Genomic DNA, 69781 nt, shown 5'->3' on the forward strand with positions numbered 1-69781 from the left:
TACTTATTAATCAAGATATCGGTTGGTATGAGCTCAACTGATGATATTCCCATTTCATTTATTTAATTGATTGATCCATCAAATGATTTCAAAATGGAATTAAAATTAGGTTAAAGATGGCAAAAATCTTATTCAACCAAGTGCAAATGAGTTGGACACAAAGTAGGTGACCCAAGTGGAGCCACATAGCCAAACAAGGAGCGTAAGGGTGGAGCCCTTGGTTCATAATTATTGGTCACACTTAGACATAAAACAACTCAAAATTTCATTCCCCCAAGCTGGACCAACCCCTAATTAATTAATTAATTTTTTGTATTTTTTTTTTCTCATTTATTTCCATCCATTTATTCAGGTTTTGACCCTACAAATAAACATTAATCAGAACTCCATGTGGGTAGTGTTCCCAAGAGAGATAATAGAGATAGAGAAACAAAATTTAATTTCTAAATTATTTGGTTGATTAATTAATTAATTAATTAATTAACAACACTTGTAAAATACCAAACTAATTGCAAGATAAGGAAGAAGGTTTGTGTCACATCAACGAGTATGACACGTGTAGGCATATATTAGCATATACCGTGTATCTATTGTATTATCGTTATTTTTGTTCAACTTATGCTCGTATAATCTATTAATGAAGATGTATTATATCACTACGTGTGATATATACACGTACCGATTAAGGAGAATGTGTTACTTCAATATGTATGACATACATGCACATATCATTGACTAGTTGAATGTGTATTTGTTTCCGCACAAATAGGTGTAATTAGTAAATTTATGAACAACCCAAGTAAAATATCAAATTAATTAGAACGCAAATAGGAGGAAGATATTTGTGCAACGGATACATACACAACTAGCAAACGAAGATGCTTTATGTCAATTCTTATCGTAGTCGGATACACATTCACTACACAACTTTAATAAGCATGATGTAATTATAATAAGGAGATACTAAACTTATCGATTATGCATACCAAATGGACTTTCGATTGACATAGAGTATGATGTGGATAGTTTCCATCTCGACCATATTGCAGCCCACGTTAGTCGGGATGTCTATTCGATATGCACAATCGTAAGCGTAGTCTTACTCTTATAATAAAAAAGAATTTGGCAGATTGATGAGTAGTTATTTTATTTATTGAGGTTGAGATTTCATGGGTTGACAAATATTGTCTTTATGTGTATGTCTTTCTTTGGCTTTTTCTCTCTCTCTATCTTTTCTTCTTGAGGGTGGCTTGTGGTCTATTTTGTTGTTGCCTTTAAATCACAAAAAGGTGGGCGACCTTTATTAAAAAATATTATTTCTTTCGCATATGGTTTTTATCACATTCATTATCATGAAAAATATGCTCTACNATCGTAGTCGGATACACATTCACTACACAACTTTAATAAGCATGATGTAATTATAATAAGGAGATACTAAACTTATCGATTATGCATACCAAATGGACTTTCGATTGACATAGAGTATGATGTGGATAGTTTCTATCTCGACCATGTTGCAGCCCACGTTAGTCGGGATGTCTATTCGATATGCACAATCGTAAGCGTAGTCTTACTCTTATAATAAAAAAGAATTTGGCAGATTGATGAGTAGTTATTTTATTTATTGAGGTTGAGATTTCATGGGTTGACAAATATTGTCTCTATGTGTATGTCTTTCATTGGCTTTTTCTCTCTCTATCTTTTCTTCATGAGGGTGGCTTGTGGTCTATTTTGTTGTTGCCTTTAAATCACAAAAAGGTGGGCGACCTTTATTAAAAAATATTATTTCTTTCGCATATGGTTTTTATCACATTCATTATCATGAAAAATATGCTCCACTATTTACACATTTTTTATTAAAAAAAAAAAAAAATTTAAAACTTTTAAAGAAAATTTGGTTCTCTTATTAAACTCGATGGTCTAACAACTTTTCTACCTGTCGGTCACCGACAGTTCTAATAATTAGGGCGAATTAAAGATAGTGTGGATAGACGCATGACTCAAGTTCGATTCTCATCTAAACGTTTGCGATTAAAGTGGATGGTCATTACAATAGGTTGTTGTGCTAGTATTTCGCAAGGATTAGTCGAGGTGCGCGTAAGATAGCCTGAATACTTCGGTTGAAAAAAAAAAAAAAAATTCTTGGTCGATTAAAATGGTTTATATAAGTTATTGGAGATCATTTTTTCAATTCGACATGATATTTTTATTTTTATTTAAAAAAAAAAAAAAAAACCTAGCCTTTTGAGTCTAACATTTCTGGAGTTGATTTTTTTTTTATTTTTTTAATAAAAAGAAAGGATTGGAATGATGATTTACTTTATTCTCTTTGACCAAAATTAAGATTTATGTAAAAGAAGTTCAAAGTTAATCATATATTAAAGTAAAGACCAATTGGGGTTATTAATGATTGATTATAACCTTGAATGAATAGTATTATGATAAGCTACTTAATGATAAAAATTATTATGACAAAGTTACCTCTTAAATGATTGAGAATCTTACCTAATTAATTTAAAAAGACTGGTTTTGACCAAAATTACTAAGAAAAAGAAGTTCAAACTTTAATCATATGTTTAACTAAAGATTAATTTCTTAATTAAATAGTATTATGATAAGATTCTTGTCATAAAGTTACCTCTTTATTGATCAAAGATCTCACCTAACTATAAAGGAATGATAGGTTTTGATTCGAAATATGAATCAAACTACATTTTTACCAGCTTTCTGTTATGTTTTTATTATAAATTTTACGTTTTTATTATGATTTCATAGATTTTATGTTGATATATTAATACAATTATGTATCTTCGAAAAACCCTTCAATATTTCTTACAAAGTTTGATATTTATCGGAAAAAATAATAACAAATATGATTTTATATTTTTGTCTCGAAACACTTCTAACTTATTCATTTTTAAAATTTTTAATAACAAGAAAGTACAACATCAAATTATTGGTATTTTGATCTTGTTAGATGGTTCGTGACCCTGAAAATTAGACATACTTTAATATGGATCTAGATATTTCAAATACCTAAAACTGGATTCATATTAACCATGATACGTTTTTACAGTTCTTTTACTAATACGATTAACGATCATATTTTGTGTTAAAACACTTCAACCTCTATTTTAAAAAAAAAAATCCCACCAAACTAAATCATATAATTACTTAAAGAATATAATTAAAATCAGAATCAATCAAGACCAAAAAAAAAAAAAAAAAAAAAAACCGAGAAAGTATTGAGTGTGTGGGGTGCTGCTGACTGGCTGGAGTGGTCCCGTACACCTCATCATCTATCACTTGATAATTTAATTTTTATTTTTGTGAAAAACTTTGTAATAACTTTCTGGTACCCCTATGATTCTCTTATTCTCTTCTGTCCCCCGCTATTCCTTTTGACTTGTCCCTTTTAGCCTTTTCACTTCACTTCCAACTTATTAATTACTTTCACAATAATTAACTTTTATTTTTTTATCCATTCATTTCAGTTACTTCTAGTACTCATAGTATTTTTGTTCTTTCTATTAATGCTTTCTTACCACCCCTGTTTAATGATCAGTGATCACCTTCCATTTAATGCTCATTTTTTTTATTTTTTTTAAATATATAGAAAAGAGGAATACTTTTATGTTGCTATCGGCTCGACAAAATTTTTATCGTATAAACATCCATGATTTAAGTGAGGAATTATAGCGATAGGTTATTACATTAATATCATCTGGAGATTAGTTAAGATGTGCGTAAACAGACCCGATTCTATATATGTATAGGGGCTTGTTTTTATCATCCATATTTTGGTATAAAATTAATTAAATTTTATTGATTGAATTAATTCTAAAATTTTTTGGCATAAAAGAATATATACCTTTTGCATCTAATTTCCCATGATTTGTTTTGATCTCTTCATCTTCACTTGTCTATAGCATCTTCCTTTAACCATTTTTTTCAAATTCATTATCCCTAACTTTGATCAAGGTTCCAAAGGAATATCTATCATATCGATCTCTTATATGCAAATTGACGTGACATTATTCTTTCATTGCTCCATCAATCATCCCTATTTATCGAGCATGCGTTGAATTAAGTTGATTATTCTTATTCACTCTTTAATTTATTCCATATCATTTCAAACATTTATCGTGTGTGTATCTTTTTATTGATTACATAGGAATATAGGATAATGATAAAGTAAATGTTATTAAATCAAACGATACAACATCAACCAAACCCCTATTATGAAAAAGTATAATATTAACTGGTTTTTATCAACTGGTCACATTGATAACGTGATATATCAATTTTAAACGACTTTTTTTTTTCTTTTAAAATAAAAATAAAAATTAAATTAAAAAAAGTAGAATTATCTTCAAAACCTTTTCTCCCTTTAGTCAATTCCAAAATCTCAATCAAATCTCTCCCTTTATTCTTCTTCCTTCCTTACTTAGATTCCGTAATCATAATCTAGAAAACCCTTAAATTTAATCCACCCACCAAAAGGGGTAGATTAGTAAATTCCGCATCTCACCCAGGACCCGTCTTCGTTAGGGGCATTTTCGTCATTTCTCCCTCCCCACTTCGTTCTTTCCAAACACACGTATCTGAGAACATCTTCAAAATCTCCCTTTGACCGTCGTACCATTTACTCTCTCTCTCTGCCTGTCTGTCTGTCTCTCTCTCTCTTTCCTTCACCCCTCTCGAACTCCTCCTTTTCGCCGCTCCCCCAGAGAGCAGAAAGCAAAGAAACCGAGAAACAATTAAACCCACAAAAGAAAAACAGGAAAGAAAGAAAAAGACAGAGAGAAAAAGAAAAAGTTTCGATAAAAGTAACCCCTGAAGAAGAAGTTATTGTTATATAAATTCATAAATTTTTAGTCTCTCTGAAACTCGGCAATCCCTTCAAGATTTTAAAGCTCGAAACTTTTCGTTAACTCGCTCTCATTATTATTACAACTCTCAGTATCGCTCTCTCTTAACTTCTCTTTCTTTGATCCGACGGCCACGATCGTACGCTTACGCCTCTTCTCACTCACTCAATCTCTCTACGTAAGTTTTGCCTTTTTGAGCCACCTTTTTATCCGCTTCGTTTCCCTCTCATTTTTATTTTTATTGTTTTTTTTTTCAATTCATTTTTTTCTTCTGTATATCTACTTCTGTTCTGTATGCATGTGTATACGTTTTAGCCTTTGCCTCTTCATTGTGTTTCTTTGTCTTCTTCGTCTCCGTCTCTTAATCGGTTCAGTTGCTTTTTAGTTTTTTAAATATATATTTTTTTAATATTTTTTTGGGGGTTTCTTTACATGCAATCAATGAGTTATTTTTGAATTTGAGGGGCTTGAGATTTAGTATTTTTTATGATAATTGGTGCTTTTTTCTGTGTGTTTAGATTAGCTTAAGCAAGTTTAAGTGATGTGTTTGCTTACTAAATTTCTGTTTGTTTTCATAAACGTGGTGTTGGGTTTTTACTGTTTGGCAGGTACATGATCAAAGCGTTAATTTTTAAATAAACTTTGTGATTTGCATGTAATGTAAGTTTATTCTTCTTGGATTTTTTCAGTTCGCTGTAGTGTTTTACGTTGAGAAGGAATTGAGTTAGTTGTTGTGCTTTTGGCTTTAGAGTTATTAGTGCTTTTTTTATTTCACCTTTTTGCGTAGAAATTTTCAGTTATTTTAGACCACGGAATTTGGAGTTAGGTGAGTGGGTTCCGTGAGTTTTAAGGATTGGTTTTAGCTCTACCCATTGAAAGCTATGTGGGTTTCATTTTGTCGATGTAAAGCTGTGGCAAGTTTAGCCAGGCTGGTAAAGCTAGACGAAGCATGTGGGGTTTTAATATATTTAAGAAGTTTATTTATTAATGGAAGTGAAATATTACCTGGTTTTGAAAATGCTTTGAATCTTGCCAGAAAGTTTGAGTCTCTATGTTGGGTTGGAGTTATTTTTAGTTGAATGAGAGTGGGAGCTAATTGCGAGCTATTTGAAATTAAGAATAATTCTATGTTGTGTTGTAGTTTTTTTTAGTTGAATGAGAGTGAGAGCTAATTCCTAGCTATTCAAATTTGAAGGATAATTCGTGTGCATCGATGTAATCATTTGAAAATTTGTTTTGTGATGGATAGATTATGGTGTATATATCTGTTGGGAGCCTATAGGAAGTGGATTGTCAGATCATATGGAGTGTTATGGAGTAATGGCCTCTCTTGTCGAGCAATATGTAGGGTCCATTGATTTGTTAGGATGTGCTATTGTTGTTTTATGGTTAATATGGTGAATTATTGAAGTTTACTAGAAGCCATCTCACTGAAAATGGCCGGCTTTATACACTTTGATGCAAAACATATTGGTTGGATTTACATTTCTTGTGGGAACCTATTGTTTTTATGGTAACATCTATCGCATTTAAAAGAACAAATACTTAATATCAGGTCAGGGCTGTGAGATAAAGCACCAGACCTATTATTGCAACTCTAGTTATTGTATGGGTTAAGTTTTAGAATTTCATAGAACGGAAATACATATGTACATAAATATATATGTTTATTTATTTGGTAGTTTTCACTTTCGGTGATGGGCCTGCTTGTGCTGATGGACTTGTACATAAAATTATTACCTTTAAAGCATGATGTAGAAATTCACTTATAATGGTACTTAAACTGTGTCCCTAGCTTTATCACTGTAATCTGTGTCTAGATAAAATTACTAGTATTCTATGAAGATCTAGACTGTCTCACATCAAAGTTTTGCTGATTAAGCTATACCACTCTATCCTACATTGATATATACCTTTTGTAGATTGTATGTGTGACTGTTGAGATCTGAGGTGAAAATATTGGTATTATTTGTACTGCTTTATTAAGTATCATACTAGTTTAGGAAATTCTTTATGTAAAAACTTTTGCTTACTATACTTTCCATGTTAGATTATGCACTACATCTTTAATGTATAAGATTTATAAGTTTTTGTAAGAACCATGTGACTATTTGTAGTATTTACTAATGTGTTTTGATTTCATCAGGGGAAAGCTTTTGCTTGTTGATTATTTTCCTATATATCTTTGCTAGAATTGTAAACTGCTTTTTGTGCTATTATGGACTATAGTAACAGATTTCTAGAATCTGTACTTAAATTTTTTTCATTCACAAGTAATTATTTATTGGCAGCGTCAACGGGAGTAAAGGTATATCTTTTTTTTTTTCTTTTTTTTCTTTTTTTCAATTAAAGTTAAAAGATAACTGTTCAGTGACACTTTTCGGCATGGTGGCATTTTTTTGTTTGATTTTGACAATCAAGTGTACATTGTGACAGTGCTTCTCTATGATTTGATAATCTTATCTATTTATTTATAATCATGTAATCTCTTATCATATTTAGTTGGACCTACATACACTTTCATCATTTAATAAAATAGTTGTTTATTTTCTATCTTGCTTTTGCACAAAATAGTATATTTCACAAATTTACTGTTTTGTACACTTAACAAAAAATGGTTAGATTATCTATTACCTTATTTGGTTTAGGTCATCTATTACCTTATTTGGTTATCCTTATTGGTTAATAAGTTGGGAAGTGCTTTTGTTTGTAACAGAGATTACATGTTTTAATTATCTTCTCGATTTGCAGTGATCAATTTGCATCTCATAAACATGGGGCTCAGCGAGCCTAATGGTCACAGCAGACTGAGAAGAAACGATCATCCTGTCCAAGAAAATGGTGATTCTGATTTATCTAGTGTTGGTGATGAGTTAGATCCGTGGACAGCATGGGCATACAAGCCTCGTACCATTTCATTCTTGCTTATCGGTGCATGCTTTTTGATGTGAGTGTGATGACAATAAACAGTTTATTTATGACATTGAGATACAATGGGCACTTGATGTAGTTTTTGTATTTATTTCTGTTGGATTAACAGTTTTCGTGGTGGGTGTAACTTATAGATGGTATACCAACTTGATGTATTCTGATATGGATAGAGTTTTGTCTTGTGCTTTGAGTTAAATAATGCTTTATATAATCTCTTATTGAAAGATTATAGGATGTAGTAATGATGGAAAATGATAATTATTATTAAGTTTCTCGACAAAGTGCATAGCACTCAAGTAATTATACAGAATATTAGAAGGTTAAATCTTTATTTTTAACTATTTGTAGTATCTTAACAATTTTTTTTTTTTTGTTATCTTTTAATTACAATTATTTTCTTAATTTTTGTTCTGTATACGGTTACCAGTTGGGCAAGTGGAGCTCTTGATCCTGAAAGCACTGCTTCTGGAGATCTTGTTACATCTGTCAAAAGGTGCGTTCCTGTAACCTTTTTGTAAGTAGTTATTTCTTTGAGCAATTTATCTTTAATGCATCTAAGTATAATAATTTAAAAGCATGTCATTGCTTTTTCTTGTAGGGGTGTATGGGCGATGATTGCAGTTTTTCTTGCTTACTGCTTACTGCAGGCACCTTCTACGTAAGTTGTTGAATCTGAATACTGTAGTTTTATTTCTTATGAACTAGTCAACACTCAAATATTTTAGTATGTCTTCAGGAGTGTTTTGTTGGTATAAAAATTGATGTTCACGAAAGTCCGAATATAGAAACTTATGAAAATCATTGAATTTGCCTTATGCTTTTGAGTTTTTTACATACTGCTAGCGATGTGCTCTAACTTGTGAAAATCAATATTTGATTACAGGGTTCTCATTAGACCACATCCTGCTATTTGGCGTTTAGTTCATGGAATGGCTGTCATTTACCTTGTAGCTCTCACATTTTTACTTTTCCAGGTTTGTTGTTTTTTAAAGCTGTCTTTTTTCATGTGTTAGTATTTTCATGTATGTATGAGTATATACATCTATATGTGTCTATTTATTTATCTGTGTCTTGTCTGTAAGCTTGAACACTGGAGTATTATTCTTGACTTTGTTTTTTTTTGTGCACTATCTAATTTTTTTGTTTGGTTGGCATTCTTGAAATCTCAAATCATATTAATGGGATAAACTCAGGTGCCATCATAAATTTACACTCTATATATAACTGAATCATGTATAAAATCATAGACCACTGAATGAGTTCTGCTCTGCTTATCTTTCTCTTATGCTGATTTTGAAATTGAATCAATAATTACCGACAGTGGCTTTCATTTTCTCGCAGAAGCGTGATGATGCTCGTCAGTTCATGAAGTTTCTCCATCCTGATCTTGGTGTTGGTAATACTTTGGAGCTCAACAATAATACTTTTTTGGCTTTTTCCTTTTTATTTTCATTATTACAATTGTAATGCATTTGAAATCTTTGGTAAAGGTTTTTTTATGAGATTGGCTAGGCTTATTGATTGCATAAATGAGATTCTTAATATTCATTTGCATGACTTGATGCAGAACTTCCAGAAAGGTCATATGGTGCTGATTGTCGCATTTATGTGCCCGAAAACCCCACGAGCAGGTTTAAGAATGTTTATGTATGAAATTCTTCTTTCACAGACTGTCTACCCTCATTTTTCTCCTTTTGGCTGTTTTTATGGCATTGGTATTTTTCATTGCAATAGACAATCACCTCAGACGTCTGATTTAATTGGTTCTGTGTAGGAAACACTTTTTGATGAATTTGTTCTAGCACATATTTTTGGATGGTGGGGAAAGGCTATATTGCTCCGTAATCAGCCACTTCTATGGGTTCTGTCAATTGGATTTGAGTTGATGGAGGTCAGTGTGTTGACTTTAAACTCATGTAGTTTGTTCTGGTGTTCCCTTTTATGCATGGGATGGGTTTTCTGCTGTTGTGTGTCCCTCTTAAGCTTGTGCACTATTATTAAAGTTAAGGTCGCTAATTGTTTGTCATATTATCTTTCTTCTTGTCATTTTTCAGTTTACTTTCCGCCACATGTTACCGAACTTCAATGAATGCTGGTGGGACAGTATAATTCTGGACATTTTGATCTGCAATTGGTTTGGTGAGATTGCTTTGGCCCTTCTTTTTATTTAAAATTATAATCATTGTTGGGTTTTTGTGTGCATGTTTTGTACTTTTTATGTTGACAAACTTTCATACGAGGGAAAAAATTGTGTTTTGGTTGTGAGTTCAGAAGTGGTTGCCATACATGATTGTGAAATTCATGCTGGTATCAGTGCTGTAGTTTTAACTGTCAAGCTTTTGTTGGGTGAGGACCTGTGTCTTCGATTAGTTATTTGTAATGCATTCAAAGGTTATATGGAGAAAAAGGTCATATATACTCTTGATTGCTCGATAATGCTGGTATCATTTCCTGCAGCTTATCATTTATTGTTTATATGGCTTGATATAGGTTATTCATGTACTTCAATTTTTTCCGAGGAAAGTTTTGAATTATTGTTTCAATCAATTGTGACAAGTTTCATTTGGTAAACTTTGCAGGCATCTGGGCGGGAATGCATACTGTTAGGTACTTTGATGGGAAAACATATGAGTGGGTTGGTATAAGCCGCCAGCCTAATATCTTTGGGAAGGTATGTTTTGAACTTCTTAATATTAAATGATTAGTGGGATTACTATTGTTTTAAAGACATATCTGGCTTGCAAGTGAAACATCAGCATTTTGGCTTTGAGCATAATGGTACCATGGTAACATATTTGAGAACTGAGCCCAGTTCTACTTCGAGGCGTGGTATCATTTGCAGATTGTATCATTAATAACATAGACTTCCTTAATCAGAACTGTAAACCAATCAGGTTTCCTTTTGTCTCTCTGTAAAAGTGGCTTATAGTGGTTCATAAGTAAACCTGATGATTGCTGATATGTTACTAATGTAAAATCATTTTGGCAGATTTAAGAGCCCAATTGTTAATTTAAAATCATTTTGGCAGATTTAAGAGCCCAATTGTTAATTTGTGTCAATTACAAAGTGATTTGACAAGATTTATTTCTCTTCCCTTTTCTGAGGAACAGCATTTTTCTATGCATGATCTATGTGGGTTGTGTGTTAAACTTAAAGCTAGTGCTCACAATATTTATTTTGAACTCTAGCCTCCTTTAAAGTTGAACACATTTTTGTCAATTTATTTTTTTACTTCTGTGCTAGCACTCATCTCAATGTTTAACTTTTATATTACTGTGTCACCTTAACTATTAAAATTTATATGAAAATTGATGATATTGATTGTTTATCAGTTTAAACGAACGTTGGGACAATTTACACCAGCACAGTGGGATAAAGATGAATGGCACCCATTGCTTGGTCCATGGCGGTTTATTCAAGTTCTCAGTCTTTGCATTGTCTTCTTGACGGTTGAGCTTAACACCTTTTTCCTAAAGTTTTGTCTTTGGATTCCTCCTCGAAACCCTGTGATCATTTATAGATTGATCTTGTGGTGGCTAATCGCAATACCAACAATTCGTGAGTACAATACATACCTCCAAGACAGGTATGCTTCTTCACTGTCTCTGTATCTCTCTCTCTCTCTCTCTCTCTCTCTGTGTGTGTGTGTGTGTGTGTGTGTGTATGTGCATTCACTTGTGCATGCTTGACATTGATTAAATATTATCAAATTTCCAGAAAACCAGTGAAGAAGGTTGGAGCATTTTGTTGGCTTTCCCTTGCTATTTGCATTATTGAACTTCTAATTTGCATCAAGTTTGGACATGGTAGGTTTTCTCACTTTATCAACTAAGAGATTTGGTTTCAAGTTAATCTCATTTCACCAACTTTTATGGTATTGTTGAACTGATGCTTCAATTTTTTATTGTAATGTCTAACAGGCCTGTACCCTAAGTCTATGCCTTTATGGTTGGTAATGTTCTGGACATCTGTTGGAGTGGTTCTAGGAACGTTCTTGATTTTGTGGTCATACAAGAGTTTGTGTAGAAAGAGACGATGATTTTGGCCATGTGGTACATTATTCTTTGATTTCTTCGTGCTCTTATGGGTATTCATCGGGTGTTGTAAATACCTCTCTTTATAAGTTGTAAATGGTTATTCCCTTAGGTTAGTGGATCACAGTTTCTTGAGCAGAGAATATTAATTATTTCTTGTTAGGTAGTGGGAAATGCTTCTAACATCAAGCTCTTGAGTCGTAGTTTGCCAATATTTTCAATTGGCAATTTTTTATCTAGTCATTTTTTAATTTTACCTGTATTTTTCCTTCTTCCAGTGCAGTTTATTTCATCTCAATTTATTCAGTGCATATGCCAATGTTGCACTTGAATGTCATAGCAAATGGTGAAGCCATTTTTCTGTTATGTAATACTTATCGAAGCATAAACCTTCTATGTTATACAACCCTGATCTTACTTTTCATGTTGCTTTCCCTGTTTCCGGAAGTTGTTTTGGTTTGTATACTATTGATCAGAACATCCTTCAAAATTGAGAAGAAACAACAAATATTTAGTAGTATGTTCATGCAAATGCATTGTGAAGAGTTGATGAAGAACACAATTCTTGTTCTTCCTATTTTTCACTTTTATTCATGTTGATAGGCATTTAAATAGGCTAAATGCTAGTAGGAAGTTTCAACAGAGTTATGCTTGAACTTGACGTCTGTTCAATCAATGAGCAAGTTCTTGATAAATTTTGCTTGACTTGTTCATCGTGTACAGCTTGTGGTTTAGGATTTAGGAACTGTTAATAGTGTTACTAGACTCAACTTATTACAACAATTAATTTCTATGGTACAAACTTGCTGACACGGAAACAGAGGTAATCGCTAGAACTTCTCAATTTAGAGCCATTTCTCACAATCACCGCCTCACCTTTTTGACCCACTTATTTCGGCAACAATCCATGACTGCTTGTGTTCTGTCACCTTTATTTCAATCTTCCTTGAGCTTGACAGGAATACTGGAGCGGACCCCTGAAAAAATTCTGGGGACAGAGGCAGATCCACTAGTGCCCTTACAGATAAAATTATTTCAAGGCACATCATAATGGACCGACCCCCTTCCTTGCTAAACCCCTTGTAGTAATCTTTTTATTAAATGCTAAGCTGAAAATGGCATGGGTGGCAGCTTCTCTTTCCAGGTTGTTCTACCTCTAACAATCTCCTGATATTCAGTCTGGAGAAGATGTGTATATCTCAATGGACCCTTTTCAAAGGAACCGATGAGTCCGGCGCCATTGACGATTTCAGATGCCAGAGAAAATCCATTGAGTAGAGTGATTCTGCTGTCTTGTTTCACCCCTTCTTTTAGGATCCCATCTTCATCAGGTTGGCAAAGAGCTTGAACTTTATCTGAACCTCCGCATTCCCTTCTGTATTCCAGTATAATACCAGATAGCTGATGAGTCTCCAGGAACTGGTCAGGGATAGTCTGTCCATGGAAACAAATCCAATTAAAATAGAGGGGAAAAAAAAAAAAAAAACCGTTGAAATAAGGATGATCCCGGGGATAACATTACCGGATGGGTTCTAGGGTCTTACCTCGAGCATCCATCTGACATACTTTACATTGTTGACATGGTGGTTCATGTCCAGATCACTTCTCTTAGGCTGCAAAATGAGGATTTGACATTAGTGAATATGTAAATGTGTGTTTAGCTGTGGAATGAGCTGGTGATGTTAATAAACTTTACCTTCAAGTCAGAGTTCACATATTTAGCTTTATTATCCAACTTGAGAATTTTCTCAGGAACATCTTCTTGGATTGCTTGCTTATCTATAAACCAAGGTGAGATCTCAGCTCTAACCTCTTCTGGCATTTTTGAGAGACGCCTTGTCGCCTCATTCATCATCACCCAAGTGCTGTTTCATGTTTAAGTTGTTAGCAAGATCATCGATGTGTTTATTCAGGAATGTATTTAGCAGAAGTTCAAGCATACCTTGTAGCGCGAGCGAAAATGTGACCTGTGGTTTGACTTCGGATCAACCAGTCTCGACGCATTCCATTCTTTCCGGATGCTCCAACCCATGTGTCGATTTCTACTACCTCTCCCCTGCAAGATATAGATGTTCTTAGCTTTTTTATGTAATCTAGAATTCTATTGAACTTGGTTTGCGAACCCCAATTTCAAGACTAAAGTCCTTATTAAACCAAAAACCTCAATTTCTACGAATTTTGATGCTAGGAAGAGTCCTGATTACTTTTGGTAGAAGTGCTTCTGCTCAATAAATTCTTTCTAGTAGAGAATTTCCAATAAATTTACTATAATTCTAGATAATTCCTTTGAATAATGATATGGTTTTTATAGCCGGTTTATGCCTGTGTGAAAATGACAAAAACTTTGTTGAAGTTGAGTTGTAATTGATGGCGACAAATTGATAATAATAAGACTTACCAAACTGGATAATGATCAACTTGAACTTGCATCCTTGAGACAACCCATATGAGATTGTTCCTCATCATTCCATGTGTTGCTCCAAATCCATTACTTAGTAGTCCTGACATCCATACATGATTCAATGCTGTTTCCTACATAAACAAATTCTTCTCAGAATCCTGGAAATAAAAAAAATTCTCGATACCCATTATACTTTTTGAAGAGCCTTTCTTATGTGTATGCACAATATACTTTCGGACGTCTGCACGAGAGAAAGACTGCAGAATAGTTTTGATCATTACCTGGAAAAGATTAAGGAGGCTCTCAAGAGTTGCAGTTTTATCAGGGCCAACCTCATAAGATCGAATAACAACAGTTTGCCTGTAGCCAACTCCTCCTTCAATGATGAGTCCCTGACGATGAGGATCAACAAACCGCTTGGCTGTAGGAATATTTTGGCGAACATGAACTTCTGGCATGCAAGCTTTATCTGCAACAACAGAAGCCAAAGAAGTGCTTGCAACTCCAGCTTTGTGGCGCAGCAACTCCACTTTACTTCGAGAACTCCTGTCATATTTGACACAGTTCAGCGTCTGCATATGAGGCTCATGGCTATTAATATTTCCAGAAGAAGAAGAAGAAGAAGAAGAACAGTTAACATGATAAAAAATTACACGAAGATAAGCAGCCATTTATTTATTATATGTTTTTTGCTGCTGAAGATGTGCAAAGTTTGAAACAGAGAAATGGGCAGGCAAAGGCTTAAATAAGAGAGAGATGGACGGTTTTCTCAAAGAAAATATTAAAAGTTTGGGGAGAAAATAAGAGAGTTTCTAGTGAAGTTGTATAAAATCAAGAGAGTTGGTGTTGTTTTGAAGCAGAAAATTGTGGTAGAGGGATCTTCGTTTTGATCGACAAGCCAAAGAAGAAAGCGAGAGAATGAAAAGAACAAAGAGTTGGGTGAAGAGTTTTCTTGAATGGCAATATGACATGTCTTGTAGCTGCAAGAAGAAACAAAAAGAGATTGAATTATAAATTATTCTGAGAGTGATAGACAAGGGAGAATTCTCCCTTTTCTGTGAATTAGAGTCTGTTAAGTTTTTGTTAAGTAGATTCTTTACCTCAACTATTCTCACTGTTTTTTGTATGCTTCTGAAGTTCCCCAGTCTCCCCATTGATTTTTCCCAGGAAAATTTTTGGGCAGTGGTGTTGTAGAGAGGCTCTTAATTTGTTAGGGAAATGACTTTTCTTATAACATTGTAGTAATGTTTCGTATATAAAGTTGGGATTCTAATGCGATCATGAATATGATTGGGTGTGGACGGTACTCGATCCTCCAGATTTTTAGGGGTCGTCAGGACACATCAAACACTATGTAACATGCATTGCTCTTTTAAATGTTGAACCTTAATTATATAAACTCTTCCTAATTGATGATCCATAAGTACATCATTAATTATACGAATGAATAGTAATTATAACATCGTCTTACAATTAATAGGATATTGTCAAGACAACAATAACATTACTTTAGATGCGGATATCAACATGGAAATGTATCAGTAATTACATTATCTTACAATTAGTAAGGTGTTGTCACATCAAGTATCATATTAGTTTGAATACAAACTTGGTATCTTAACTTTGTAATTATCGCCTTCTCTTATAATCTTTCATCTTATGTGACATTGACGCATGATATTAAGGATGGCATAACATTCAGAATTCAGCGCAGATCATAAAACTTCAATAACTTAAGTTGTGAATAGTGGTCAAGATAAACTATGACAAGATCAAGAAAATGATCACATCTTGAGTTCCAATGAAATCTAACTTATGAAGTAATTTGATCATCTCCAAACACTCTCCAGCAAAAAAGAGTGGCTTCTGTCTGTCTTTGAATAAGGTTAAATCTTGGCCCTGATTACTTAACAAACTATGCTTCATTATTTATTGGTGCATAGGCATTATTGTATATGGCGACTGATCACATTGTAAAAGAAACATGCTTTGGCCTGAGAGGGGACAAATGGTAAAAATCAAGGTATCAATGAGAGGGGACAAATGATCTCAGACTTCTGTGTGAGACAAACATTTCTGGGAACTTTTCTAGTGAATAGAGAACTTGATTGTTACTTAAACAATTACCAACTGTTGCTGCTAAATCGATGTTTGATATTTTCTATACTGAGTTTAAACTTAGTTATTCCCGGTATGATATTAGAAGCTGACAAAGAGTCAATTACCACTCAAGTAAATTCAGCCTCAAACCTGAACTCTAATTTTTGCAGGTTAGAATTGTCATATCCCACATCGCAATGGGCCAAGGATTTAGTTTATAAAGTTTAGGTTCAAAGCGGACAAATTCTATATGATTGGATCTGAGACGTGACAATTGGTATCATAGTGGGCTTGTTACACAATGTGGCGGGTGTAACGACCTCACGAGAATGCGAGGTTCATAATGTATGGAGTTTGTCACATCCCACATCGCAATAAGCTTGTTCAATTTACAAGGCTTGAACCTAAAATAGACAATTTCTATTTACTAGACGTGGGATGTGACAAGATAGTGTATATAAAACCCATAGGTCTAGCTTTTCTGGATGCTACAAATACACAGATAGTCTTCAGACAATTGAATGCTAATTTTGACTTACAAATAGCTTCACGAGCATGTGTGTAATGTAAATTTGAACATCAAGATTTAGTTCCTTAGCACTGCATGAGTTCTAAACTATTATATGCATTGTGAGGGTAAATTCACATATTTAAAGTTTTATATAGAGTAAGCGACTTTCCCACCCAAGGTTTGCCTTAATGACACTTTTCCACCCAAAGTTAATATTCCGTTACTATCCAAAGCCGATCCTAGTCGATTCTGATGGCGAAAATTCTATCTGTCACCATCATTTGAACCTCCGGTCTCCTCTCTACAAAATCTCTTTCACTCCAACACTTGATTTCTCGCCGATTGCCAGCCACTGCAAAGCTAGTGTTTTCTATTTTTAGGTGATTTTTGACTGATTCCGACGACGAATATTCGATCGGTCACCACCATTCAATCCATCGGCCTTCACTCTACAAAAGCCCTCTTACCCTAGCTCTTGGTAACTCACTAAATGCCGTCTAAGAAAGTGAAGTGTATTTTGGGTATCAACAGAATATAAACGTTGGGTAAAAAAGTGATATTTTGAAACTTTTTGGTTGGAAAAGTGTCATTAAGGCAAACCTTGGGTGGGAAAAAGTCGTTTACTCTTTTATATATTCTATATAAATGGGAGGACCTTCACGTGTGTACTGTAAATTTCAACATTAGGATTCAGTTCTTTACAGCCGTTTGAATTCTAAATAATATATGCCTTGTGGGTATTTACATGTGTTTAGAGTTTTATATATCCTCTATAATACGTGTCTTGTGAGATAGATATACGTAGTTTGAATCTCCACGACTACTAATAATGGGTAACCATTAGAGCTTTACGTGGCGGTTAACTTCAGGGTTCTGGGAAACTAGTTGAGGTGCGCGCAAGCTGACTTGGACACCCCCAAATACCAAAAAAAAAAAAAAAAAAAAAAAGATAGATATACGTATTCATGATTAACCACGTCAGGTATAAGAAACAACATGAATATAACAGGTGTATTTGCCTCAGGAATTGTGAGATTTGAGAAACAAAAAGTAGAAAAGAAAAAGTAAGGTACAGGGGAATGAATACAAAGTGCTGGTGAAGAACCTTATGGGATTTGGAATAACAGCTTCTGCCAATCATTTTGTTAGATTTTCAACGTTGTTAGCAATAACCACTGGAAAAGCTAGCAGACACAGAGGAGTTCTCAATTCTAACCTTGTTTCCATCCATTGAAAGAAAAGACAATGGTAAGAGGAAAAGAACAAGGCAGTCACAAAACAAGATGTGAAATTAACTCCTAAGAAAATGACAAACAGAGAGAAAGCAATGGATTTTAATTGAACATTATATGATGGAGATGCCTATGCTGTTCATTCACTTTAAATTGCATTTTGTTCATTCACTCAATCTACAGCATTTGCTCTTTCATGCTGACATTGAAGTTACTCCCTTTGTTTTCACATTTTATCATCTCTTTCTTCTTCTGGGCAGTGTAGTTTCCAGAGATGGCAATAGTCCTGAAGCACCTCAATTAAGAGAGTTCCCATGGCCTTGTATAGTTGAAACAATACAGACAGGTAATGAAACCTTGTTTGCATGATTCTATGCTGAAGGATCTATTTACCCTGAAAATGTAATTTTTTTTTCTTTTTTCTATTAGAAGAAGCATATAAGTAGTATTAATTGAAATAATTATGAAACAGTGAGCAAGATGTCGACAAAAGCTAAAGATCAGTTTGAATGATCACATAACTATGTACAGTAAAAAAAATGCATCTAAGTGAGTAAGAAAAAAGAAGTATCCTGAAAAACTTTAGAGAGTAATGGCCCGTAGAGGAGAAAGTAAACAAATTCCGTCCCACAGAATAGGTATGTCTTCTTCATGTCTATCTTCGAAGATCCTTTTGTTTCTTTCTTGCCAAACCAGTCGTAAAGTCGATAAAAAATAGGAAAATTCCAGAACACTTTGGCCTGAAAATTAATGTCCACCGCATAACATTCAATGCGAAATTGCTATGCTATTTGAGGATCAAGAACTTAGAACCAGTCTTGTATGTAGCTGCCTCCTCCTCTTTACATAACAAATGAACAGAAACCGGTTCCAGAAGAGAAAAATCACACAAGTATTTCATCTCCCTGTAGAAGTACTTTTACGTCATAATGTATTAACACCATGCCTTGCACCAAACATTTGGGTCAGCAACAGAAGTTCCTTCTATTTTTAATTCCAATATTCTGTCTATATCATTACTGTTTCAGGCCAACATTGAGGTTATACCCTTTCATTCTCACATTTTCCCCTAATCTTTTTGTTCTTTTAGGCAAAGGGTGTCCGGAGATGATAACAACAGCCTCGCTGAGAAAGCTCCCATGGCCTTGTATCGTTGAAACAATAGAGAAAGGTAATGAGAATTTGGTTACAAAGCAAAGATCTACATACCCTCAAAATCCATTCATCAAAATAACAAAATGGTACAATTTCTTCTCATGCTACATCTGGTTTATAACCAAACGCCAACTTCGTGAACAGATTAACAAGCAGCAGTCAGGCAATGCAAAATAAAGAGATCACCTTTAATGTAGTGTTGATGCAAGAATTACACCAACTAGAGTGATCTGATCGACCTTGTCAGGACCAGAACTGATGTGTGCGTGATTGCGGGTAACCAGCAATGAGTAAATAATAAATGCAGTAAAGTAAATGATAAAGAGATTTTTAAAGTGGTTTGGCGAGTTGAACTCTTGAGCCTACGTCCACTGTTTTTGTATTTGCTGTGAGAGCTTACAATGATAGTCGTAGAATAATAATAGTCCTAGAATAATTTCCTAACCCATTTCGCCTCGTTGGAAGGGTTTATATACAAGTTTTGTACAAAGAAAAGAGCAAAAATAAAGGGATTACAATAAAGTTTGAAATGCAACTTTGATATTCTCACGATTAGGCGTTGTGATCATGCAAAGATTGCCGTCAATTTGATCTTTCCCAAGATTTTGGGATCTGAAGTTATCTGTGAATTGGTTGAATAACTGTAAGGATTGGTCGCGACTAGCTTATGCTAGGTTGAGCTATAACTCGATGAGCTTATGCTGGGTTATCAATCAGTAGAGTCTAGCTGGTTCTGAATTGGGCTATAACCTCATAATACTCCAAGCTTAGGGGAAGAATCACATACAACATCTGCCCTAGTGTTTGGTGCTCATTTTGAGCTTCGAAGACTATTGCTCGGTTTGATATCAAGCTCGACATTCATCGATAGGGCATTGGATGTAGATTCGGTCGAGCTTCGTGAGTTGGACTCATCCCCGGTTGACATACTCAACACTTGCCCTTTTCTCTTCTACAAGATTCTTGACAAACTCAGAATTTGAAAAGGAAGGGTATTCATGTAAATTCCACACGGTCATGTTGCATTAAATGTGCTAGCCTTTGGCGGTTACTTTTCGTCACTCATGGGCAACTACAATTGGCCACGCATGAAGTTGAGGCGATGTGTGACGACGGTTATGATTATGACAGTCTGATGATTGATCGCCCCTTGTGAATGATCGACACATGGCCACGTTTAAGGGCCGATATTGCTTGATGAATGAAGGGTCGAGATTCATTGTAGATCGACGGCTACAATCGAACTCCGCCCTTTTGTCTACCATGTAAACCATTATAAAAGCAGGTGAACTTGTCAAAATGCTTACACACCTTGCAAAATTTCTCAAATGTTTTTGCTTATTCCGTCGTTGCTTCTTCATCTTCATGGTGCTTTTTTGGCAAGTTCATCTTGTTCTGGTAAGGTTTCTTTTTTAGTTGTTTTCTTGATTTTCGCGGTTGTGGGTGGCCATTGTCATGGCCACATTGAGTCTTTTATGGTTTTGTTTCGGTTTTTAAGTGAGTCTTTGGGTTTAAGGAGGGTTTATCATGACGGCCGCCAGAATCTTTTATAGGTTGCATGTGTCCATTGTTCAACATGAGCAATCTCGGGTTCTTGAACTGAAAGCAAAGGTGGATAGGTCGCCAAGTTTTTCGAGCTCTTACACATGTTGTTTTTGTTTCAGGTACCTAGAGGCGAGTTATAGTCATGTCTTCGTCAAGCAGCCACACAATTGATCGCATGTTCGATTCCCTTACGAGCTTGACAATCCTTGGGGACATAATCCCCAAGGTTTTCGAGGAGGTCGTTGCACAAAGCTCAGACCCTAACACGGTAGGCTCATCCGATCCGATCATGCTTCTGTGGAGGTAACTCGGTCAAAGAGATCTCCAATTCACAGGCTGCGGAAGGAACCTTAATCCTCGATTGATGTCGAGGATCTTAGGCGCATAAATGAGACTTATGCGCCTCAACTCAACTTGAGGGTTTTGGGAGGCTTCTCCCGGAAGAATCCCCCCACAGGCTGGGTGGCGATCTCTAAGAGCCTTTTGAGATGTGGGATGTCTATCCCCCCTCGCCATTTCATCGACAACATTTTGAGACGGTTTGACATCGTTCCTCTCTAACTGTTTGCAAACTCATACATCATAATCATAGGTTTGTACATAGTATACCAGATTGCCGAGCTGGGCAAGCCATCCGTTAAGGAGCTCGTCCATTTGTATAGGTTGAAGAAGGGTCAAGACCAGACATAATACCTCTCCAAGGCGAGGAATGTACAATCTAATGGTCTAGTCGATGTTCTAAAGAAGATCCAACATCGAGATTCTAAATTTTTCTTTTATAAGGTCGGGGAGACCTATGTTTTTGCTTCAAAAGCTAGTAAGACTTCAACCTCCAGTGAGTGCGAGGAGAGCTTTCAAGCTTGATGGTTGAACTAACCTAACTTCTTTGTTGTGCAGTTAACGTCGAACATAATTTTCTCCCCGCTACGAGCTTACAGAGGTTTTAGCACTTCAACGACCTTTCCGACAAGTAGGGCAACATCAATGAGATTATCTTGCTTTCTTGCTTGAGGGCGTACGGGTTTTACGAGGATAATGCCAATTTTATAACCATTCTTAAAAAAGGTAAAGTGTTCACTTGTTTGCGCTTTTTTCTTTTGTGTAGGTAGGTCGTTAATTGTTTGCTTTTCCTTTCGTAGAACTGTGGGCTGAGAAATCGAAAGGCCTCAAGAAAAATGCGACAGCTTTCGGGGTTGTTAAGAAACCGTTGGTTGCTCCGACGAAGAAGCAGTCCACTAATGTTGCTGGTACGAATTAAAGCGGGGGCAAGCTTAGGGATGGCCCAAGTGTGAAGAAGCATGTGACTGCCTCTAAGACAGTTGGCAAGAAAGGTGCCTTCGAGCCCTAAAGGGGCTGGCAAAGAAAGCATCTGAGCCAACTATAGGCTCGGGAAAATAGAAAGTGCCCGAGCAGTATGATGGCTTGGGCAAGAAAAAGATGTTGGAGTAGTATGAGGGCTTCGGCAAGAAGAAAATGACCAAGCCTCAAGCGGGCTCGGGTAAGGAGGTCACAGGGCAAGCAGGCAGCCCGAAGAAATTCGCGGCCAAGAAAAAATTCATCCCCACGGGCGAAGTGGGAAATAAACCAAGCTCACCTCAGCAGTGAGACACAAAGATGGATGAGGCAGCTCGAGCTGCAGTCGATGCATTCATCAACTAACTCCTCAAACATATCAGTATTAGGGCCGCGGCGGCTAGAGATGCTATCACCCTGTAGACTTTCGCAGGGGTCAGGGATTTGTCTCCCCCATAGCTATTGGCTTGGGTGTGCAACTATATGACCAAGGTACTAGTAGTTCGACCCATTCCATTTTTATATATGCTTTCTTCCTTCCTCGTTGACTTTCATTTTTGTTTTTTAGGCTTGCGTGGCGAGTAGGCTCCTTTATGGTGAGTGTCACACCACATTGGAGGGCACTCATCAGGGATGGTAAGAAGCATAAATGCTTAAGGAAGACGCCTTGGCTAGGGCTAAGGTAGTAGAGAAGAAGAAGGATGCGAAACAGGCTGAGCTTGAGCGGCTTAGGGAAGAAGTGGTGACCTTTGGGGTCAAGCAAAGGGAATTCCTTGAAAAAATTATGGTGAGTGAGGCCGCATGAGCAAAGGCTGAAGTTAAAGCGGTCGAGGCTGAGATGAGTTTGGCATAGCAGCGAAGAGTTCAACTCGGCCCAAAAGACTGCCTTTGATTGGGAGACAAAGTTCAAACAGGTCTCACTCGATCTTGCCTAGGAGGTGGAAGGTCAATAAAATGCCAAGGCTGAGACTGAGCAGCTTAAACTTCAAATCGGGGAGCTGAACGAGACCATCACTAAATGAGCTTGGGAGACGTCGATCTTCCTTGTGCAAAAATTATGAGAAGCTCATCCTTCGATCAACTTCTCTTTTCTTCCGCGGGCTTACCAGAAAGAGATCGATAGGATGAGAATCGAGGCTCAGGGAATGACCTATGTATACTTAGATGATTCCGAGCTTGATGATGAGGGTCAGGAGGAAGCCATGGAAGGCGAGGTGGATGTTGGCCTTAAGTAAGAGATCGAGGATCCTGCTCCCCTGGCCACACTTCCCCCTATTGCTGTCGACCTTCCTTCAAGCAAGGCTCCAAAAGATGTGCCAGCTCTAAACCCTGAAGAGGCTGCTATGATTTCTACCGTCGAGGAACCATCTATCCTAGTTGGCAACGAGCTTTATGATCTGACCGGCGATGATGCCACGGCTCCACCACTTGCTTAGGAAATTTTTTTTTTTTTTTGTATTATTATTATTTTTTTAGCTTAGTTTGTAACCAAATTTTTCAATCAATGGAAGATATTTTTGCGTATATCTGTTGAGCAATTTTTTATTTCTTCAGAGTTGTTCCAATCGTCTTAATTGGACTTATCATGACAAAATCGAATTTACTCCAAGTTATGAGTAGTTCGCTTCCTGAGGAACTTTTCTAATATATGCGAGGAAATCTTATGCAACAACTCTGATTTTGGACTCATTGTTTGTCTTGAGTTTTGGTCATTAGCTTATGACCAATTTCGCTCGACGTGTTTTACTTGAATTTCTCCAAGTGTAACTTCGTTGATTTGGGGAATTTCACCCTTAATGAATTGGATTTTGGCATGGCTTATCAAGCTAAGCTACCTTTTTCTAAACTCTTGACTCTAAGTTTTTGGATGCAATCATGTAGGTCGCAATTTTTTGAAACAAAAGACCATAAACAACAAACAATAAATAAACAAAGAATGACGAACAAAGAAAAGTTATGAATAATATCTCTTTTATTGATAGAACTTTTTGGCCATAAATGACCTTACAATAAATGTTTGAAAGAAAAATAAAACATAGCTGAAACCTAAGCTGCTCATTGGTAATACCTTCGCAGATGCTGGGTGTTCTAGGCTTGCAGAATGGCTTCACCATTAAGGTGTTCCAGGTGGAAAGTTCCTAGTGCGAGCTTTTCAGAGATCTTGAATAGACCTTCCCATTTGGGCCCAAGTGCCCCTGAGTTTGGGTTTTGTGCACCCTAGACAACCTTTCTGAGGACTAGGTTGCCCACTTCAAAGTCCTTGTTCTTGACTTTAGTATTGAAGTATTGTCTGGCTCGCTGCTGATATGAGGCGAACCTTAGCTGAGACTTAGCCCGATGTTCTTCGATTAGATCTAGCCTTAAGCGGAGAAGATATTCGTTTGTTTCTTTGTTGAAAACTTCTCTCTGGAACGAACTAATCCCCATTTCAACTGGGGCCATTGCTTCACACCCATATGATAGAGAGAACAGGGTTTCTCCTATTAAGCTTCCAGCTGTCGTTTTGTAAGACCATAAGGTCTCATGTAATTCTTCGGCCCATCTTCCCTTTAGGACGTCGAGCTTCTTCTTAATGATATGCATGATAACTTTGTTCATAGCCTTTACTTGACCATTGACTTGAGGTCAATAAACAGCGGTGAAACTCTTCTTAATAGCAAGTCGTTCGCAGAAATATCTGAAGTCCTCACTGTCAAACTGTTTTCCATTATCAGTTATTATAGCGTGGGGGATTCCAAATCTACAAATGATGTTTTTGTAGATGAACCCTTCGATTTGTTTGACATGATGGTGGCTAATGGCTCGGTTTCTACCAACTTGGTGAAATAGTCTATAACAACTACTGTAAACTTAACGCCCTATTTTCCTTGAGGTAAATGGCCTATCAGGTCAATGTCCCAAATTGCAAACAGCTAGGGGCTTGTCAGAGTAGTTATAGTTAACTCTAGGGATGGAGCTTATGAAACATCTGCGAACCTTTGGCATTTGTCACATCTACGCACATAGTCTACTACACCGTCAAAGACTGTTGGCCAGTAATAGCCCTGACGAAGCACTTTGTATGCCAGAAATTTTCCTCTTACATGGTTCCCACAAATGCCTTCATGGATCTCTCTTAGAACATAGTCTGCATCTTCATGGTCAACACACCGTAATAATGGTGAATTGAACCTACGCTTATACAACTTGTCATTGATGAGCGTGTATCGAGCTGATTTTGCGCGAAGTGTTCTGACTTCATTTCTCCCTTCGGGTGTTGTTCCATCTCTTAGATATGCAATTATTGCATTCATCTAGTTGTATCTCCGACTTGTCACTAAGACTGATTCTTGTGGAGTGGAGATGCTTGAAGTTGGGAGGAACTTAAAAGGTATTGAATCAGTCTTCTTTTTGCTCATTGTAGAGGCTAGGCGAGCTAGAGCGTCGGCTACTGAATTCTTCTCCCTTCGGATATGAAGAACAGTGAAGGATTTGAACTGCTCAAGCTCAGATTTCACTTGTCGGAGATAGAATGCCATTCTGTCTTCCTTTGCCTGATATTCCCCGCTAATTTGATAAACTACGAGCTGGGAATCACTATAGATCTTGACGGACTTTGCCCCCATTTCCTTAGCAAGGCGAATCCTCTCTTGCAATGCTTCGTAATTAACCTCGTTATTGGAAGTGGCAAACCCAAATATGATTGTAGCCCTGATCGGGTTCCCTTCTAGACTTTCAAGTGAGAGCCTAGCTCCTGCCCCCTTCTCATTCGAGAACCAATCTACATACATGGTCCACTGCCATAGTTCGTCAAACTTTGGCTTTTGCTGTTCACTTTCTTCTGAGATGCTTACCTCTGGCAGGCTTACTTCTCCTTCTGGTTGATAGGAGAATTCTGAATTGAAGTTTGCCAAAGCCTGACCTTTGATTGATGTCCTCGGGATGTACTTGATATCGTTTTGACTCCTTTCCGTTGTCCACTGGATCAATCTGCCGGATGCCTCGGGCTTTTGCATTATCTTCCTCAATGGAAAGTTTGTCAGCACATGAATGGAGTGTGCTTGGAAATAGGGATGCAGCTTCTTAGTGGCGATGACAAGGGCATAGACAAGCTTCTCCATCTCAGGGTATCTTGTCTCCACGTCGAGCAACCTCTTACTCACATAGTACACCAACCACTGCACTCTCCCTTCTTCGCATAACAAAGCCATGCTGATTGTGGACTTAGATACCGATAAATATAACAACAGTGGCTCATCCTGGATGGGCTTTGATAATAAAAGAAATTGTCCCATATGCTTTTTCAATTCCTGGAAGGCTTTCTCACACTCCTCTGTCCACTTGAAACTCTTCTTCCCCTTCAGGGTCTCAAAGAATGGTAAGTACCTGTTCGTTGTTCGGGAAACAAACCTGTTGAGTACGACCACACGCCCTGTCAAGCTCTATACTTGCCTTACGCTAGTCGGGCTTTTCATGTCTAGGAGAGTTTGAATCTTTTCTATGTTGGTTTTAACACCTCGTTGATTTACCAGGAACCCTAGGAACTTTCCCGAGCTTACTTCGAAAACACACTTCAGAGGGTTGAGTTTCATTCTATATTTTCTGAGAATGTCAAACATTTCCCCCAAGTGCTCAATGTGGCTTTCAGTGATCTTTGATTTGATGAGCATGTCATTGATGTATACTTTCATTGTTTTGCCAATTTGGTATGCGAACATTTTGTTCACCAAGCGTTGGTAGGTGGCCCCAACATTCTTTAGGCCAAACGCCATAATTCTGCAACAATAAATACCACGGTCAGTAATATAGGAGGTGTGTTCTTCATCAGGCTGATACATCATGATTTGGTTGTATCCTGAGTATGCATCCATGAAGTTGAGTAGTGCGTTCTCGGCTGTCACATCTACTATTGGGTCAATCCGGGGCAGCGAAAAGCTATCTTTGTGACATGCTTTATTTAAATCTGTGAAGCCGACGTAAGTTTGCCACTTGCCATAAAAACTACTTCACCAGGAATGGGTTGGCGAGTCAGTCTGGGTATTTCACTTCTCTGATGAAGTTAATGTTCAGAAGTTTCTCAACTTTGTCTCTAAATGCTTTAGAGCGCTCTGCATCCATAGATCTTCTATTTTGTCTTATTGGTCGAGTTGTTGGGTCGATGTTCAGTTTGTGGCACATTATCTCAGGATTGATCCCCACCATATTCGCGTGCACCCATGTGAACACGTCGAGATTTTTCTTCAGAAACCTTACTAGACCATCGGCCATTTCTTTGCTCAGACTGCTACCGATCTTTAATACGCGAGTTGGGTCTTCCTTGCTAATAGATATTTCTCCCAGCTCTTCTATTGGCCTTGCAGTGGGCTTTTTCCTGTGGATGCGAGGATTTATGGTATCCTTGAGAGGTCCGAGGTGTGGCTCGGACTCTATAATGACCATGGTTCTTGGGAGCGGCCATTTTAGTGTAGCATTAATGGCTCGGTTGCAACATTCCTGAGATTCTTTTATCTAGCTTCTTATCGTTGCGACCACCTCGGGAGTTGGAAACCTCATTGCTTGGTAGCACACTGAAGTGACTATGCTCAAATCATCCAGGATCGGTCTTCCAAGGATGACATTGTAAGTGGTTGGGCAATCTACCACTAAAAATTCTGCCATCACTGTCCTGATTTTGCCCATAGAGTCATGGGTAGGTCGATTGTTCCCTCGGGGACTAGGCTGTTCCTAGTGAATCCATAAAGTGGTGATGGGCACGCCCTTAAGTCTCTCTCTGTGAACCTCATTTCTCGGAAAGCTCTCAAGAAGATAATGTTCGTTGCACTGTCATTATCAACCATCACCCTTAGTACTCTAGCGTGGTCGATCCTAGCTGTGATTACAATGGCATCATGATGGTGGCGAGGGGATTCTTCACACTTTTCCACTATGAATCCTATCACCTCGCTTTCTTGTCTTGGTCGCTTAGGCAGCTTTTGTTCACTACTCATCACTTGGGGGACTGAGTTTGTTCTGGCCTCTCGAGCATATTGCTCGCGAGAGCGCCTTGAGCTCCTGGCGATGTCAAGATCCCCATAGATCATGCCCACCAGGACTTCATTGCTGGCGTTGGTCGAGGCTTGTTGGATCTGGTTATTTTGCTCGCCAGTACTTTCGCGAGTTGGTGCCTCCTTAACAAATTGTTTTAGGTGGCCCTTTTTGATAAGATTTTCAATGACATCCTTTAAAGCCTGACACTAGTTGGTATTGTGCCCGATGTCTTGGTGGTATCGACAGTATTTCTGCCAATCTCTTTTGCCTAAAGCCCCCTTCATTCTTTCTGGAACGGACAATCTCTTAGCCTCAAAGGAGACTTCATATATATGAGCTATGTCTTGCGTGAGGGGGGTGTATTCTGCATATCGCGGGAAAGGCTGCCTGTCTTCGCGGTTATCTGTTCTCTGTCTCTTTTAGGACCCGTTCTGGTCACTGTCATCCTAGTTAGTAAATTCATGTATTATTCATGATTGATATGCCCAACCATATAATTCGCGCATTATTCGCGAACTGTCTTATTTTATCAACCCAACTGTATTATTCGCGAATTATATGTCTCAGCCGTATTATTCGCAAATTATTCCCGTATCCAAATTTTTGGTGAATTTTTACAAACATATTTTTCACCATTTTCTATATCATACCCGTAAAATTCCTGTGCCCTTTTTTTGTCGTACTCATATATTTGAAATGCTATATAGATTTTAACCAAATGGCCCATGAAAAGTGCTAAAACTAGGATTGATATTGCCGTATTTTTCAAAACGTATTATTGACAATGTGTCGTATTAAACCTGCACCGTATTTTTTTCATATCTGAATTTTATGATCGAAATTTTACAAACGTATTTTTCACCATTTATACTATCATACCCGTACCTTTTTTGGTCATACCCCATATTTACTAACTAGGCCTGTCATTGCAGTCTTGGCCCTTCCGCTTGTCTAATGGGCGATCTTGTCACCTGTCTGGGGTTTTGTGCGTCGAGCTTTTGGCTAAGGTTGCCAGCAAGCTTTCTGCTCACTGATGTTTTGCAGCCATCTGGTAAAACTTTGCCAGACTCATATGATCTTCACTTTGGAGCTCTTTCCACAGCTTCGTTTGCGGCCTAATGCCAAGAACCAATGGTGTTTTCCTTGAGTCTTTTGTACCACCTCTTGATGTCCCATACCAATGTGACTGTGAAGCAATGACACTTCGCTAAGTCACATACCTGATGCAGCTCCATCAAATCATTGAAAGTGTTGAGGTGATCTTTGAGATCTCCTTTCTTGTTGAACTTACTTTCTGGCACCTTGAATCCTTGGGGAAGCGGGGCCTAGCGAACTTCCTCTGTAAAGGAAGAGCTCACTATCTCTTCCGTCGCATGGTTCAGGTGGGCTCTTAGATTGTCGAGTATTTTTTGCACTCGATCCAAGTCTTCGTTGTAGTTCCCTCTCTGGCTCTGTTAAGCCTTACCTTGAGTAAGTGAGTTCGCAAATCTGTTACTTGTGAGCCCCCTCTATTATGTGCATTGATGTGCGAGGTTGAGTTATGATGGCTAGGTTGGTAGGTGCTATCATGCTCGTTAGTGTGTTGCTTGCAACGTCGATTATAACTGAAACATCGGTCATTGTCATATTGGTGAACATGACTCACCTTGTGAGCTTGTGAGGTCTGAGCTTACCTTAAGCGTGGGTTAAAACCGGCACGCTGGCATTGGGGATTCCGCCAGGCAAGTTGAGCGTCTCGTGGGTGACGATTTCCTTCACTTTCCCTCATTAGTTGTTTTCTTGGTTGCCTTCGGGGGTTAGTTTGCCTGCAGGACTCACTCTCGTGAGCGGAGTGTACTATATGACATCATGGGTGTCGGTCACCCCTTAGTGCCGATGAACCAGACTGGTCGTCGGCTGAATTCTTACCTATTAAGGTAATATTGATGAAGCGTGGTTGGTCAAGGTTTTGTGCAGTTGGTTGTTGATTTATCAGCTCAGTTACGTTCTATTGCACCGCATGTGCAACCATTGTTTTAATCAGTTCCACCAGTTGGCCTTTTTTGGGATTTGACGTCCTTACTCCCAGGTTATTCACAGCTTGTTGAGTTGGCAGAACTGGTGGTCGACACCTAGCGGCATCTTTTTGCACCTCCTAGTGGGTGGTTTCCACATTGTCGTGGTTTCTGGTGGTGGTTTTCGATCTTGTATGCACCATTGTGAGCCTGGAGTGATCGGGATCATTGGGATTGCTTGCCAAAAATTCTGAGATTTTGGCGGAAGCCCTCATTCTAGTGCCAAAATGTTGATGTAAGAATTACACCAACTAGAGTGATCCGATCAACCTTGTCGGGACCAGAATTGATGTGTGCGTGATTACGGGTAACCAGCAATGAGTAAATAATAAATGTAGTAAAGTAAATGGCAAAAAGATTTCTAAAGTGGTTCAGCGAGTTGAACTCTTGAGCCTACGTTCACTGTTTTTGTATTTGCTGTGAGAGCTTACAATGAGAGTCCTAGAATAATTTGCTAACCCCTTTCTCCTCGTTGGAAGGGGTTTACAAACAAGTTTTGTACAAAGGAAAGAGCAAAAATAAAGGGATTACAATAAAGTTTGAAATGTAACTCCGATATTCTCGCGATTGGGCGCTGTGATCGTGCAAAGATTGTTGTCAATCTAATCCTTTCTGAGATCCGGGATCTAAAGTTATCTGTTAATTGGTTGAACAACTGTAAGGATTGGTCACGACTAGCTTGTGCTAAGTCGAGCTATAACTCAACGAGCTTATGTTGGGTCGAACAATCGGTGGAGTCGAGTTGGTTCTGAATCGGCCTATAACCTCGCAATACTCCAAGCTTGGTGGAAGAATCACATACAACATGTAGCAAAGCCCACAACATTGTACCACTCCATGGCAGCTTTGCCGCAAGTATTTTTCAGGAAGGAACCTAAATACACATCCAAGAGGAGGTTTCCTCATGCATGACAATTGCAAATGATATAATTGACAGTTCCATAATTGGTAAAATGAATGCTTGAAATGATCATGTTGTTGGCCCTGATTGGTCAAACAACAATAGAAGCAAAGAAAGGGAAGGAGAATGAATATGTTATCATAAAATAATCGTGGGAAAAGCATGTCATAAGATGTCAATCAGTCTGGCATATTTTTCTGAAAGGATGATAGTCAATAACTGAAATCCCACCTCAGATGAACATGAGTTAGATATTGAGTTTAGGAGACGGTAAATAATATCATCTGATAGGTTAGTATTTTGGGTCGGTTTTAAAAATAACATCTTTTAACTTCTCTTTAGTAATAATTTTTAATCCAACTTAAAAGTTAGATACTAAATTTCAACAGGTTATGTCAAGTCATTACAATTACGATTTTTAAAGTTAGAAAGTTTGAAGGGTGGATTTCATAAGAAATGCTTGCGAGAGAAGGAATGTTATTTATAAATATATAAAAAAGATGAATTTATCCCCTCAATTATCTGTTATCGACCAGGGGTTAATCCAGTTAGACCAATAGTTTGCTCCAACAAGGTCAAGTTTGAGTCTCCTCATAAATACTTACATGATCAAAAACCATTGTTTTCTGTTTCCTAAAGATCATAGGATTTGATAGAAACTAAAGTGAGCACATCTATCCTACCGTGGAAAGAAAAAATGTATGCCAAAAGGCCATGTAATATTGTGATTTTGTCAATTTGGAAATAAAAATATTAATCTACAACAGAAAACAAATTAACAAAATTTTTAAGGTGGACATCCTTTGTAAAGAGAGCAATCTTCTTGGTTAGCAGCAACACAAGCTGCTGCTGTAAATGAATTTTTGTTTTTCTGCTAAAAAAAAAAAATGGTTAGAATTGTTTCTGAACACAAACATCGAAGATCGAATCCACAGTTACCCAAGCATACATAGGAAGCAGCTAATTTGCTAATATGTAGCTCCTCAGCCATGTCGATTTCTAATGCTCCATTAACTTAAGAAGAATAGCCTGCAAAAGCAATCAAATTCATGGATTGATCGCCATTTCATTGATACAAGAATAAAATAGTATTCTGGCAAGCTCCAAAATTCTAGAATAAGTTCGAAACACATTATGAGATAACTTACAGGACAGGAACGATATGATTTCAGTCCATGGTGTAGTTCAACATAAGATATTAGAAGCTTCACTGGACGAAACTCAACCAAGTGACTGTATCCTCTGTTGTCTGTGAAACAAATTAATTCTCGTTGTAGAAGATGTTCAAATGCCTGCAGAAGTTAGAGAGCAAGGAACTGTCAAAACATGCTTGAAGATAAACTGGTGGGACACAGCCTTAAAAAATACACACCCGCAAGCATACACTTCGTGCATAATAATCAGATGTCTTGAATGAATCGTGTATGCTTTTGTACTCTGCAAAAGATGACAAACATATAATTACTAGTCAATTTGATAAAGGTAATAGAAAACTATCAAGTTAGATATCTGAACTTTACCTTTCATAACAGAATTAAAGTTGTAGGAGTTTTGCTCTTTAACTTCCAGCCTCTTCATGCATACCAGAATGTAGAGTTCGAGTATTGAACAATCTGCTTGAACAAGAAGTCATATTTTAGAACTTCAATCGATATATTTTGCTGAAGCACTACATGATACCAGAAGCAAAGTTAGTCTGTCCATTTTTCAGAGCTTGAGTTTGACATCAAGGATACAAAATTCACACAGATAACACCGCGAGAGTACCTTTTGTAGATTCGAGCTTTGGCTGTCTCTGAAAATTTGGCAGTGCAGTTTTGAAATTCTCAAGGGATAGGAAGCCGGATTCCAAATCCATGTAAGAAACAGCTTGAAATCTAGTGCAAGTGATAAGTTCAGCAGGAGATCAAACATGAAAATCTTACTTCCATACATTCATACAACATACTTATAGATGCAAGGAGAGAAACTTACAGAAACCTCAATAAATGATTGACTGTGGAATCGGAGTTCAAATAAGTATTAATGATTTCTTTGAATCTCTCATCTGCTAAAATGTTCTGTAAAATGTAAAGGACTTTTGACACAACCAATTCACCAAGAAGAAAAGGAGGATATGATGTCTTAACTATTTGATGAACAAGGAACTTACCTTACCAGGTAATACTGTTATTCAAATTTTCACCAGGTTGAAAGTAATGAAAATATGGTGGTTTAAGGGAATTTTCTTATGTTAAAAATGAAAGAAATTCCACAAGTCCAATTAGCAGCTTTGTAATTGTAAAAAAGATATTAACTACATGATTTAAAAAAAATATGATGAACCTCAGAATTGTGCAAAACATGCTACTTGCCTTTACCTTTGTTTTATACTCAGGAAGCTAATCAATCAAACAGGTCTCTGATAATATGCAGACTAAGCACAATTTTCTACAAAATATATGATTGAGGCAAGCCAGAATTTTGAAATATATGCATATGATTTTGTTATTTTGGGTCTATATGTTTTCATATACATAGATGAATGTAAAATATGCCTTTCAAACAGCTGTATTATACTGCCATCCTTTAAGGGGGGATACTTTAATCTTTCCATTGAATTCAACAGCATAGTCACGAGGGAGACTTGAGTCCATTGGCAAAGATAAAATGTGCTCCAATAATCTGCATAGAAAGGAAAACAAACAAAAATCATAACAGCTAGAACTTTCCCGTCTTGAGCAGAAGCACAGTGGCCAAGTCAGACAATCAAAAAACTACCTCTGCAATTCTTCCTTAGATGGAGGCAAAAACAACAGCTTCCTATGTGAGAAACGAGATCTTACTCTTTTTTCCAAAAGTTGGTCAGCATCCTGCACAGTATACAGCCTGATTTTAAGAACTCTTCACAGGTAACTATTCCGTATATGAGTCTGTGAAATTCAATGCAAACAGATTTATGGATATTGATTTCTAAATATGTTATTGCTAACCAGTCTCAGAGCAGAGTTTGAGAATAACCACTAGAGCATGGCTTTGTCTCAAATTACAAAGAACTTGAAGATAATAAGAGAGCATTTAGTTTGGTATAAAAACAATGAAAACAAGAAAATAGAAAAAGAAACTTTAAATGACCATACCAGTCGGCAACTCACACCAATAACAACAGCTTGAGATGTTACTGATTGCATTGCATCTAGCAGGCTATAAAGTAACCGTTGTTTCCCCTGCAAAGAACAATATTTTGGAAATAGGTAATGTCATAATCCAAGATTCCAAAACTCCAAACTGATACTATGCACTTTGAAACTATGAATGGAAGCATTTTCATGATTCACATCAATTTTTCATTAACAAACAACTTTCAAGCAAAAACTAGAGAATTTGTAATGTCAGACCACAAGCTTCAGTATATGGGCACAAAACTACAGATTTATACCTGAGCAAAGAGGTCAAACTCATTTAGTACAAATATAATGGTTTTATGAGCTAATCCACACTCCCTGATAGCCACAAAATACAAAGTTCATTAGAATGCTAAAAGCATTTGACAAGAGGCTAAAATGAGTACATCAAGGAAATTTAGTGCACTCACCGTAACATGGCTATCATGAACTGAGAGTTATCATCAAATGATGCCTACAAAATATCATTTCAGAACATCAAGAAAGCTCGATTATTAGTTACAGATGCACCATAGTGACCTCAAAATTATTATGTGTGTTACCATTTTAGAGAACATAAGGTTATGCTCCATACATAACTGTCTAGCAATTTCCTGAAAGTATCAACAACCATGAGAAATCAAGTATTAGATTTTAAAAAAAAAAAAAAAAAATCTCAAAAAGAGACAGACATTTCTCTCTGAAATATGACCTGAAACTTTTTCTCTACAAAAACCCACACGTAGCAAATTGTTTATTGAAGCAAAAATGATCTTGTCAATAAAATAAGTAGTAAAAAAAAGGCATATACATTTGTCTTTGCATACATGTACCAAAATGTAAGGCAATAAGTGTCTTATTGTGCTAATGTGATGCTGCAATCAAATCAATAACTTTCCCATTAACAATATTCATTCTTTGGCAATCATTGCTCAAACTTGTTTTATGGTCCATAAATCCCTGTCACTGTAATCTTAGGTGAGTGGAATTTGAACCCAAGATCTCTGGTATAACCACAATACACTGATTAAGACATCAGATAAACCTGGTATAGTTTCACATAAAACTCAGCTTCACTTTCTACATGGATTTTTACATTGCTTATAACAAATTCTTGAATCATGCCAATGCATTGCCTTTAAAAAAACTTCATGGAAGTGAAATATATCAAAGCTTTATCATCATCACCAAATTAATGACCCATTTACATATCTGACCTTGATTGCACAATTGTCATCACTGTGCAAAAGCCCATTCAACATAATCTGAAACATCAACATCATTAGAGAATAAGATAGTATCGAATGTATCACTTAAAACACAAAATAATTAACATGAAAAAAAAAAAAAAAAAAAAAAAAAAAACTATACCATACACAGATAATGTATCAGGATATTCTAGCAATAAATCATTAAGAACAAGCTCCAACACCTAAAAACACAACAAAGACAATAAATAATCACAAATCAAATAGCCATAAAATAAATAAAAATAAAATATTTACCGCGATTTTTCCAGAACCGCGAGGGCCAAGCAGCAAAATCGAGTTGTTGCAAGCCTCGTAACCGAACTCGAAACAAAAACTTCAACTTGCTGCAAATTATATTAGATTCTTAAAATGCACATTGATTTACTTTCCTGGAATTTTCTCGGGACCAAACGGAAAGTTGAGAAACGGAATAGAATCGGACCTGTAATTGCTGTCGGAAAGTCGGAGAGAGGTTGAAAATGAAATTAGGGTTACAGAGCCTGTTACGGAGGAGATTCAACGCTTTCTGTGATGCTGGATTTTTCCTTCCCATTTTGAATCTGTGAGTTTGTGTGCCGGCGAAGAGACGATGAGGTTGAGAGTTGAGACTAGAGAGAGAGAATGGCGGAAACAAGTGAAGAGTAGGGCGGGTTGAGCTGACTTTATTTACTGGGCTTTCTTTTTTTAAAGTGATTTTAGCCCATTACTAAATACACTTATATATATTTAAAAAACCCCTTTAATGTAAAAATAATTATGCTTTTTTGGTTGCCGCATTTTTCTCATTTCAAATTTAATTAGGTTTTTTATTGACCCCCTATTTTTTCTATTTTAAATTAATTAGGGTTTTTGTTTACTTTTTCTTTATACAATTTTTTTCCACTTTTCTTTTTCATAATCAGATTTTATCTCATTGTGTACTTTCTCTGAACTTTAATACATATTGTCATTAAAATATTTGAAATTGAAAAAAAAATCAGCGATTTAGAAATTTTAGGATTAGAGTTTATGTACGAAAATACATCCCTAATATTTTCATAAGGTTAAAATTGTAAGAAAAAAAAATTAAAAGTGGAGGATATTGATCAATTTGATGGAAGGCTAAAAATACTTCTTTTTTTTTTTTTTTTTAGTATATTATCTGAATATTCACCACAGGAGAATAACAAATGCTACCAAAACAAAACAAAAAAAAAAAAAGACTTTCGTAGGACGAGTCTAGAATGTGATCTGTATATTTACTCAATAAAATTTAGATTACATATATATCTTCTCAAAATTAATGAAAAACATTTTCCCTCAATTTTGTGAAATTAATGTTGTCATTCCTAAATGATTTTATTTTTCCAGTTAAATGTAATGGTTTAAGTGAAAAAAGATATTTTAAGTAAATTACAGGCATTTTTTTTTCCAAATAATTGAGATATTTGTCTAACGAATGATTGAAAGATTGTTTTGATATTGTTATAATTCTTGAATGTGGATTAAAATTGTTAACTGTTTTTTCAAAATATCTTTTTTACCTCTTACAACTAGGGGTGAAAATCGAACCGAGCGGCTTGAGCTCAACTCGATGTTGGTTCGAATTTGGCTTGGCATTAATCGAGTTGAATAGTTATTCGAGTTGAGTTCGATCACAGTAGAACTTGACTCGAAATGTTCGCGAGTATTTCCAAGCTCGATGATTAAGTTGATGGTTTTTAAAGTAATAGGGGTCACATATAATTTAAAAGTTATAAAGTAATAGTTCAAACTCGAACTCGATTAAAACTGAAAAAAAAAAAAAAAACTCGATTATATGAACTCAAATTCCAATTTCAAGTATCGAGTTAGAGTTTGAACTTGATTTCTCAAGCTCGATTAGGCTTGAACTTGAACTCGAATTTGATAATGTAGCACTCGAGTCAAGTTCAATTTACCAAATACTCGACTCAATTTCACCTCATTGATGGACAGAATCTCTGTTTGGGGGTGTCAGAGTCGGTTTTCCAAAATTTGAGGGGAAAAAAAATAGCACCAAAACCTCAGGCACCCACTTCCACGTGTGCCAGCGGCACCCAATAGAAATCCCGCACAATATCCTGCTAAACTACGCCGGGGTCGAAATATCGCAGTCCAAATCATGAAATGTGCGATAGGAGCCAACCGTTCCCCGATACGCCGTTTCAGACTTGTTAGTTTGAAAATATAAGCAAATAAATATAAAATTTTTTTTTTTAAAAAAAACTAAAAAAAAAATGGGAAGCACGAGCACAGCACTCGTGGCACACTTGCGGCTGAGCTACGGCTGCACTTCCCGACGGAACGAGCCAATCAGAACCGTGCGGAGTTGTGTGAAAGTCAACGGTTGTAGTTCGAGGCTGAGATTCGGTGCTTCGCGGTGCAGGAGGAGTTTCGGTAGACTCGTTTGTTTCGCGGCGTTTGACGGTGATGATGTGATAGAGAAACAGCCGGAGTCAGGTACAAGTAATAGCGGCGCTGGAGGAGTTGGCTCAGCTGTTGAAGATAGACCTGGTACGATTTTAAATAATTTTTTGTATAAAAAAATTGAATATTAAATGTTTAAATGTTAAATTTATTGTTTAATAGCTTAATGATTCATGTTAAAGACAGAGTTATAGTTACATCAATAAGAAGGAGAATATGGTTATATATGTAGTTTGTGAAAAGCGCTTTTGAGTAGAACTACTTTTACAAATGCATTTTTTTAAGCTGTTCTTTAATTTGAAAATGCTTTTTAAAAAGTATCTGTGAAGTGTCTCTTCAAAACTAATTTATATGTCAAACTTCTAAGAAATGCTGCAAGGTAAACACTAAAGCTGTTTAATTTCTAGTCCTTGTTTGGTTGCACATTGAAAAATGTTTCTTAATTTTGGAATATTTATCTCCATTTACTAGCTATAATCCTATTTATGAGCTTTCAATAAGAATATTTAAAACTAATAAAAATACGTGAACTAATAATTCTTCACAAGCATTTGTATTAATTATGCTCGCATATGCCCAAATGAGCGTTCTTAATGTATTATCTGTATAAAATTTTACGAGAGGAGGTTCTTGACAAATAAATAAGCAAATGTCAGCAAATGAAATGGAACAGGAGATTTTCTCTCAATTATGAGTGCTTTGTTAGTATTTGGATGCTTAGAAAAAAGTTGGAACTTCTAGTTTAACTATTCTGGCATATAGGTGAATTTTCTTATATGGTTTTCATTATCCTGAGTTGAGGAAGTAGATAGCTATGGGATGTAGCTGAGGTTCTGACATCACTTTTATGATTGACAATTTAGATGTGTCTGATATCACAAGAGATGAGACGTTAGCAAATCTAAACAAGGGTGGCAAGGAAAGTTCACTTTACGATTTTCTATATCCTGATAAAGAGCTCCTTCCAGATGATAAAGAAATGACTATATTTGATCACCTAGAAGAGCTGCGTCAGAGAATATTCGTGTCAGTTTTGGCCGTTGGAGCTGCTATATTGGGATGCTTTGCGTTTTCAAAAGAACTGATCGTGTTTCTTGAAGCTCCTGTTAAATCACAGGGTGTACGATTTCTGCAACTAGCTCCTGGCGAGTTTTTCTTTACAACTTTAAAGGTTAGTGTGAATGAAATATTTCTTCTCTCCAAATAATTTATATCATACACTTTAGTTGTGATGTTATACATATACATACACCTACGTAGCATAAAGGTACCTAGTAATATATGTATGAATACTGAATCTCCATCCACTATTTTTCCATATTTCTTTATGTGGCATCTGATAACCAATTTCATTGGCTTGGGTGGGATGTTGGTCTGCCTCTGTGGTTAATAAATGAATGGATGCTTTAAATGTTGTAGTCTATATTTTTTTTCTTAAATTATCAGTTAAATAAAGTGTCAATTTTTCTGTCTTGATGCCTTTTCAATTTATTTTAACTTTTTGTTCAACCATACTGCACTAAGTTGGTGTCTGTGGAATTTAATACGAAACAGATTGCATGGAAATGATATCAATTTCTGGTTACACATATAACATTTGGTATTTCGGAAATTTGAATCCATGTACTAAACCACCGGTTGTGTGGCATATTTAGTTGCATTGTCAATAAAAGTGCATTGACATATGGGTCAAATATTTTGATAACTGATCATTTTCCATTACTTTATATCTAAGGAGTTTGTAATACCTGGAAATACATCATAGGGTGCATCCAGAGCTTAAACTATTTGATGTCAATTGTTTGTTAATAACAGTATATCTTCTTTGATTGTATGCTGCAGGTAGCAGGATATTGTGGCCTCCTTTTGGGAAGCCCCATTATTCTCTATGAGATAATAGCCTTTGTTCTTCCAGGTCTAACGAGAGCAGAGAGAAGGTTCTTGGGGCCAATTGTTTTAGGTTCCTCAGTACTTTTCTACACTGGTATTGCCTTCTCTTACTGGGTTCTGACTCCAGCAGCCTTAAACTTCTTTGTTACTTATGCTGAAGGGGTTGTGGAATCTTTGTGGTCAATTGATCAATACTTCGAGTTCGTACTTGTGCTCATGTTCAGCACAGGATTGTCTTTCCAGGTAAAGGTTCTCCTCGCAAGCTTATCCTTCTGTCCATAAGGGACAATATAGTGATAATCAACTCTTGATAATTGTATAAAAATTAGGTCCCTATGGAAGTTGAAGATGCATTTATTTCATCCATACTTTGTTTTCACATTGTGGATCCAAACTTCTTTCCCAACTTTAGACTGTCAATAGGAACCCATTTTAACGGATGATGTGATTCTACAGGTTCCAGTCATACAACTTCTGTTGGGACAAGTTGGGCTAGTCACTGGAGACCAAATGCTGTCCATTTGGCGATATGTTGTTGTCGGTGCAGTTGTCGCAGCTGCTATACTTACACCATCAACTGATCCTCTAACTCAGATGCTTCTGGCAACGCCCCTTCTGGGTCTTTATTTGGGTGGTGCATGGATGGTTAAGCTTATAGGACGATGAGAAAATCAACTGTATGAATTTATGTGATTGTTATCGGTGGCAGGCACACTTGGTGGCATGCACATTTAGAGATGCACGATGCCTCTATATTACCAGAAGGGTGTAATATAAAAGCCACACTACATTTTAGGAAAGGAAAATATCATGAATGTCAATCTTGTATTTGATTTGTAGCATTATTGAACATGATTGACTTTTTGCATCTAATATGATAGAAAAATGTCCATTGACAAGTAACAAAACCATTCTAGATTTTCAGTGTTAAATTCAGCAACACATTATAGTCGAAACTCGCAACGGGTAATCACAAATACAAACCATGATTTGTTTCTCACCCACTCTCTCTAATTGCTTACAGAAACATTCTGCATTTTAACTTCTAAATCAGTTGTACTTGAGCAATCTAGTTCAGAGTCCATTTGTTTCAATGAATTCCTCAAACCATTGCACACCTGAATGAAAGCTTCGGAGGAGCTCTTAAAACTTTCTACTTCTGTCTGAAGTTCATCAGTAATGCTCGATATTTTCTCCATCACTGTCTTCATAGCTGAAACCTCTTGTGGGGGGTAAAGACAGGCTCCAAGTTCATCAATCTGTAGTCCTAGTCCTTGACATAATTTCAATATTTTTTCCAAAGAGTCCACAAATTTACCATTATCATCTGGATTCTCCAGCTTAAGCAAACCTGTGATCGTGCGGATTAGTTCCTTGATGACAACAAGTGTCTCAGACACAATACCAATTGCCAGTTGAGCTACTTTCATCTCCTCAGGTGACAAGTCATTGCCTAAATCACCCAAACTGAAATTTTCATCATCTTGAGCTCCAGTGTCTGCGTTAGATGAAGCATCATCAGAAGCTTCACTTGGATCAGAGGGACCAGGCTTAAGCTCCTTCATCTCACGAAGAACGTCCTTCATGGAAACAGCAACCTGTGTCATAGCTCGTCCAATTGCTGTGATATTTGTGGCAGGAGTCTTCTTAAGAGCAGTGCAAGCTTCCCAAACTGCACCAACAAACTGAGGCATTGCATGTGCTTGATCTTTATTGCGAGATCCTGCCAGCGTTAGTCATATATGAAGTCAAATTATGTTCGTTTGACAGAGAAAATAACAAAAAAAAAAATAAAATAATTTCCTCAGATGATTGTGAAATAAAATCACATTAGAATAATCTATGCAAAGCTAGCCTAAATTTCTAAACACGGTGATCTTGCCTGAAAAACATGTGGTGAGAATCTATGTGATTCATTCACAAACCTAAGATCTTACTACTTAATCCATGCAATGATTTAGGTTAATGATTGTTACTTCTTGTTTCTATTCAGAGGAATCAATACATTGCCGGGATTGGAAAACCAATTTTCTCTTAAATACATCATGGATGATTACAAACAAAAGAGAGAAAACATGAGAATAGACTAGGCATTACATGCAAAAATGCAGAAGGTAGATACATATCTGTATCACATCTCCCAAAACCCTGCTTTGGCAATGCTGAACTGATAGCATGAAATGGTTTTTTTTTTTTTTTTTTTTGGTTTTCAAGGTTACAAAGTCACACAAACCGTGAGGTTCTGGTCAGGGAGGAAAGTGAACCTCTTTATATATATTTGCATGTTAAATCATACTTAGAAATGCAGTACTTTCCATGTTTTCAAATTAAGATTTCACTTTTCCACTGATTTTTAACTAATGGGATTGTTGGATTAACAGCAAATGTCTCTTTGTCTATCAGTCAGAATAATAAGCTCAGATATCTGCTGCAATTACCATGAGCTGAGCAGCTTTTATGTGGCTCTTCTTATCAAACAATCCACCATACAGTCGCAAAAGTTAATAAGATATGCATTGAAGCTATAGACAAATATAAGTATCAATACACATGATTATGGAGAAACCAGTATACTGTTAAAAAAAAAAAAAAAAAAAATGTCACTTAAACTAGCATGTGCTTGTGGCTGTATGTACAGGAATGTTCAAGAGTTCGTGTAAGAGTGACAGAGAGGGGAGATAAGACGGAAGTTTACCATATAAATTAACAGATTCCTTCATCAACTTAAAACTTGAATCAACAACTTGCTTCACAGACGCATGGATTGCAGAAGAAAGAGTAGGTCCAGCACCAACTGTACTTCCATAGGTATGCAAAAGGAAACCCTGCAGGGTATTAAAGTAAGCCGCCATGTTCTCGTCGACTGCTTTAGCTTCTGGTGTCTCCCCAGTCCAAAGCATACCCACTGCGCCAATTAATAACAGACTAAATCAATCACTTCAACCCTTAATATCAAGCCACACAAAAACCAAGAAACTAGATAAACACCCCAATCACAATTATAAACCAACCACGATGATCGAATATCAAGTTTTTCCAAAAAAATACTAATCACGATCATCGAATAGCTTAAAGAAAATGCATATACAACATAATTTCAATCGACCAGCTACAGATAACATCTGTCTCACCTAAGGCTTCTCATCCATTAATCCAGTTTTTTCAAGCACAACAAGATCCATGACCAAGCCAAAGTAAAAATTTTCTATTTTCTTTAGTCCCAAAAGGGGAAAGAGGGACCTGGGTATGATTCAAAAATGAAACTTGCATAGTAAAAACTCAATAATTACACCAGAAAATCCATTAAACATAACATATATTGAACTGGGTATCCAAAACAGAACACTTAAAGATTCTGAAAATTGCATACTGTAAAAGTAAAAAATTGAAGAAAAAAAAAAAAAAAAACAGAAGAAGAGTGAGTGTACCATTAGTGGCTTGCTTGGAGACTTGTTCACCCATCTTCAAAACATCGTTCCAGCTCACTTTTTCTAGCGACGAAGCTACTGTTTGATCCAAACTCTATGAAAAAAAATAAAATCACTTCAATATTTTAGACATAAACAATGAAAAAATAAAACTTTATAATTATAGATGGAAAAAAAAAAGGAAAAAGAGAGAACCTGTAAGGTGTCATGGATGTTGTTAAGGTGCTCATTAAGAGTTCGAATGAGTCGGTCTTTCTCTCTTTCTCTTTTCCCCATTTCTCTCTGGTGAACCAGTTGGTGGCTTGGAGCTTGCGGTTGGAGGAGTCTACGGGTTGTAAAAGAGGTTTAGACTGGTGTTATATACGACGTCGTATTCATTTTCATTTCATTTTAATTTTTAAAATTATAATTAAGAAAATAATATTTTTATATCTAATAAAGTATATTATTTTAAGAATATTAAATTCCTTACATTAAACATACACAAATACAAACCACGTTATATTGTTTACGCGCACAAATACCAGGTGTTATTATTATTATTATTTTTTTTGGTGATCGTGGGTATCTAGATTAGTTTACACGTATCTCGATCAATCTTTCAGGATCTTAAAATTAACGACCGAGTAAACCTTTCAGTAGTCACTTTTTTTAGCAACCGAGTGAAATTGATCTTAAAACCTTTTAGATTATACTAAAGAGTCTCTTTATCGCTCCATCCAATCACCTAGAGATGGTTCATATGTTATTATTTAGACGACATTTTTTAATAAATGTAAACAAAAGAATACAAGTTTCATTTCTATCGATGAATGTATATTTTTATCGATTAACCGATACCTTATATCAATAAAAATATCTATCGATGAATGTAAAAATATACTATTTTACTAAGTGTTCATTCATGCATAAAAAATGTTCAATAATTAAAAAAAAAAATGACCTTTTCTTCTATGTTTTTATAGTGAGTTAGCCCAAATAACCAAAATACAATATTGCACAAACTTCTGCAGGTTGTACAAGTTTTGGTGTCAAAATTTTATCTCATTTAACTATCATAGCACAGGAGATATCACTGTCAAACTTCTTCAGTCAGTCAAGTTAAACCATTTTCTGGTGCAAATCTTCCATGAAAAACCCTCTCCCTTGCCATACTCACCTGCATTATGAAGGTATCTGAGCAACGAACATAAAAGTATATATGAATGAATATAAATTATTGTATTGCTGATGGAATCTAAAACTAAGAACAATTTCAGAATCCAAGTAGAAGGTAGACCTGTTTTTCCCAGTTTGTGCAACTTGTTATGATGATAAGCAAAACTGTTTGCAGAAGAGCACCAGCTTGTATTCCTATCCAGAGGCCTTGTCCTCCCAACTCCAACCAGAATCCCAACATGGCTGCAACTGGAGTTCCACACAGATAGTATGCAGCCAGATTGACATAAGCCCCCAAGTCCTGCCAGCCGCAGCCCCTTGCAACGCCTGATTTTCAAGCGAAAAACAACTCGATTAAACTGTGAAAACTATCCATCGAGTCGAGTAATAATTTCACGTAATAAGGGGAAGAGAAGACGAGGAACTGACCAGAAAGGACACACTGTAAGCTATCCAATATGACGGATAGACATATCAAAGGAGCCATTTTTGTGACATAATCTATAACTTCCTTCTCATCGCTAAAGACACAACCAAAAACATGCCTGCCCGCAAAGAGGGTGGCGCTTACTGTGATCGCCTCAGAGACTGCAAGAAACATCACAGCTTTGACAGCTATAGAGGCTGCTTGAGGATTCCCTGCTCCTAATTCATTGGAAACTCGAGTGCTGTCACAGCATAATGGGAAAAACGAAAGATGGATATCACCATATAAACTATGAAGAGATGAGTACTAAGTACGTGTGTTGAAGCAAACCTCGCAGCAGCACCAAGTCCATCTGGTATTGTATACAGAGTTGAGATTGTTGCTAAGCTGTTGAAGAATGGTGAAATAGAAATTCAATTTTCATTTTGGACTCGTTTCAAATTAAGAAGCTGTTACGAATAAAAAATCTTGACGAACTTTACCATACAGACAGAACTGAAGTTTCAAGCTCTGGATTTGGAAGAAGACCAGACAGCATTGTAAGAAACTCAAACGACCACCATTCAAGGCTTGACCCAGTATCATCATCAAAACATGAAAAGAGAGACATTGAATAAGTAGATGATAAAGCGAATACTTTAACTAACTACTAACTGTAATAAAATCTTTACCAAATCATAAAAGCAGAAGGAATCGCGAGGCCAAAGAACTGTCCAACTCCTTGGAAAAGCTCCATGGACACCGCGACACGGGTTGTCTCACAGGAGGAAGAGTAGCTGAAGTACAGCACAAGTAAAAGCACATTCAACCAATATGACAAACCGATGGCTAATGCCGCTCCAAGGTTACCAAATCCAGACTTGAAAACGAGAACCCAACAGAGAATCAAATGGAAAACAAGAGTAACGCAAGAGCACACGAGCAAGGGAAAGGTAAGACTTTGTGCTTGAAACAATCGAACAAGTGACTGAAGAGAAGCATAACCGAAAAGAGCTGGAATAAGCCAGATTGTGAATCTTCCAGCTTCTTGAGAAATTAGAGCGTCTTGGCCCATGAAAACGAGTATTTTCTCCATGAAAACCCACATGAGAGACACAGGAAAACAAACTAAAATCAAACAGAAAAGAGCGGTATAAGTCTGAGTTCCAAGCTTTTGATGCTGCTGAGCTCCATAGGCTTGGCCATTTAGAGTTTCAAGTGCAGTAGACATTCCAAACTGCCATTAATTCACATGTTCAATCAAAACCTCCAAATAGATGAATAATTAACCAGTTTGATAGCTAATTAATGTTAAGTTAAAAGCAATAAAAATCAATTGTTCAGGCTTCTAACTCTTTCAAAGAAAGGTTTTTAGGAAAGATTTGGAGTATGACAAACTTTCATTCGTCTTTTTTCATTACTACATACATCCCTTTTATAAGGAGAAAACGTTACAAAACCCTTTAATCTTCCTAACACACAAAACTGATCAAAATAACCTTTAATCTTCATCTTACTAACACACAAGACTGATAAAAAAAACCTTTAATCTTCATCTTCCTAAGACAAAAAACTGATAAAAAAACCCTTTAATCTTCATCTTCCTAACACAAAAAACTGATCAAAGAAACCTTTAATCTTCATCTTCATAACAAAAAGGTTCAATCTTTAACCATTAGCAAGCAAAAATCAGAGACTTACAACAAGACTGAAGCCGGTGACAGCGCAAAAAGAGATGGCTATTGCAGTGCTAGAAAGATGAAGCTCACCCAGATGACCCACCATCATCACTGCAATTATTTGCAGGAAATATTGTGACAAATTCACGGCCACCAAAGGCCCGGCAATGCATGCCACCCTCTTCACTTCTTCACCATAAACAATTCTCCATGAAGCAATCCCAGTTAAACTTAAACTCCCGTCTCCCTCTTTATCTAACAGTCCCTTCTCCATTTTACTCAGAAATATCGTTTCTGTCACCCACTTTATGAATGTTTCATGTATATGTTTGGTTTTGGTTATGTGTTGCTTTAAGGTGATTGAGTTTGAGACCTTTCTGAAAATAAGAAAGTATTAGGAAGCACGGGGTTTACTTTGTAATTAGCAGTTACGCCATGAGGCTGCACGATTTTGTTTGTCCTTTTCACCGCTGACTAGGGGCGTCCAAAAAAATAAAAAAATCAGAGCGAAAATCTGGTTAATCAAAAAATCGGTTTGGCTACGGTTCAAAGAATTTAAAAAATCGGATTTTAGGTTCAGTTTCCGATTTAAGGAATTCAAGAATTCAAACTGGTTTTACTAAAAAAAAAATATATTATATATTAAATTAAAATAAAAAATAATCTAAAATTTAATTCAAGCAAAAAAAAGAAAAAAAAAGAAGTTTAATCCAATTTAAGGGGAAAACCGATTCAAAACCGGTTAACTAGTTTTTTCAAAAGCCTTTAACCGGTCTTTTGGTCAACGGTTTCCCCTAAATCGATTCAATTTCAATTCATGAATTTTCTTGAACCGAAAAACTGGTTCGGTTCAAGAAAGTGGTTAACCAGTTCGGTTAACCGCTTTTGAACATTCCTACCGATGACTGATGCATTTATGTTGGGTTTCACTCAAGACCTTAGCAACTGGGCAAGACAAGTTCAAATTTTTGGTGTGTTTTGCAATATAATCAAACTATGAAGGGCTATTTAATAATCCACATAAACTCCTGCATTATCTATTTCTTGGAGGACTATTTAAATGATTAATACTAGCCTTACAAAGAGATATATAAAGAATCAAATCCAACCCTTAAAAGAAGGAAAAAAGAGAGAAAGAGGCGAGACAATCATGAATTTCAAGGACTGGATTTGACTCTTTGTATGACTATTTGTATGCCTCTTTGTAAGGCTAGTATTACTCCTATCTAAATAACTCCAAGGCTAAAAATTGCACAAAAAGAAGGGCCTTGTAAAAGTTTTTCACTGTTTTGTGAAGAAGTTTGGTGCCCTCCAAGTAAGTACAACGACCAGAGAGAAAATGAACCACAAAGTAAAACGACAGAGAGAAAATGAAACAGAGAAAGTGGTAGGTATATGTAAAAACCATGGGAATGATCAAGCTTTTTGAGTCTGAAAGCATCAAAAAAGTTGCTGCAGAATTGTATAAAGCAAACAGTGAAGGCACTGGCCATTCCTGACTTTTTGCTGCAGAAGAAAGAAAATTCAAACACAACTTATGGTTTTAATGGTAAATATTTATTTAAACAACTACTCCATATATATAACCAAGATTCCATATCCTTTGAGAAAAAAAAGGGTGTTTATTTTTCAAAGAGAAGCTAGTTAGAGATCAAATCACTGGAAAGTGTTTGTTACAAACTTCTGCAAATCCTGCAACTTCGGTTGTCTCTCTGAAATTCATGCTCTTACATAAATTACAAACATACTAATAATTAAGAACAACTTCAGCATATCTATTAGATATCCCACGTACAAGCACAACCAAAGACTAATGAGAAATGACACAAACTGGTCATGATTTTGAGATTTACAAGACTGATGCCAGTGACAACAGAGAGAGAAAATTGCTGTATGTAGCAGTGACATTAAAAATATGATTTTCACACAATATTGTCCATGAACAAAATAAAAACAGAAAACAAAAACAAAAACAAATTGTTGCAGTGAGAGTCCTGTGGGTTTTGATGATGTTAAATCAAAGGAGAGAAGAAAGGCTATATTTTCATTTATTCTAGTTATAATATTCAGTTGTTTGCTTAGTTGCCTTTCTCTCCCAAGCTTCTAGTTCTTTCTTTCTCTGATCTCTATTTTGCTTCCACTGCATATTCATTTATTGAATCAGCCAATTTTTATGGCCTGATAGAGGTTAATACTAAACAGGAGAATCATTGCACTCTACAATACTTGGGAAGTTGCAAGCATTAATGAGAGGATTCAAACCTCATACTCTTTAGGTGTTGGAGTTGTCGACTACTTCAGCATTAATGGGTCATACAGATGCATTCTAGGGTCCTATTGTCTGGTCAGTGGGCAGAGGCCCTGCTCCTCGGTGAGCGGGTGGGGGTTGCAGGGGCAGCGCCCCCGAAACCATAGGCAGTTTAGACTTTTTCCGTATATAATTGCTAAAAGATTTTTTTAAATTATTAATTCATTTTTAAGTTTGGGCTTAGGAATATGAATCATTGTAATACTAAGTTTTAGTCTTTTAAACATAGTATATAAACACATTTTTCTCTTGTAATGAGTGATAGCAATCATAGAGTAGATTACTTCATTGTAAACGAGAAAAGTGAATTAATATTGTAATAATATTGATTATGTTAGACGTAAGCTGTTGATTGAGTGAACCAAGATAAAATCGCACTATTTCTTCTTTCTTTTACTGTTTGTAATTTGTGTGTTTGTTATTTTGGTTTCGCATCATATCTCTGTTTCGTTCAATAGGAACAAACACAGGTCTAACTATTTCATTAACCCCCCATAAGTCGAAAATCTGAATTAAACCAATATTTTTTCTCGAAAGAGACGGTCTTGCTGCAGGGAGAGCAATTGTGAAAGTTGTAAGTAGATTTGAAGAATGGATTCATATTCTTCAGGTATTTTCATGAAGTTTCATGCTTTTCTTTGCTGGATAGAAAATATATTACAAAATAAGGATTCTAATCTTATTACTTCAATAACTTTCTCTCGCAAATCAATGTTAATTTTCTGCTAATTCACAGAAAATTGTTCATTATCAGCAGAAGATCTTCCCTCAAATATCCTCTCTCTTGCTTTAACGGCCTGCATGATCAAACGCCAATAAAATTTAAAGTTAATATTCTAAAATCAGAATAATGTCAAAGGATTAGAGAAGAACTGAACATTGGAGCGGCTCACCTGTTTCTCCCAATTTTGACAGCTTGTTAAGATAGCGAGTAAAATACTTTGCACAAAAGCTCCAACTTGAATGCCAATCCAGAGTCCTTGCCCTCTCAATTGTAACCAGAAGCCTAAAATTGCAGCAACTGGGATCCCACAAAGATAGTATGCAATGAGGTTGACATAGGCCCCCAAGTCCTGCCACCCGCAGCCCCGAGCAATGCCTGAACATTTAAACAACCGTGGCATCAAGTTACTGAAGGAGTCGGATATAATTCAAGAATCTGAAAGTGAATGGTAGCAGAAGGGAAATCAAGAGCAAGAACTGACCGGAAAGAACTGCTTGGAAGCCGTTTAACATAACACAGAGACATATCAGAGGAGCCATTGTTGTGACATAATCCACAACTTCCTTGTCATTGCTGAAAAGGTAACCAAAAGCATGCCGACTAGCATACAGAATCGAGCTCACTATGACTGTCTCTAAGACAGTAAGAAATACCGCGGCGCACACAGCAACGCGAGCTGCTTGTGGATTTCCAGCTCCTAATGCATTTGAAACTCTAGTGCTGCACAAGAACAAGAAGTTCATCTTCAGAATTATGAAGATTTGTATAGTGCTGATATGCACAATGTACACGTTAAACCAGACCTTCCTGCGATACCGAGTCCATCTGGTATTGTAAAAAGTGTTGTGATTGTTGCTAAACTGTTTAAGAAGGGAAAAAGAAAATCTCATCAATGCACATAAATAGAAATTCAGACTTTGAAATTGCGAATGGCTCGTTAAATCAGTTATGGTTTGTTTGACGATACTGCTACTCATTTTAATCTTAGTAATCCTAGAGCTAATGCCTGTACCAAATCCCAACTTCTGGAAGGGATGCATTTATTAGATAAAAGGTCAACTCAGGCTTTGCGAGTTACTTTGATGATTCATGATAACTCAACAGATTGTACGACAATCGTCCCAACGACGCATCATTCAAATTTTCTTTTGATGAACAAAATTGTTCTGAATATAGTACACTGACAGAGAACATACCACACTGATAATACTGAAGTTTCAAGCTTTGGATTTGGTAAAAGTCCAGACAGCAAGGTGAGAAACTCAAAAGACCACCATTCAAGGCTGCAGTAATCAGCATTACAATAGAAGGAATCAAATCAAAATACAGATTGCATCTTGAAATTACACTACAAATTATGAAAATGGGCAAGGAGAAGTTACCAAACCATAAAAGCAGAAGGAATGGCGAGGCGAAAGAACTCTCCTACTCCTCGGAATAGCTCCATCGACACCGGCACACGGGTTTTCTCACAGCTTGAAGAGTACATCATGTACAATCCAAGTAACAGCACATTCAACCAATATGACATACCAATTGCTAGAGCTGCCCCAATATTGTTCAGCTCAAACTCTAAAATCAGAACCCAAGAGATAAAAATGTGGAAGCAAATGGTGACACTAGAGCTAAAGAGCAAGGGAGTGATCAAACTTTGCACTTGAAAATATCTAACAAGTGGCTGAAGAGCTGCATATCCAAAAAGTGCAGGCACAAGCCACACTGTGAATTTACCGGATTCAGTTGAAATTAAAGGGTCTTGCCCCATCAAAATCAGAAGTTTCCCCATGTTAATCCACAATAAAGACACAGGGAAACAAACCAGAATTAAAGAAAACATAGCAGTGTGTGTTTGTATTCCTAGTTTTCTATATTGCTGAGCTCCAAAACCTTGCCCACATAGAGTTTCCATTGCAGTTGACATTCCAAACTGTTTGCCATTTCCACACATCACGAAATTCCATTAATTTTCAGACTCCATTACATAGTACAAATAAACTGTAAGATCCCAAACTCACTTTCTCTGGTAGGGTTCAGAGCGCGTCTCCTTGATTCGAATCCAGGACTTCATCCTTAAAAATGAATCAAGAATACCAATTGAGCTAGTCCAGAGGAAGTGGGTACTGGGATATCACATCATTCTCAGGAAAGGTAAATTCAAGAGATTAGACTTACAAGGAGGCTGAAGCCAGTGACAGCACAGAAGGAGATGGCTACGGCGGTGCTGGAGAGAGAGAGCTCACCGAGATGCCCCACCATCATCACTGAAATGACCTGCAGAAAGTACTGTGACAAGTTCACAGCCACCATGGGTCCAGCTATGCAGCTAAGCCTCTTCACTTCTTCTACATATTCGCTAGCTCCAATATTTCTTCCATTTCCAACACTTGAAATTTCTTCTCCCTTTTTATCCAACAAACCCTTGTCCATATTTTTTCTGCACAAGGTTTGGCTATGGAGAAACTCTATTTATACAAGAGTTTTCTTAGAAATTTTATGAAACATATCATATTTTTATCGGCCATTAGGACTTGTTAGGGACAACACGTCAACATAATAATTTGGAAATTAAGCACATATCAATATGGATACGATTCTCCCACTCTTTGGACAAGTTCTTCGAAAACTATCCGATTTGACAAATGGTTTATGATTGATGTGATACAGGATATGATTTGTTCGTATAAAATATGTTATCACAAAGGTTACTGTATTCTTAATTAATTATTTGAATATTGATAATCGGACGAGAAAACCATGAAACACGACTTTGCAGGTGTAATATTATTGAAATTTTTACCATTTAGAAATTTTTATGGTACAGATCAAGAGTCTTTTAACTATGGTCAGGGAGGAACAATCACTCATTCTTAAAACTAACAATTTTGAGTTCTGCGTTCCCCTATAACTGAATCCTCTTAAATCACATAAATCCTTACTTAAAACAGGGTTCCAACTCAACACCCTATGAGATTTTGAGAGAGTTGGTGAAAGTTATAAGTTATGTAGGAGAGTTATTGTAGGACCGTGCCGATGAGTTGTTGCATTAGTCTCTGATATGATTTAAAGAGTAATACGAAATCAAACAAGTAAACACAAACAAATATCAAACTAGTAAAGAAAAAGAAAACACACGCGATTTAATCTGATTCACCCAATTAACAGGTTACATCTAGTAGAATCAATATTTTTTATATATCTCCTCGCCTCTCTCGTTACAATGAATGTAATTACTCTATGATTTGTTATCACACTCATACAAGAGAAAAATAAGTTTATATACATATTAGGTTTAAAAAGGAAAACATAATATTACAAAGATCTTTTTCTAAGTCCAAACCCAATTAGGAATTTAATTACTTAGAGAAATCCTACATTGGCTTTTCATGGAATAGGCCCAAACCGCCTACGAGCCATGGGGCACTGCCCCCTCGACCCTCCCCTACGGGACACCCAAATGCGTTTGCCTCACCCCTTATTATTGAAGTGGTCAACAACTCTTACACTCTCCTCCTAGAATTAGTTGAGATACGTGTAAACTAATCCGGATATCTTGGTTAATAAAAAAAAAAAAAAAAAAAGGAGTTATTGTTGACAAAATACAAGACTCTCTTGATAAAATATTTCAAAAAGCGTTTGTTTCCCTGTTTTTGCCCTATCGTATTCTATTATTTTCAAAATATACATTTGTTTCCCCATTCTGAAAATACTATTATATTTTATTTAATTATTCTTAAACCCCCTAAGTTTGTTAATTTAACTAAACACCACCCAAAAAAAGTTTAGAAATTGGCAAAAACGCCCCCATCGACCCACATTTGCCAAATTTCGACCACCACAGCCAGATGGTGGCCGGAATTTGGTATAATGGTGCACTACCGATTGGATCTAGTCGGTAGTGCGCTGATCTAGCCTTTTTCGGCTAGATCCACTGTGAATCTGGCCGTTGACGGCCGGATCTTTGGCCAAGATATGACAGTCATTGACGACAAAACGTAGCCAGATATGGCAAGATCTAGCCGTAGATCTGACCTTTTTCGGCTAAATCCATGGTAGATCTAGTTGGAAAAGGTCATATCCACAGCTAGATCCAATCAGTCTTGTGCCGATACAACGACTCTAGCCACCCTCCGACAGTGGTAGCCGGTTGTCGGTATTTAATGGGTGGGTGGAGGTATTTTTGTTAATTTTTAATGTTTTATTACATGGTGTTTAGTAAATTAACAAACCTAGGGGGCGTTTTTGTTAATTTTTTAAATTCTGCCTCGTAACAACCATTTAACTCTTACTTTTTTAAAAATATTATCCAAAATACGAAAACAAACGCACCCATATTACTGGCTCTTGATCAATACATTAAACACCAATGACTCTTGATAAATATATTGAAAATTTAATAACTTCTATACTAAGAAAGTTGGTGAAAATCTCCAAGTTATCTTTCTACAGCATTAATCTTATTATGTTAACGTGTTCTTAACATGAATCTTGATCCTTGAAGGCACATGTACTGAGCAAATTTAGTTTCTGCATGTGGCAACACATTTGAGAAGAAACTAGTAGCGATTTGTTCTTAAGGAAAAGGATAAAAATCTGTGACAGATTTCCACAATCAGTGGTACAAAAAAAGAGATTTCTTTATTCAGGAAAGTCCAGAGTAATGTCCACAATTCTAGATATTTTGTCGCCAGTGTATAATGGGAGTTGTCATTCAGCATTGAAAGAGAGAGTCTCATTTTCCTTTTTTTTCTTCTTGAAAACGTTAATTTCGATACACTTTATTTACAAGATAACGAAAAAAACGTTTTCTTTAATACTTTGTTATTATCGTGTTTTTATTTTTTTATGTAATGACATTAGAGCACACGTTAAGAACTTAAGATAACCCAGAATTTGATTTATTAATCGATTTTTTAATCACCTTAATTTTAAGATATTTCTCTTTCACAACTTGAAGAAAATACAAATAATTTATATTTCTTGTTCTTGCTTGTTTTTATCATAATACAATAAAATCTCTTTATACTCATAATGGTGGGACAAATTAATTTTATTACTATGAGGAGTTTATAACTTAATAGAGGTATAATTACAAAAATTATTGTTTTGATTTAATTATTTTATAATTCATGTTTTAGTAGTATGTATTAGAATTTCAATTAATTGTTTTAGTAGACATTGCTACAATTACACAAGAAAAGAAAGGAAATAATCCTGAGGATGATAGTACGGAAATATAAAATGTTTCGTGCCAAGAAGTTCTAAAAACATGTTTGAAAAATTATAGGGTGCGTTTGGTTTATTATTTTGGATAGGATTTTGGGAATAATATTGGGTAGTTGAATAGGAGAGTATTACAAGGTAAAATTTAAAAATTTCTAAAAAACCCCTTAGGTTTGCTAATTTAATTAAACACCCCAATATATAAAAATTGTGTAAAATGACAAAAACACCCCCACCACCCGCAGTGCCAGATTTTGGCCACCATCGCCGAAATCTGGTTGGAAAATTGCGTTACGACATAGACCGGACGGATCTGTGTCGTAACGCGTCAATATGGCCTTTTCCGGCCAGATCCACCACGGATCTGGCCGGAAAAGGCCAGATCTACGACCAGATGTGGCCGTCGACTGCCGCAAAGGTCCATCTTTGGCTGTCATTGTTGGTCAATGATGGCCAAGATTTGGCCGTCAGATTGCTGAATAACCGACCATTTCCGGTTGTGGTGTAAGCCGTTGTGACAGATTCCAGCTACCACCGACGGTGGTTGCCGGAATCTGGCAAATATGGGTGGGGTGTTTTTGCTAATTTTTAAACTTTTTTGAGGGTATTTAATGAAATTAACAAACTTAAGGGGTCTAAAAATAATTAAAAAATACACTAATATTTCTCAAATAATGTGCCAAACAATATTTGGGGAATTGAATTGGGAATATGGGTAGAAATATTGAACCAAATGCACCCATAAATTTTTTGGTTTCAACAGAAAGGTGTTCATGCTAACGAGTTATTATGCCACAAGTAGAGGTGGAACAAATGAGCCGGGTAAGGCGGGTCAACCCTAACCCGGCCCACAATGAAGCGGGTTGAACCCAACCCGGCAGCAACCCCCGGACGGGCCCGGTTGCAAAATGGCACCCCAACCCGGTGGGTTGCTGTTTTGTCTCTTCTAAAAGAGACCGCCAACCTGCCGGGTTGGCTGTTGACTGTTATATAATAACGGTCAACCTGTCGAGTTGACCCGCGGGTTGGTCGAAAAAAAATAAAAAATTTAATTTGTTTTTTCAAATTACCCCTTTACCCTTGAAATATAGCCGTTTTATAACCGTTGGAGGGGTCTTTTTCGTCATTTTTCTTTCCCCTTTTTTTCTATAAATTGGCCCTAAACTCTCACATTTTTCTCACAACTCAAATTCTCTCATTCTCTCATATTCTCTAATCTATAATCTCTCAATTATTCATTTATTCTCTTAATCTCTTTGTTATCAATTTGCTCGTATTTTATTTTTTATTAGTTTTTGCAATTTTTAATTCATATTTCCAANATATATATATATAGTCGTAACGTTGAGACCAACTAAATTTATTACTATGAGGAGGTTATAACTTAATAGAGGTGTAGTAACAATAATTATTTTTTTTTATTCAAAAAAATTTCTTATTTTATAATTTATGTTTTAGTAGTATTAGGATTTTCATTCATGTTTTAGTAATATTAGGATTTCAATTCATTGTTTTAGTAGCATTAGGATAGTACGAAAATAAATATCAAAGAGTTATTATAGAATTGAGCGATCAGATTCGACAACTTCACTACACTAATTAAATGAATGTTAATGTGTTTCTCAATCATCCAACTGAATAACAAGTTATGTATACTTTAACTAAAGAAAAAACATTACTAGAATTATACAAGAAGTGGAAGGAGATAATCTTGAGGATGATAGTACGGAAATACCAAAAGATTCTGTTAATAAACTCTAAACATTTTATTTTATTATTATTTATTTTTTTATAACAGAAGCTCTAAACATATTTGAAAAGCTAGAAATATTTTAGCTTCAATAAGAAGGTGTTCATGTTAGCAACTTATTATGAACCCGTAAGATAAAAGATGTGATGACAACTCTAAAGTATAAAACATTGTCAAACAAATTTAGATAAATATTTTATTTCATCTTAAACCTTTAATATAACATAGCATATATTTCTTGTAATATACATATAATTATTACTATGTAGAGGCAAATTCCTTAAGATGAGACCTAAAAAACTTATAACTTATTACAATGTGAAATTTATTATTATTTATAACTGGCCCAAGTTGGGACTATAATTTTTTATGACTATATAGAAGTTATTCCTATATAGAGTATCACTATAGAGAGATCCTATTGTATATTTTATTTTATTAATATATAAAAAAACATGTTGATTTTTGTTTTTGTTTTGGTTTTTCTTAATAGTTTTCAACAGTAGAGAAAAAGCAGCCAAGGTTGAATCATACTGGCCTCCTTGTTTGCTTCACTAGCTGGGAAGTGAAACCTCAATGACATTATTTTGAATGTGGGAGCTGGTGGTGGTGGTGTGGATCACTGTTGTTTCTACCCCGGTTGCAGGTGCCAATGCTACAGCCGATACCCCTCCAGCCGAGGAGAAGAAGAAGGTAATGAAATCAAACACCTTTTAGTCATATTCTTATACGTATAAAGATTAGCACCACGATAAAAATAAACTTGTCATTCTGAAAGTCCTCCCAAAGTTGTGGTTTTTTTTTTTTTTTTTTTTTTTTTTTTTTCCCCTCTATTTTATTTTTCTTTTTTCTTTTGGTTTTTTATTTTATTAAATGCTTTTTATTTTTGATAATGTTGATACTGGATTTTGACACCAACAACTCACACATGCAAAATGCTAAGCGGGTTTAGAAGTTACACGTGATATGGAAATATGTAGCAGGAGAGTAAATAAAATATAGTTTTAAAGTGGTTCGGATGCTCAAAAGCGATTCCTATGTCCACTGTAGTTGTATTAATAGGTGGTTATAGTCAAGTCGAATGTAACGGGCTGAGTTACAATCTACAAAGAATATATATATATTTATTTTTGATAATGTTGATACTGGATTTTGACACCAACAACTCACACATGCAAAATGCTAAGCGGGTTTAGAAGTTACACGTGATATGGAAATATGTAGCAAGAGAGTAAATAAAAGACAGTTTTTAAAGTGGTTCGGATGCTCAAAAGCGATTCCTATGTCCACTGTAGTTGTATTAATAGGTGGTTATAGTCAAGTCGAATGTAACGGGCTGAGTTACAATCTACAAAGAATATATATATATATATATATATATAGAGAGAGAGAGAGAGAGAGAGAGAGAGAGAGAGAGAGAGAGAGAGAGAAGAGAGAGAGAGAGAGGTGTATGCTGTTTAAGACTAAAGATAAGTCAATCCCGTAAATGAGAGAGGAGCCCTCTATTTATAATGGGAGGATTCAAGGTAATAATCATGAATCTACAGCCAAGCAAGTGTGGTACAATTCCTAACCCGCTTCCTATTGGTTGCCTGTATGAGAGATATCCTTAAATTGCATAGGGCTTGGGCAGGTGGACGATTCCTAGCCACTCGCAAGCCTGACACTTACCTACTGCACTGACGAGAACCATACCTCTTCCGTTATTACGCGACGTGGCAGCGTCTAGATGACACAAAGCCTCCCTGAATTCTGATTGGCTCTTACTAATGAGAGTCTACGTCAGTCCTGACTTTTTAGGCATAACAGAAGCCCCTCAATTTTTATGGTTTAAGGATTGAACCTTAAGAACTTCATGATTATGCCACGACTTGACTTGTCCTGAATGGCGCTTGATCGAGTTATAAGGAGGTCGCAGTATAAGACTCTAAGAATAGCACAAGCGACTTGAGGCGACCATCTCCCACAGGTTCAACGACCTGGGTCAGACCCTACTCAGTGTCATACCAACATGATTTGAATCTTATCCGCAGCTCGTGACCTGAGAATGCTTAGCACATTTTTATCGAAAGCAAGGAATCACATCATCTCGAAACCGATACATGGCGAAAAGTGTTTTATTCGAACGATCTCTTCAGATATTATCCGTTGTGCTTGACAGCTAGTCTAATCAATAAAATAATCTTTATTCTAACAGACGTGTCTATTGTGTAATAAATGCCAGCCATGCGCATTAAATGCAAGCCATGCTAAACTACATTTCCTTTTAGAGCACTAAATGCGGATGATGGCGCATTTAATGTGGAGGAGATAACCGCGTTGACGCTTGGTTGCTCCAATGGAGGGAAGCATCGATTGGCATTCACGAAGTATGAAGATTACTTTTTCTCATGGATTAATGACACGTGGTCGCAATCAATGGCGAGAAATATATCCCGCCCAAGTGTCGCTCAGCTAGGGAAACCAATCGTCGTTTTTCCCCCTATAAAACCTCGGGCTCATTTCAAGTTTTGTCACATAACTCATGTTTTCAGAGAAGAAACATAACTCTCACGAAATTAGCCAGCCCTTTTTCCAGTTGATGCGCACTCTCCGTTACGACAGGAAGTTCATTCCCAACAGCCAAGAGGTAAGGAGGATTTCTCCTTCGTCTTCTTTTATTATTTTGCTGATTGCTTGACTTTTGCAATAATGGTGGGTATGAACTATCTGACAATCTTTTATGGTGCGTATTTCGAGACAGTGGTGAGAAGAGGGCTTTTTCCTTCATAAAGAGTGAGAACTTAGGGGCACGAAAACTTGGGGATTCATCCCTAAGGGTTTTTAGGGTTTTTCTAGGGTTTAAGGAAGACACATTAGGGTTTCTTTTGCTCTTCCACGTCATCGTATAGAACACTGGAGATTGAATTATCTTTGCATGTCGCCCATTTTTCAGACTTTAGGAGCAATGAATAGCTCTGCGACCAGGGCAGCCGAGGGGACCAGCTCATAGGCGCCAGACGCCCCAGCAAGTCCTGTGCAAGAGACCTTATCATTGGCCACCCGAGATGAGATACAAAAAGCAGTGGACTAGTACGCACTTAGCGTGGATGTCTACCAGCATAGGACATATACAGCTCAGAATCCCCTGGAGGGAATGGCCACGATCTCTGAGGTGATCTTTAAATGTGGGGCATTCATACCTTTTCACCCCTTCATTAGATCGATCCTCGACCACTTTGAGGTTATGCCATTGCAATTGGCACCTAATGCGTATATGATAGTTGTTGCTATGTATATCGCATGTGGCGAAAATGGCCTTGACAAGGTGACAACGCTGGAGCCATGGTTATTAGTATCTTATGATACGCGATAACTATCATACAATATGATTCGATACGGGTCACCAAAGATACGTATCATAGAGTGTATCCTAAATCTTTTAATATAATGATATGAATCCTTAAAAATATCGATACAAATCGATACGACTTTATTAATTTGGGCCAAAGGCCTAAAAAAATTTCGGGTTGAATTCAGGTCACCCAACCTGGTTCACTAAAACCTGCCCAAATTTACCCATTTTGTATGGAGAAAGTGAAAAGGAACATGTGTTACCCATTTTGCATGATAATAATAATATAAGTGGAGATATAGATATTGACATTGATCTTGGAAATGATATGAATGGTTGAGAGGAAATGATATAGATTCTTATTTTTGTGATTAATTTTGATTACGTAATACGATAATTTAAAACCATTAATACCACAAAATTCTTTAATTAATCTTTGGAATGATATTAATTTTTAGAAAATTTTTATTATTATTATTTTTTTAAAAAGGCGTATCTTATGATATAATACGATATACAATTCAAAAAAATGAGATTTTCGATACACGATACGATACGTGATTTGACAACCATGGCTGAAGCTCGCATGCGCTTTCTATCTGAAGAAGAGCAAGGATAGAGATTCTTTTTACCTTTTGGAACTATCTACGATCAAGGGATGAATATTTGGTTACCTCAATAACGTCGAGACTTATAAAACCAAATTTTTCTTTTTTGAGTATGATGGCGTCTGCCAGTTTAGGGAGCCGAGTAGGTTTTCCTTTCCTTCAGTTTGTGAATTATTCCTTTTTTCTTCAGTTCTTGTTTTTAACAAACTTTTTTGTCTCTTTGTAGGAAATAAGACAACCAGATTGACGGCTCTAATAGATTTTAACCGAATTATAGCATTCGGTAATCTACCCAAGCAAAGTCGCGATGCAAGACTACTTGTGACTACTGCCAACTTAAGAAAATACGGTTTTTTCAATCCTAAAGCATCTCTGGAACCACCCTTAGTCTGTAAGTATCCTTACACTTAGAACCTCTTTCTTCTGTCTGTAATGACCTTTTTGCTAACATGCTTTCATGGCATGTACCGACAATGCCACCCAGGGTTCCAAGGCTGACGACGAGGACTAGGGGGTTCGTATTTCCCTGGGTCACCCCGACTGAGCCAGCCAAGGCGATCCCTAGTGATATCCCCATAGGAGGGGTACAGATTGGTGTGCGAACACCCACAGAGCAACATGGGGAAGCTTCTTGGACCGCGGTTGCTCGCGCCGCTAAGCAAAAAACCATAGGTCAGAAAACTAAGAAAAGAAAGCAGCTGCAGGTTAAGGAAGAATCGGAGTCCAAGCTGGAGGGCTTAGGGGTGCAGCCTAGGGGATCGCAGCCTTACCAGGCTTTCCACTCGGGGGTGCCCCCGAGGCGTGCACATGACATTTTGGTAATACTCGAGAGCTCACGTAGAGGAGAGGGGGAGGTCGCGGTTGCCCGAAGGAGAGCGGGCAAACAACGAGTTGACGAGATGCCAGTTCCTCCGAGGGTAGACACACCTATGCTAGATTCCACGGGGCAACTCCCAGAACACCTGCAGCCGGTGGTGTATACCTTGATGGAGTGCCAACTGGCTAGGGCCTTCGAGGAGTTCGTGGCTTCCCGACCCATGGACCTAATGGCTACTGCGCTTCAGCTGCAAAGCAGGGTAAAACAGCTCGTTCTTGTCGAAGACTTCCCAATATCAGTTGGTTTTCTAACCTTTTATGATTTTTAGGAAAATGGAGGTTAACTCTTGTTTCTTTTCTCATGCAGTCCCTGCTCGCTTTGCATATGGCCTAATAAAAGATCAACCTGGACTTTGCTGGAGGGCTCCACGAGGTGAGGGAGGAGAATGCCAAGATGAAATAGGATTTTGCGGCTCTGGATGTAGAGGCAAAAGCATGTCACATCCAGGTGAATCAGTACTTGATAGAGAGAAATTCTACCCTTCGCACAGTGGAATTCCAGAAGGCTAAGCTCGAGAAGAGAGGCGAGAAGAACAAAGAGCTCCGAAGGGCAGTGGCTAGACTCACCAAAGAGTGTGGAGAGAAAGAGAAGAAGCTGAAGGTGAACTCTAAGCGTGCCATGAAAGTGGAGGGAGACAGAGTTTGATTGTGGGAAAATTCTGAGCAGCAGAAAAGGGCTCTGGAAATGGACCTCGAGTTGTCCCAAGGGCAAGTTGCTTCATTAACTAATCAGATGAAGGAGCAAAATCTTGAACTCAAGAGGAAGGCCGCTGACTGGGCAATATATGCCATCTATAGCTTGTGACCAAGGAATCTGGGGATGGACCCCTTCGACCTCCCAAATGAATATGAGGACATCACTGCTTCCATGGCTCAAGCTGATGATACCAAGGAAGAAGAGGGACAAGAGCCTCCTCCAGAGGATTACCAGCCTGAGGCCTACGTCTCTGAGGACCCAACAGTTGATCGGATGGTCGGCGACCAATCGGGGGATATAGAGATTGCACCCGCAGAGCCTGGAGGTGGAGACCAGTGATTGTTTCTTCTGCTTCTGCACAACTTTTCTTTTGACTCTTCTTTTTATTACTTATCTCTTTTTTGGCTACCTACTGTACTTATTCGAATTACATATATATAAAAGAAGTATTTTTAGCCATTTGTGATAGCATTTCTATAATTCGAGCATTTCACAAGACTAATGTTACATATCCGAACATGAAACTTGTAAAATATCGTAACGACCTAGATCATACAAGACAAATTTGTTCAAGACAAAGTAGAACGATCTTATTCATAAATGTTACAAGGAAAACTTTACAAGTAAAAGAAATGGAAAATTAAGAGCGAGCTCGGAATTACTGGTAATAGGGGTAAAAATGCTCAACATTCCAAGTTCGCGGTACTTCGAAACCGTTAAACCTCTTGAGGTGATACGTTATAGGTCTTATTACCTTAGCGATGCGATATAGACATTCCCAGTTAAGTCCCAGTACCCCTGCACTCGGTTCCCTTGTACTGAGAAGGACTTCTTTCAGAACTAGGTCGCTAACTTGAAAGTCTCTTCTCCTGACCTTAGAGTTGAAGAACCTTTTTACACGTTGCTGGTAGGATGATATCCTTAACCGAGCCTTGTCGCGGTGTTCTCCAACTAGGTCCAAACTTGCACGTAGAAGTGCTTCATTATCTGTTTAATTGAATAGGTCTCTCCGGAGCGAACCGGTTCTTACTTCCACTAGGATCATAGCCTGGCAGCCATATGCTAGTGAGAATGGCGTTTCTAAAGTAGAGGTTCTCGGAGTTGTTCTATATGCCCATAGAACTTCTAAGAGGTCATCGACCCAATTACCCTTGGCAGCGCCAAGCTTGGCCTTCAGAGTGTGCTTGATGGTTTTGTTGACAGCTTCAACCTAACCATTGGCTTGCGGTCTTGTGATTGAGGTGAACTTTTTATGGATCCCCATCTCATCGCAAAACTACTTGAATTCCTTATTGTTGAACAGCTTCCCATTATCAAAGATGAGTGTATGAGGAATCCCATAATGACACACTATATTCTTGAAGACAGAGTCTTTGAGCTTCTTGGTAGTAATCGTGGCCAAGGGATCAACCTTAGCTCATTTGGTGAAGTAATCTACTACAACCACAACATATTTGACGCCCCCCTTTCCGGCTAGCCTGGGCCCAATAAGATCAATTCCCTACATAGAGAATGGCCAAAGGCTGGTCATTGTCATCAGCTAGTAGGATGTTTGTGAACCGTTAAAACTGGTCACACTTTTTCACAAAACTGAAAGTGTCTTCTTGAAGTAGAGGCCAATAGTATTCTTGGCAGACAATTTTATTGGCGAGGGATCGTGCGCAGTGTGATTATCGCAGATCCCTTCATGTATCTCCCTTATAATATAGTCTTTTTCTTCGTCGGTTACACATCAGAGGAGAGGGGCTCTAAACCCTCGCTTGTATAATTGATCTTTGACGAGCATATAACGAGCAACTCTGGTGTGTAAGACTTTTGCCTCAGTCTTGTCACTGGGCAGAGTCCCATCTTAGAGATACTGAATGATTGGAGTCATCCAGGAAATTGATTTTGTTGTAGCTACGATCTGTTCGGGTGAGCTGATACTAGGAATCTCTATGTATCGAACTAGAATACTTTCTGGCACATCTGAGTCTAGCGACGAGGCTATTCTTGCCAAGGCGTCCATGACAGAGTTACTGTCTCTCGTAATTTGCTTGATTGTGAAGTGCTTGAAAGGCTCGAGTGCGGCCTTAGCCTTCTTTAGATAACTAATCATGTTCACTTCTTTGGTTTGATATTCTTCCAAGATCTGATTAACAACCAGTTAGGAGTCGCTGTGAATACTGATCGCGCTTGATCTCATTTCTCTCGTTAATCACAGACCAGCGAGCAACGCTTCATATTCGACCTCGTTGTTCGTACCTTGGAACCCAAATCAAAAAATTCCATGGATATGAGTCCTCTCAGGACTAAGGAGAAGATCTGCCGTGACTAAGGTTGTTATCGAGCCGAGCCGAGGTGAGTTTTTTGCTTAACGAGCTCGGCTCGTGAGAGGGGAGGAGAAATCGAGTTCGAGCCGAGTCGAACCGAGCTGAGCCTCTGATTTTCTGGCTCAGTTCAGCTCGTGGAGGGAGGAGGGGAATTCGAGCCTGGTTTGTGAGCCGGCTTAACGAGCCGAGTTAGAGTCGATAAAAACAATTTAAAAAAAAAAAATTAAGAGCAGATTTCAATATTTTTGAATTCAAAATACCCTTTGTTTTTTTGTATGCATGTAGTAAAAAAACCAATGGTCAATAAAATGCATCTGTTATATTGTCCCATTTGGCTTGAAACTCACGTAGGCTCACATTCCAATAACTTTTTCGTGCAATTTACTCATGCAGGCTGCAGCTTTACAAATGTGAAATGTCACTTCTTTTAAGCTAAAGTCTAAAACAACCCTAACTCTTATCAGATCTGCGAGCAATATCACACACATACCTTTACAAGCCAACACCTTCAGCAACCTTGACGATGGCGACGGCGACAACGAGATGGGTTTGACAGTGACAAAACAAAAGGAAAAAATGAAGCGTCCAAACGTCGGCGAGATTTGAAGGGATAGATACAACAAGTATGCGATAACACAACGACGAAGCATATGGGTTTGAGTCGTTTGACGACGATGAGGAAAGACACTGGAGTGGCTGAAAAGTTGGTTGAAATTCTTTACTCGTTTTGGTTTTACAGCAAACAGTGGTGGAGTCGCGTTTTCATAGATTTCAAAATCCGGGGATCTTTGTCATTTTTGCAAACCTTTTTCTTTGAAAATTTTAGTTTAATCCTCCATATTGTAAAAAACCCCTAATATGCCCCTACAAATTCGAGCCGAATGCGGCTCGCGAGCCTGGTTAGGCTCGAACTCAGCTCGTTCCCTCTCATGAATCGAGCCGAGCCGGCTCGAATACAGTCGAGTCGAGCCGTTAACGAGCCAGACTCGAGTCGAGTCGAGCCGGCTCGCGAGCGGCTTGATTCGTTAAGTAGTCTTAGCCGCGACTCTTTTCCTGTTTGAGAAACCATCGACATAGAGGCTCCAAGTTGATAAGTTCTGAACGGTTTTCTGGATGACTTCGCTAACTTGCTGCTCAGATTCCTGATTTGACTAGTACGAGAATTCTGAAATGAAATCGACAACAGCCTACCCTTTGATGGTTGCTTTCGGTCTGTAATGCAGATCGAACTGAGTCTGACTCAGTTTCATTGCCTATTTGAGTAACTTACCTGAAGCTTCTGGCTTCTGAAGAACTTGCCTGAGTGGATAGTTGGTTAGAACATGGATTGTGTGGGCATGAAAATAGGGTCGTAGCTTCTTAGAGGCGATCAGCAGGGTACAAGCTAATCGCTCCATTTGTGGATACCGCATCTCGACGTCCAGCAGTCGCTTGCTCGCGTAATACACCAGCTATTAAACTCTGCCTTCTTCCCAAATGAGAGCTGCACTGACCGCATGCTGAGAGAAGGACAGGTACAGGAGTAGAATTTTCTTGGGAAGAGGCTTGGACAGGAGAGGTGGCTTTCCGAGGTGTTCTTTTATACTGCTCGCACTCTAGAGTCCACTTGAACTTCTTGTTGGCCCTAAGTATATTAAAAATGGCAAGTAATGATCTATCGCTCTTGATATGAAGCCATTGAGAGCTGATATTCTCCCATTTAGGCTTTGAACCTATTTTCGGTTGGTTGGGCTTTTCATATCAATGAGAGCCTGGATCTTCTCGGGGTTGATTTTGATTCCCCTCTGGTTAACCATATACCCCATAAACTTTCCTAGGGATACTCCAGATGAGCATTTAAGAGGATTGAGCTTCATTCTGTACCTTCGAAGTACGTCGAACATCTCAGTGAGATATGCTATGTGATCTAAAGGGACATGCGACTTAACCAGCATGTCATCAACATAAACTTTCATCGACTTTTCGATCTATTTAGAAAACATACGGTTAACCAACCGCTGATAAGTTGCCCGAACATTTTTTAGGCCGAAGGGCATGACCTTGTAACAATATAGTCCCCGATCTGTAACGAATGAGGTATGCTCTTCATCCGATGTGTACATTGAGATCTGATTATATCCCGAGCAGGCATCCATAAAACTACGCAGCTCATGCTCGGAGTTGGCATTGACTAGCTAATCGATCCTTAGCAAGGGAAAACTGTCCTTTGGACATGCTTTGTTGAGGTCAGTAAAGTCGACACAGGTTTGCCACTTGCCATTAGGCTTCTTTACCAAGACCGGATCGGTAACCCATCTTGGGTAAAACGCTTCTCGGATGGACCCGTTCAAAAGGAGCTTATCTACCTTAGTTTTCAAGGCAACATAACATTCAGGGTCCATAGCTCTTATCTACTAGCGAACCGGCTTGATCGCACTATCAATGTTGAGGGCATGACATATGACATTCGGGGCTAATCTCGATCATGTCAGCATGAGTCCATGCAAAAACATCGGCATTCTCTCTAAGAAAGCTTGTTAGGTTTTTAGCGAGTTAGGGGTTGAGATTACTTCCGATTCTCAACACTCGGGTCGACTCATTTTGATTGACTAACACCTCAGATAAGTCCTCAACTAGTCCACTGTGAGGGCACTCTTGGATGCGAGGATCCATGTTGTCCTCTACTAGGTTGGGTTGTGGCTCGATGTTGCTGATCGCCATAGCCTACTCGGGGATGCCTATTAGCCTTCCTTTTCCCTTACACGCCATCTGTACTGCTCTTATGTAGCAGTTGCGAGATTCGGATTGAGATCCTTGTATTTCCTCGATCCTCGTTGGGGTTGGGAACTTCATTTTCAGATAGTAGATGGAGGTGATTGCCTTGAAATTTTGCAATAGAGGTCATCCCAGAATGCCATTGAAGGCGGACAGACAGTCCACCACAAAAAATTCCATCATTTTGGTCATTTCGTTGGTTTCACCCAACGTGACTGAGAGCGAGATCGTTCCCTTAGAAATCAAATGATCCCCAGTAAAACTATAGAGAGGGATAGAGGCAGGCTTCAGGTCTGCCTCGTCCCATTGCATTTTCTCGAAAGCTCGTTGAAACAGGATATTCATAGCACTTCCATTGTCCACCAACATTCTGTGGACTTTGCACCGACCTATTTCAGGTGCAATGATGAGTGCATCCTTATAGGGATGATGCAATCTCACCACGTCTTTCTTAGAGAAGGTGATCTCCTCTTTCTTACGAACCTTAGCGGGTCGCGGTACCGTGCTTATTACACTCACAGGGTCATGATGAGCTTCTCGAGCATACCTCTCCTAGGTACCTCTAGAATTCCCCGCGAGGTGTGGTGCTCCAAAGATGATCCTTACACAGCAGAGACCCTTGAGACCACGGCGTTTCTTCCCTTGTTCCTCTTGATCTTTTTCCCGAACGGGAGTTTGACCATTAACATACTCTTTGAAATTGCCCTGCTTGATAAGGTCTTTGATTACTTGCTTGAGAGCCCGACACTCATCGATGTGATACCCATTATCTTGATGATAGCGGCAGTACTTTTTGTTGTTCCTAGTTGAGAGGGGATTCTTCATAGGCTCTAGCTTTCTGAGCAGGCTGGCCTCCTCTGACTTATCCAGAATAGCCGACATTGAGGCATTCAAAGGAGTGTATTGACTTTTGTTGCAATCGCGACGAGGAACTAGGGCATAAGATTTTTGGGCTCAAATCGCTGCTTCTTTCCTTTTCGTTGATCGTCATTAGCCCATCTGCAATCAACTCTTCTACTATTCTCCCTCTGGTCAGGAGCATTGGTCGAGGGATCGGGATGGCCACGGTTAAGAGCGGCCACGAAATTTTTGATTCGGAGATATTTCTCAATGAGGTTGTAGAAGAGAGTGAGAGAAACATCGTCCTCGGATTGCAGTTCCTTCCACAAGTCAGTCTGCGGGTGAACCCTCGCGATAATGAGAGTTCGAATGGATTCCTCGGGAGTATGAGCCACTTTGTGGAGTTCCCTGTGGAATTTGTCTATGTAAGATTATAGAGTTTCATCCCTCTCTCACCGTATGTTGCTCAGGTAGCTCAACGGCATCAAGAACTTCCTATTTGCCTGGAAGTGTCTCAGGAATGATGAGCTCATTTGATGCCATGAGCAAATTGATCTCGCGGGAGTGACCTGAACCAGCGCTTGGCATGGGTAGTTAGGGTTACTACTAAGCAGCGACATTTGGCCAAGTCGAAGACTTGGTGGAGCTCCATGAGGTTATTGAACTCGTAAAGGTGATCTTGCAGATCTGAATTCCTATCGAATGCCCGCATGTCGAGCATTCTGAATCTCGATGGGAGAGGAACAGCTAAAACTGTTGGAGAAAATAGAGACGCCTCTGTGACCTTCCTATGCTCATTCTACTGAGCCTTAAGCTAATCCAAAGCTCACTATAGTTCCTCAATCTGAGGTAGCGGAGCTGCCTAGGGATCACTTTGCGCAACGTGGGTTCGACCCTCACGGTTGCGGTTGAGGAAAAACCTCAAATTAAGCTCTTCCTCAACTCAGCTGGAAGCTTCGACGAACCTTGACACATGCTGGCTGGGACCATGTGAAGGCATTGAATGGCTTGAGGAGTTTTCCCAATCTCCGCGGTGGTCTGAACCTCCTTGCAGACGACGGGGGTTTCCTGCATGATGACGGTCAAGGTCATCATTTCGACGATATTGGGAATCTCCCTGCCTTGCACTTTTGTGGGAGTGCCTATGCGATGTGGCATGGGACGGCTCATGCCACAACATGTCGTTGAGTCGCAATGCCACGGGTATTCTGCCCGTTGCACGACTGATGTTCGTTGGTCCCTTGGAGCCCTTCGGTCCACTGCTCGCCACTTGCTTTCCCTTAATTTTGCACACTGCAGTGCACACGGTATGGGCTTTTGCCCTTTTTCGAGCTTTCGTGCGACCTGTAGGTGTCTTTGGCAGTGATACCACTTCATTGGACTTTAGCGGCACGACCCAATCCAAACGGTCTAGCCTTTGGCTAATTGTTTGGAGAGTATTATTGAACCTCTCCAAGTAACTCATCACGGTTGGGTTAGCTGTGAGCTTGAAGGAATATCTGCCATGATACTCTGTTGGACTAGCAGCATTAAAAGAGAAGTGTCATCTTGTACCCGGGGGATTTCCTCATTGTCAAAGTTGGTTCACTCAGTTTCGAAACCGCAAACCATTTGCTGATGGGTAGTACCGATTGGTTAGAGGTTTCTGATGAAGAGCATATACTAAATCAGGCCCTCTTTCCAGCGTCAAACTGTTGATGCTGGATTTTGATACCAATGACTCACACGTGCAAAATGCTAAGTCGGCTTAGAACTTACATGTGATATGGAAATATGAAGCAGGAGAGTACATAAAAGACGGTTTTTAAAGTGGTTCGGATGCTCAAAAGCAATTCCTACGTCCACTGTAGTTGCATTAATAAGTGGTTATAGTCAGGTCGCATGGTAACGAGCTCAGTTACAACCAAGAGAGAGAGAGAGAGAGAGAGAGAGAGAGAGA

At 37.6% G+C, this 69781-nt stretch overlaps 7 protein-coding genes across 7 annotated transcripts; 2 read left to right on the forward strand and 5 right to left on the reverse strand.

Moving 5' to 3' along the window:
- Nucleotides 1-4630: 4630 nt before the first annotated feature.
- LOC116123945 (CDP-diacylglycerol--serine O-phosphatidyltransferase 1) lies at nucleotides 4631-12264 on the forward strand. Its single transcript, XM_031409679.1, has 13 exons — nucleotides 4631-5052; nucleotides 7626-7821; nucleotides 8233-8298; nucleotides 8404-8463; nucleotides 8689-8779; nucleotides 9147-9201; nucleotides 9373-9452; nucleotides 9580-9696; nucleotides 9860-9944; nucleotides 10385-10476; nucleotides 11139-11392; nucleotides 11524-11612; nucleotides 11727-12264. The coding sequence occupies exons 2-13, from the start codon at nucleotides 7649-7651 to the stop codon at nucleotides 11843-11845; spliced, it is 1281 nt and encodes a 426-aa protein (XP_031265539.1). The 5' UTR covers nucleotides 4631-5052; nucleotides 7626-7648; the 3' UTR covers nucleotides 11846-12264.
- Nucleotides 12265-12420: 156 nt separating this feature from the next.
- On the reverse strand, nucleotides 12421-15045 carry LOC116123961 (palmitoyl-acyl carrier protein thioesterase, chloroplastic-like). The gene is made up of 6 exons (XM_031409681.1): nucleotides 14523-15045; nucleotides 14239-14372; nucleotides 13783-13896; nucleotides 13537-13705; nucleotides 13385-13453; nucleotides 12421-13274 (listed from the first exon to the last, which is right to left on the reverse strand). Exons 1-6 carry the CDS (start codon nucleotides 14910-14912, stop codon nucleotides 12945-12947), a joined length of 1206 nt encoding a protein of 401 aa, XP_031265541.1. The 5' UTR covers nucleotides 14913-15045; the 3' UTR covers nucleotides 12421-12944.
- A 16942-nt stretch (nucleotides 15046-31987) lies between these two features.
- Nucleotides 31988-36041, reverse strand: LOC116124054 (origin of replication complex subunit 4). Its single transcript, XM_031409769.1, is given in 18 exon segments — nucleotides 31988-32067; nucleotides 32187-32330; nucleotides 32411-32475; nucleotides 32559-32651; nucleotides 32806-32915; nucleotides 33013-33098; nucleotides 33621-33702; nucleotides 33799-33890; nucleotides 34158-34244; nucleotides 34457-34520; nucleotides 34613-34656; nucleotides 34745-34795; nucleotides 35399-35447; nucleotides 35558-35613; nucleotides 35687-35744; nucleotides 35746-35775; nucleotides 35874-35890; nucleotides 35892-36041. Coding segments are annotated over 18 exon segments (1251 nt in total). The 5' UTR covers nucleotides 35985-36041; the 3' UTR covers nucleotides 31988-32037.
- A 1613-nt stretch (nucleotides 36042-37654) lies between these two features.
- Nucleotides 37655-40647, forward strand: LOC116123993 (sec-independent protein translocase protein TATC, chloroplastic). Its single transcript, XM_031409714.1, has 4 exons — nucleotides 37655-37945; nucleotides 38722-39029; nucleotides 39701-39991; nucleotides 40205-40647. Exons 1-4 carry the CDS (start codon nucleotides 37669-37671, stop codon nucleotides 40412-40414), a joined length of 1086 nt encoding a protein of 361 aa, XP_031265574.1. The 5' UTR covers nucleotides 37655-37668; the 3' UTR covers nucleotides 40415-40647.
- Nucleotides 40648-40707: 60 nt separating this feature from the next.
- Nucleotides 40708-43485, reverse strand: LOC116124004. The gene is made up of 4 exons (XM_031409722.1): nucleotides 43372-43485; nucleotides 43177-43270; nucleotides 42444-42653; nucleotides 40708-41471 (listed from the first exon to the last, which is right to left on the reverse strand). Exons 1-4 carry the CDS (start codon nucleotides 43450-43452, stop codon nucleotides 40759-40761), a joined length of 1098 nt encoding a protein of 365 aa, XP_031265582.1. The 5' UTR covers nucleotides 43453-43485; the 3' UTR covers nucleotides 40708-40758.
- Nucleotides 43486-44230: 745 nt separating this feature from the next.
- LOC116124024 (protein DETOXIFICATION 14-like) lies at nucleotides 44231-46693 on the reverse strand. The gene is made up of 7 exons (XM_031409743.1): nucleotides 46442-46693; nucleotides 45433-45977; nucleotides 45244-45330; nucleotides 45092-45148; nucleotides 44764-45002; nucleotides 44456-44661; nucleotides 44231-44335 (listed from the first exon to the last, which is right to left on the reverse strand). The coding sequence occupies exons 1-7, from the start codon at nucleotides 46691-46693 to the stop codon at nucleotides 44273-44275; spliced, it is 1449 nt and encodes a 482-aa protein (XP_031265603.1). The 3' UTR covers nucleotides 44231-44272.
- A 2613-nt stretch (nucleotides 46694-49306) lies between these two features.
- On the reverse strand, nucleotides 49307-51796 carry LOC116124045 (protein DETOXIFICATION 14-like). Its single transcript, XM_031409762.1, has 7 exons — nucleotides 51624-51796; nucleotides 50834-51378; nucleotides 50648-50734; nucleotides 50255-50311; nucleotides 49933-50171; nucleotides 49621-49826; nucleotides 49307-49524 (listed from the first exon to the last, which is right to left on the reverse strand). Exons 1-7 carry the CDS (start codon nucleotides 51756-51758, stop codon nucleotides 49453-49455), a joined length of 1341 nt encoding a protein of 446 aa, XP_031265622.1. The 5' UTR covers nucleotides 51759-51796; the 3' UTR covers nucleotides 49307-49452.
- Nucleotides 51797-69781: the final 17985 nt, after the last annotated feature.

The sequence above is a fragment of the Pistacia vera genome, unplaced genomic scaffold (assembly GCF_008641045.1).
Source record: "Pistacia vera cultivar Batoury unplaced genomic scaffold, PisVer_v2 Contig1030, whole genome shotgun sequence".
Taxonomy (NCBI): domain Eukaryota; kingdom Viridiplantae; phylum Streptophyta; class Magnoliopsida; order Sapindales; family Anacardiaceae; genus Pistacia; species Pistacia vera.

Coding starts and splice junctions, on each gene's coding strand:
- LOC116124045 (XM_031409762.1), bottom strand. CDS start 51,758: ATGGTGGCTGTGAACTTGTCACAGTACTTTCTGCAGGTCATTTCAGTG. Junction 51,379..51,623: donor TCACTGGCTTCAGCCTCCTT/GTAAGTCTAATC, acceptor AATGGCAAACAG/TTTGGAATGTCAACTGCAAT. Junction 49,827..49,932: donor CTTCCAAGCAGTTCTTTCCG/GTCAGTTCTTGC, acceptor TTAAATGTTCAG/GCATTGCTCGGGGCTGCGGG.
- LOC116123961 (XM_031409681.1), bottom strand. CDS start 14,912: ATGGCTGCTTATCTTCGTGTAATTTTTTATCATGTTAACTGTTCTTCT. Junction 13,897..14,238: donor GTTGATCATTATCCAGTTTG/GTAAGTCTTATT, acceptor TATATCTTGCAG/GGGAGAGGTAGTAGAAATCG. Junction 13,275..13,384: donor ATGTCAGATGGATGCTCGAG/GTAAGACCCTAG, acceptor TTCCATGGACAG/ACTATCCCTGACCAGTTCCT.
- LOC116124004 (XM_031409722.1), bottom strand. CDS start 43,452: ATGGGGAAAAGAGAAAGAGAGAAAGACCGACTCATTCGAACTCTTAAT. Junction 43,271..43,371: donor ACATCCATGACACCTTACAG/GTTCTCTCTTTT, acceptor TTTTTTTCATAG/AGTTTGGATCAAACAGTAGC. Junction 41,472..42,443: donor GGAATCTGTTAATTTATATG/GTAAACTTCCGT, acceptor TAACGCTGGCAG/GATCTCGCAATAAAGATCAA.
- LOC116123945 (XM_031409679.1), top strand. CDS start 7,649: ATGGGGCTCAGCGAGCCTAATGGTCACAGCAGACTGAGAAGAAACGAT. Junction 8,299..8,403: donor CTTGTTACATCTGTCAAAAG/GTGCGTTCCTGT, acceptor TTTTTCTTGTAG/GGGTGTATGGGCGATGATTG. Junction 11,613..11,726: donor TTGCATCAAGTTTGGACATG/GTAGGTTTTCTC, acceptor AATGTCTAACAG/GCCTGTACCCTAAGTCTATG.
- LOC116124024 (XM_031409743.1), bottom strand. CDS start 46,693: ATGGAGAAGGGACTGTTAGATAAAGAGGGAGACGGGAGTTTAAGTTTA. Junction 45,003..45,091: donor GGACTTGGTGCTGCTGCGAG/GTTTGCTTCAAC, acceptor ATGCTGTGACAG/CACTCGAGTTTCCAATGAAT. Junction 44,336..44,455: donor GCACAAACTGGGAAAAACAG/GTCTACCTTCTA, acceptor TTCATAATGCAG/GTGAGTATGGCAAGGGAGAG.
- LOC116123993 (XM_031409714.1), top strand. CDS start 37,669: ATGGGAAGCACGAGCACAGCACTCGTGGCACACTTGCGGCTGAGCTAC. Junction 37,946..38,721: donor AGCTGTTGAAGATAGACCTG/GTACGATTTTAA, acceptor TTGACAATTTAG/ATGTGTCTGATATCACAAGA. Junction 39,030..39,700: donor TTTTCTTTACAACTTTAAAG/GTTAGTGTGAAT, acceptor TGTATGCTGCAG/GTAGCAGGATATTGTGGCCT.